This window comes from Pleurodeles waltl, chromosome 3_1 (genome assembly GCF_031143425.1).
Source record: "Pleurodeles waltl isolate 20211129_DDA chromosome 3_1, aPleWal1.hap1.20221129, whole genome shotgun sequence".
Lineage (NCBI taxonomy): Eukaryota > Metazoa > Chordata > Amphibia > Caudata > Salamandridae > Pleurodeles > Pleurodeles waltl.
The window spans coordinates 1652868865-1652940684 of NC_090440.1; positions in this window are offsets into that span (position 1 = coordinate 1652868865).

Genomic DNA, 71820 nt, shown 5'->3' on the forward strand with positions numbered 1-71820 from the left:
AGGCCAAAATCCACAGGTAGGCACTTTGCAAAAAACACCTCTGTTTTCTTTGGGAAAATGTGATGTGTCCACGTTGTGTTCTGAGGCATTTCCTGTCGCGGGCACTAGGCCTACCCATACAAGTGAGGTATCATTTTTATCTGGAGACTTGGGGGAACGCTGGGTGGAAGGAAATTTGTGGGTCCTCTCAGGTTCCAGAACTTTCTGTCACCGAAATGTGAGGAAAAAGTGTTTCTTTAGCCAAATTTGAGGTTTGGAAAGAATTCTTGGTAACAGACACTGGCGAGAGCCCCAGAAGTCACCTCATCTTGGATTCCCCTAGGTGCCTAGTTTTCAAAAATACCTAGGTTTGGTAGGTTTCCCTAGGTGCCAGCTGAGCTAGAGGCCAAAATCCACAGGTAGGCACTTTGCAAAAAATACCTGTTTTCTTTGGGAAAATGTGATGTGTCCACGTTGTGTTTTGAGGCATTTCCTGTCGTGGGCACTAGGCATACCCACACAAGTGAGGTATCATTTTTATCTGGAGACTTGGGGGAACGCTGGGTGGAAGGAAATTTGTGGCTCCTCTCAGATTCCAGAACTTTCTGTCACCGAAATGTGTGGAAAAAGTGTTTTTTTAGCCAAATTATGAGGTTTGCAAAGGATTTTGGGTAACAGACCCTGGCAAGAGCCCCACAAGTCACCCCATCTTGGATTCCCCTGGGTGTCTAGTGTTCAAAAATACCTAGGTTTGGTAGGTTTCCCTAGGTGCCGGCTGAGCTAGAGGCCAAAATCCACAGGTAGGCACTTTGCAAAGAACGCTTCTGTTTTCTTTAGGAAAATGTGATGTGTCCACGTTGTGTTTTGGGGCATTTCCTGTCGCGGGCACTAGGCCTACCCACACATGTGAGGAATCATTTTTATCGGGAGGCTTGGTGGAATTATGGGTGGAAGGACATTTTTGGCTCCTCTCAGATTCCAGAACTTTCAGTCACCGAAATGTGAGGAAAAAGTGTTTTTTAGCCAAATTTTGAGGTTTGCAAAGGTTTCTGGGTAACGGAACCTGGTGAGAGCCCCACAAGTCACCCCATCTTGGATTCCCCTAGGTGTCAAGTTTAAAAAAATGCATAGGATTGGTAGGTTTCCCTAGGTGCCGGCTGAGCTAAAGGCCAAAATCCACAGGTAGGCACTTTGCAAAAAACGCTTCTGTTTTCTTTAGGAAAATGTGATGTGTCCACGTTGTGTTTTGGGGCGTTTCCTGTCGTGGGCACTAGGCCTACCCACACAAGTGAGGAATCATTTTTATCGTGAGGCTTGGGGGAATGCTGGGTGGAAGGAAATTTGTGGCTCCTCTCAGATTCCAGAACTTTCAGTCACCGAAATGTGAGGAAAAAGTGTTTTTTTAGCCAAATTTTTAGGTTTGCAAAGGATTCTAGGTAACAGACCCTGGCGAGAGCCCCACAAGTCACCCCATCTTGGATTCCCCTGGGTGTCTAGTGTTAAAAAATACCTAGGTTTGGTAGGTTTCCCTAGGTGCCGGCTGAGCTAGAGGCCAAAATCCACAGGTAGGCACTTTGCAAAAAACACCTCTGTTTTCTTTGGGAAAATGTGATGTGTCCACATTGTGTTCTGAGGCATTTCCTGTCGCGGGCACTAGGCCTACCCACACCAGTGAGGTATAATTTTTATCTGGAGACTTGGGGGAACGCTGGGTGGAAGGAAATTTGTGGCTCCTCTCTGATTCCAGAACTTTCTGTCACCGAAATGTGAGGAAAAAGTGTTTTTTTAGCCAAATTTTGAGGTTTGCAAAGGATTCTGGGTAACAGGCCCTGGCGAGAGCCCCACAAGTCACCCCATCTTGGATTCCCCTGGGTGTCTAGTGTTAAAAAATGCCTAGGTTTGGTAGGTTTCCCTAGGTGCCGGCTGAGCTAGAGGCCAAAATCCACAGGTAGGCACTTTGCAAAAACCACCTCTGTTTTCTTTGGGAAAATGTGATGTGTCCACGTTGTGTTCTGAGGCATTTCCTGTCGCGGGCACTAGGCCTACCCACACCAGTGAGGTATCATTTTTATCTGGAGACTTGGGGGAACGCTGGGTGGAAGGAAATTTGTGGGTCCTCTCAGGTTCCAGAACTTTCTGTCACCGAAATGTGAGGAAAAAGTGTTTCTTTAGCCAAATTTGAGGTTTGGAAAGAATTCTTGGTAACAGACACTGGCGAGAGCCCCAGAACTCACCTCATCTTGAATTCCCCTAGGTGCCTAGTTTTCAAAAATACCTAGGTTTGGTAGGTTTCCCTAGGTGCCAGCTGAGCTAGAGGCCAAAATCCACAGGTAGGCACTTTGCAAAAAACACCTCTGTTTTCTTTGGGAAAATGTGATGTGTCCACGTTGTGTTTTGAGGCATTTCCTGTCGTGGGCACTAGGCATACCCACACAAGTGAGGTATCATTTTTATCTGGAGACTTGGGGGAACGCTGGGTGGAAGGAAATTTGTGGCTCCTCTCAGATTCCAGAACTTTCTGTCACCGAAATGTGTGGAAAAAGTGTTTTTTTAGCCAAATTATGAGGTTTGCAAAGGATTTTGGGTAACAGACCCTGGCAAGAGCCCCACAAGTCACCCCATCTTGGATTCCCCTGGGTGTCTAGTGTTCAAAAATACCTAGGTTTGGTAGGTTTCCCTAGGTGCCGGCTGAGCTAGAGGCCAAAATCCACAGGTAGGCACTTTGCAAAGAACGCTTCTGTTTTCTTTAGGAAAATGTGATGTGTCCACGTTGTGTTTTGGGGCATTTCCTGTCGCGGGCACTAGGCCTACCCACACATGTGAGGAATCATTTTTATTGGGAGGCTTGGTGGAATTATGGGTGGAAGGAAATTTTTGGCTCCTCTCAGATTCCAGAACTTTCAGTCACCGAAATGTGAGGAAAAAGTGTTTTTTAGCCAAATTTTGAGGTTTGCAAAGGTTTCTGGGTAACGGAACCTGGTGAGAGCCCCACAAGTCACCCCATCTTAGATTCCCCTAGGTGTCAAGTTTAAAAAAATGCATAGGATTGGTAGGTTTCCCTAGGTGCCGGCTGAGCTAAAGGCCAAAATCCACAGGTAGGCACTTTGCAAAAAACGCTTCTGTTTTCTTTAGGAAAATGTGATGTGTCCACGTTGTGTTTTGGGGCGTTTCCTGTCGTGGGCACTAGGCCTACCCACACAAGTGAGGAATCATTTTTATCGGGAGGCTTGGGGGAATGCTGGGTGGAAGGAAATTTGTGGCTCCTCTCAGATTCCAGAACTTTCAGTCACCGAAATGTGAGGAAAAAGTGTTTTTTTTAGCCAAATTTTGAGGTTTGCAAAGGATTCTAGGTAACAGACCCTGGCGAGAGCCCCACAAGTCACCCCATCTTGGATTCCCCTGGGTGTCTAGTGTTCAAAAATACCTAGGTTTTGTAGGTTTCCCTAGGTGCCGGCTGAGCTAGAGGCCAAAATCCACAGGTAGGCACTTTGCAAAAAACACATCTGTTTTCTTTGGGAAAATGTGATGTGTCCACGTTGTGTTCTGAGGCATTTCCTGTCGCGGGCACTAGGCCTACCCACACAAGTGAGGTATCATTTTTATCTGGAGACTTGGGGAACCGCTGGGAGGAAGGAAATTTGTGGCTCCTCTCAGATTCCAGAACTTTCTATCACCGAAATGTGAGGAAAAAGTGTTTCTTTAGCCAAATTTGAGGTTTGGAAAGGATTCTGGGTAACAGACCCTGGCGAGAGCCCCAGAAGTCACCTCATCTTGGATTCCCCTAGGTGTCTAGTTTTCAAAAATACCTAGGTTTGGTAGGTTTCCCTAGGTGCCAGCTGAGCTAGAGGCCAAAATCCACAGGTAGGCACTTTGCAAAAAACACCTCTGTTTTCTTTGGGAAAATGTGATGAGTCCACGTTGTGTTTTGAGGCATTTCCTGTTGCGGGCACTAGGCCTACCCACACAAGTGAGGAATCATTTTTATCGGGAGGCTTGGGGGAATTCTGGGTGGAAGGAAATTTGTGGCTCCTCTCAGATTCCAGAACTTTCAGTCACCGAAATTTGAGGAAAAAGTGTTTTTTAGCCAAATTTTGAGGTTTGCAAAGGTTTCTGGGTAACGGAACCTGGTGAGAGCCCCACAAGTCACCCCATCTTAGATTCCCCTGGGTGTCTAGTGTTCAAAAATACCTAGGTTTGGTAGGTTTCCCTAGGTGCCAGCTGAGCTAGAGGCCAAAATCCACAGGTAGGCACTTTGCAAAAAACACCTCTGTTTTCTTTGGGAAAATGTGATGTGTCCACGTTGTGTTTTGAGGCATTTCCTGTCGTGGGCACTAGGCATACCCACACAAGTGAGGTATCATTTTTATCTGGAGACTTGGGGGAACGCTGGGTGGAAGGAAATTTGTGGCTCCTCTCAGATTCCAGAACTTTCTGTCACCGAAATGTGTGGAAAAAGTGTTTTTTTAGCCAAATTATCAGGTTTGCAAAGGATTTTGGGTAACAGACCCTGGCAAGAGCCCCACAAGTCACCCCATCTTGGATTCCCCTGGGTGTCTAGTGTTCAAAAATACCTAGGTTTGGTAGGTTTCCCTAGGTGCCGGCTGAGCTAGAGGCCAAAATCCACAGGTAGGCACTTTGCAAAGAACGCTTCTGTTTTCTTTAGGAAAATGTGATGTGTCCACGTTGTGTTTTGGGGCATTTCCTGTCGCGGGCACTAGGCCTACCCACACATGTGAGGAATCATTTTTATTGGGAGGCTTGGTGGAATTATGGGTGGAAGGAAATTTTTGGCTCCTCTCAGATTCCAGAACTTTCAGTCACCGAAATGTGAGGAAAAAGTGTTTTTTAGCCAAATTTTGAGGTTTGCAAAGGTTTCTGGGTAACGGAACCTGGTGAGAGCCCCACAAGTCACCCCATCTTAGATTCCCCTAGGTGTCAAGTTTAAAAAAATGCATAGGATTGGTAGGTTTCCCTAGGTGCCGGCTGAGCTAAAGGCCAAAATCCACAGGTAGGCACTTTGCAAAAAACGCTTCTGTTTTCTTTAGGAAAATGTGATGTGTCCACGTTGTGTTTTGGGGCGTTTCCTGTCGTGGGCACTAGGCCTACCCACACAAGTGAGGAATCATTTTTATCGGGAGGCTTGGGGGAATGCTGGGTGGAAGGAAATTTGTGGCTCCTCTCAGATTCCAGAACTTTCAGTCACCGAAATGTGAGGAAAAAGTGTTTTTTTAGCCAAATTTTGAGGTTTGCAAAGGATTCTAGGTAACAGACCCTGGCGAGAGCCCCACAAGTCACCCCATCTTGGATTTCCCTGGGTGTCTAGTGTTCAAAAATACCTAGGTTTTGTAGGTTTCCCTAGGTGCCGGCTGAGCTAGAGGCCAAAATCCACAGGTAGGCACTTTGCAAAAAACACATCTGTTTTCTTTGGGAAAATGTGATGTGTCCACGTTGTGTTCTGAGGCATTTCCTGTCGCGGGCACTAGGCCTACCCACACAAGTGAGGTATCATTTTTATCTGGAGACTTGGGGAACCGCTGGGAGGAAGGAAATTTGTGGCTCCTCTCAGATTCCAGAACTTTCTATCACCGAAATGTGAGGAAAAAGTGTTTCTTTAGCCAAATTTGAGGTTTGGAAAGGATTCTGGGTAACAGACCCTGGCGAGAGCCCCAGAAGTCACCTCATCTTGGATTCCCCTAGGTGTCTAGTTTTCAAAAATACCTAGGTTTGGTAGGTTTCCCTAGGTGCCAGCTGAGCTGGAGGCCAAAATCCACAGGTAGGCACTTTGCAAAAAACACCTTTGTTTTCTTTGGGAAAATGTGATGTGTCCACGTTGTGTTCTGAGGCATTTCCTGTCGCGGGCACTAGGCCTACCCACACAAGTGAGGTATCATTTTTATCTGGAGACTTGGGGGAACGCTGGGTGGAAGGAAATTTGTGGGTCCTCTCATGTTCCAGAACTTTCTGTCACCGAAATGTGAGGAAAAAGTGTTTCTTTAGCCAAATTTGAGGTTTGGAAAGGATTCTGGGTAACAGACCCTGGCGAGAGCCCCAGAAGTCACCTCATTTTGGATTCCCCTAGGTGTCAAGTTTTCAAAAATACCAAGGTTTGGTAGGTTTCCCTAGGTGCCGGCTGAGCTAGAGGCCAAAATCCACAGGTAGGCACTTTGCAAAAAACGCTTCTGTTTTCTTTAGGAAAATGTGATGTGTCCACGTTGTGTTTTGGGGCATTTCCTGTCGCGGGCACTAGGCCTACCCACACATGTGAGGAATCATTTTTATCGGGAGGCTTGGGGGAATTCTGGGTGGAAGGAAATTTGTGGCTCCTCTCAGATTCCAGAACTTTCAGTCACCGAAATGTGAGGAAAAAGTGTTTTTTAGCCAAATTTTGAGGTTTGCAAAGGTTTCTGGGTAACGGAACCTGATGAGAGGCCCACAAGTCACCCCATCTTGGATTCCCCTAGGTGTCAAGTTTAAAAAATGCATAGGATTGGTAGGTTTCCCTAGGTGCCGGCTGAGCTAGAGGCCAAAATCCACAGGTAGGCACTTTGCAAAAAACACCTCTGTTTTCTTTGGGAAAATGTGATGTGTCCACGTTGTGTTTTGAGGCATTTTCTGTTGCGGGCACTAGACCTACCCACACAAGTGAGGAATCATTTTTATCGGGAGGCTTGGGGGAATTCTGGGTGGAAGGAAACTTGTGGCTCCTCTCAGATTCCAGAACTTTCAGTCACCGAAATGTGAGGAAAAAGTGTTTTTTAGCCAAATTTTGAGGTTTGCAAAGGTTTCTGGGTAACGGAACCTGGTGAGAGCCCCACAAGTCACCCCATCTTGGATTCCCCTAGGTGTCAAGTTTAAAAAAATGCATAGGATTGGTAGGTTTCCCTAGGTGCCGGCTGAGCTAAAGGCCAAAATCCACAGGTAGGCACTTTGCAAAAAACACCTCTGTTTTCTTTGGGAAAATGTGATGTGTCCACGTTGTGTTCTGAGGCATTTCCTGTCGCGGGCACTAGGCCTACCCACACAAGTGAGGTATAATTTTTATCTGGAGACTTGGGGGAACGCTGGGTGGAAGGAAATTTGTGGCTCCTCTCAGGTTCCAGAACTTTCTGTCACCGAAATGTGAGGAAAAAGTGTTTCTTTAGCCAAATTTGAGGTTTGGAAAGGATTCTGGGTAACCGACCCTGGCGAGAGCCCCAGAAGTCACCTCGTCTTGGATTCCCCTAGGTGTCTAGTTTTGAAAAATACCTAGGTTTGGTAGGTTTCCCTAGGTGCCAGCTGAGCTAGACGCCAAAATCCACAGGTAGGCACTTTGCAAAAAACACCTCTGTTTTCTTTGGGAAAATGTGATGTGTCCACATTGTGTTTTGAGGCATTTCCTGTCGTGGGCACTAGGCATACCCACACAAGTGAGGTATCATTTTTATCTGGAGACTTGGGGGAACGCTGGGTGGAAGGAAATTTGTGGCTCCTCTCAGATTCCAGAACTTTCTGTCACCGAAATGTGAGGAAAAAGTGTTATTTTAGCCAAATTATGAGGTTTGCAAAGGATTCTGGGTAAAAGACCCTGGCAAGATCCCCACAAGTCACCCCATCCTGGATTCCCCTAGGTGTCTAGTTTTCAAAAATACCTAGGTTTGGTAGGTTTCCCTAGGTGCCAGCTGAGCTAGAGGCCAAAATCCACAGGTAGGCACTTTGCAAAAAACACCTCTGTTTTCTTTGGGAAAATGTGATGTGTCCACATTGTGTTTTGAGGCATTTCCTGTCGTGGGCACTAGGCATACCCACACAAGTGAGGTATCATTTTTATCTGGAGACTTGGGGGAACGCTGGGTGGAAGGAAATTTGTGGCTCCTCTCAGGTTCCAGAACTTTCTGTCACCGAAATGTGAGGAAAAAGTGTTTCTTTAGCCAAATTTGAGGTTTGGAAAGGATTCTGGGTAACCGACCCTGGCGAGAGCCCCAGAAGTCACCTCGTCTTGGATTCCCCTAGGTGTCTAGTTTTGAAAAATACCTAGGTTTGGTAGGTTTCCCTAGGTGCCAGCTGAGCTAGACGCCAAAATCCACAGGTAGGCACTTTGCAAAAAACACCTCTGTTTTCTTTGGGAAAATGTGATGTGTCCACATTGTGTTTTGAGGCATTTCCTGTCGTGGGCACTAGGCATACCCACACAAGTGAGGTATCATTTTTATCTGGAGACTTGGGGGAACGCTGGGTGGAAGGAAATTTGTGGCTCCTCTCAGATTCCAGAACTTTCTGTCACCGAAATGTGAGGAAAAAGTGTTATTTTAGCCAAATTATGAGGTTTGCAAAGGATTCTGGGTAAAAGACCCTGGCAAGATCCCCACAAGTCACCCCATCCTGGATTCCCCTAGGTGTCTAGTTTTCAAAAATACCTAGGTTTGGTAGGTTTCCCTAGGTGCCAGCTGAGCTAGAGGCCAAAATCCACAGGTAGGCACTTTGCAAAAAACACCTCTGTTTTCTTTGGGAAAATGTGATGTGTCCACATTGTGTTTTGAGGCATTTCCTGTCGTGGGCACTAGGCATACCCACACAAGTGAGGTATCATTTTTATCTGGAGACTTGGGGGAACGCTGGGTGGAAGGAAATTTGTGGCTCCTCTCAGATTCTAGAACTTTCTGTCACCGAAATGTGAGGAAAAAGTGTTTTTTTAGCCAAATTTTGAGGTTTGCAAAGGATTCTGGGTAAAAGACCCTGGCAAGAGCCCCACAAGTCACCCCATCCTGGATTCCCCTGGGTGTCTAGTGTTCAAAAATACCTAGGTTTGGTAGGTTTCCCTAGGTGCCAGCTGAGCTAGAGGCCAAAATCCACAGGTAGGCACTTTGCAAAAAACACCTCTGTTTTCTTTGGGAAAATGTGATGTGTCCACGTTGTGTTTTCAGGCATTTCCTGTCGCGGGCACTAGGCATACCCACACAAGTGAGGTATCATTTTTATCTGGAGACTTGGGGGAACACTGGGTGGAAGGAAATTTGTGGCTCCTCTCAGATTTCAGAACTTTCTGTCACCGAAATGTGACGAAAAAGTGTTTTTTAGCCACATTTTGAGGTTTGCAAAGGATTCTGGGTAACAGACCCTGGCGACAGCCCCAGAAGTCACCTCATCTTGGATTCCCCTAGGTGTCTAGTTTTCAAGAATGCATAGGTTTGGTAGGTTTCCCTAGGTGCCAGCTGAGCTAGAGGCCAAAATCCACAGGTAGGCACTTTGCAAAAAACACCTCTGGTTTTTTGGGAAAATGTGTCCACGTTTGTTTTGAGGCATTTCCTGTCGCGGGCACTAGGCCTACCCACACAAGTGAGGTATCATTTTTATCTGGAGACTTGGGGGAATGCTGGGTGGATGGAAATTTGTGGCTCCTCTCAGATTCCAGAACTTTCTGTCACCGAAATGTGAGGAAAAAGTGTTTTTTTAGCCAAATTTTGAGGTTTGCAAAGGATTCTGGGTAACAGACCCTGGCGAGAGCCCCACAAGTCACCCCATCTTGGATTCGCCTGGGTGTCTAGTTTTCAAAAATACCTAGGTTTGGTAGGTTTCCCTAGGTGCCAGCTGAGCTAGAGGCCAAAATCCACAGGTAGGCACTTTGCAAAAAACACCTCTGTTTTCTTTGGGAAAATGTGATGAGTCCACGTTGTGTTTTGAGGCATTTCCTGTTGCGGGCACTAGGCCTACCCACACAAGTGAGGAATCATTTTTATCGGGAGGCTTGGGGGAATTCTGGGTGGAAGGAAATTTGTGGCTCCTCTCAGATTCCAGAACTTTCAGTCACCGAAATTTGAGGAAAAAGTGTTTTTTAGCCAAATTTTGAGGTTTGCAAAGGTTTCTGGGTAACGGAACCTGGTGAGAGCCCCACAAGTCACCCCATCTTGGATTCCCCTAGGTGTCAAGTTTAAAAAAATGCATAGGATTGGTAGGTTTCCCTAGGTGCCGGCTGAGCTAAAGGCCAAAATCCACAGGTAGGCACTTTGCAAAAAACGCTTCTGTTTTCTTTGGGAAAAGTGAGGTGTCCACGTTGTGTTTTGAGACATTTCCTGTCGCGGGCACTAGGCCTACCCACACAAGTGAGGTATCATTTTTATCTGGAGACTTGGGGGAACGCTGGGTGGATGGAAATTTGTGGCTCCTCTCAGATTCCAGAACTTTCTGTCTGCGAAATGTGAGGAAAAAGTGCTTTTTTAGCCAAATTTTGAGGTTTGCAAAGGATTCTGGGTAACAGACCCTGGCGAGAGCCCCACAAGTCACCCCATCTTGGATTCCCCTGGGTGTGTAGTGTTCAAAAATACCTAGGTTTGGTAGGTTTCCCTAGGTGCCGGCTGAGCTAGAGGCCAAAATCCACAGGTAGGCACTTTGCAAAAAACACCTCTGTTTTCTTTGGGAAAATGTGATGTGTCCACGTTGTGTTCTGAGGCATTTCCTGTCGCGGGCACTAGGCCTACCCACACAAGTGAGGTATAATTTTTATCTGGAGACTTGGGGGAATGCTGGGTGGAAGGAAATTTGTGGCTCCTCTCAGGTTCCAGAACTTTCTGTCACCGAAATGTGAGGAAAAAGTGTTTCTTTAGCCAAATTTTGAGGTTTGCAAAGGATTCTGGGTAAAAGACCCTGGCAAGAGCCCCACAAGTCACCCCATCCTGGATTCCCCTGGGTGTCTAGTGTTCAAAAATACCTAGGTTTGGTAGGTTTCCCTAGGTGCCAACTGAGCTAGAGGCCAAAATCCACAGGTAGGCACTTTGCAAAAAACACCTCTGTTTTCTTTGGGAAAATGTGATGTGTCCACGTTGTGTTTTCAGGCATTTCCTGTCGCGGGCACTAGGCATACCCACACAAGTGAGGTATCATTTTTATCTGGAGACTTGGGGGAACACTGGGTGGAAGGAAATTTGTGGCTCCTCTCAGATTTCAGAACTTTCTGTCACCGAAATGTGAGGAAAAAGTGTTTTTTAGCCACATTTTGAGGTTTGCAAAGGATTCTGGGTAACAGAACCTGGCGAGAGCCCCACAAGTCACCCCATCTTGGATTCCCTAGGTGTCAAGTTTTCAAAAATGCATAGGTTTGGTAGGTTCCCCTAGGTGCCGGGTGAGCTAGAGGCCAAAATCCACAGGTAGGCACTGTGCAAAAAACACCTCTGTTTTCTTTGGGAAAATGTGATGTGTCCACGTTGTGTTCTGAGGCATTTCCTGTCGCGGTTACTAGGCCTACCCACACAAGTGAGGTATCATTTTTATCTGGAGACTTGGGGAACCGCTGGGTGGAAGGAAATTTGTGGCTCCTCTCAGATTCCAGAACTTTCTGTCACCGAAATGTGAGGAAAAAGTGTTTCTTTAGCCAAATTTGAGGTTTGGAAAGGATTCTGGGTAACAGACCCTGGCGAGAGCCCCAGAAGTCACCTCATCTTGGATTCCCCTAGGTGTCTAGTTTTCAAGAATGCATAGGTTTGGTAGGTTTCCCTAGCTGCCAGCTGAGCTAGAGGCCAAAATCCACAGGTAGGCACTTTGCAAAAAACACCTCTGGTTTTTTGGGAAAATGTGTCCACGTTTTGTTTTGAGGCATTTCCTGTCGCGGGCACTAGGCCTACCCACACAAGTGAGGTATCATTTTTATCTGGAGACTTGGGGGAATGCTGGGTGGATGGAAATTTGTGGCTCCTCTCAGATTCCAGAACTTTCTGTCACCGAAATGTGAGGAAAAAGTGTTTTTTTAGCCAAATGTTGAGGTTTGCAAAGGATTCTGGGTAACAGACCCTGGCGAGAGCCCCACAAGTCACCCCATCTTGGATTCGCCTGGGTGTCTAGTTTTCAAAAATACCTAGGTTTGGTAGGTTTCCCTAGGTGCCAGCTGAGCTAGAGGCCAAAATCCACAGGTAGGCACTTTGCAAAAAACACCTCTGTTTTCTTTGGGAAAATGTGATGAGTCCACGTTGTGTTTTGAGGCATTTCCTGTTGCGGGCACTAGGCCTACCCACACAAGTGAGGAATCATTTTTATCGGGAGGCTTGGGGGAATTCTGGGTGGAAGGAAATTTGTGGCTCCTCTCAGATTCCAGAACTTTCAGTCACCGAAATTTGAGGAAAAAGTGTTTTTTAGCCAAATTTTGAGGTTTGCAAAGGTTTCTGGGTAACGGAACCTGGTGAGAGCCCCACAAGTCACCCCATCTTGGATTCCCCTAGGTGTCAAGTTTAAAAAAATGCATAGGATTGGTAGGTTTCCCTAGGTGCCGGCTGAGCTAAAGGCCAAAATCCACAGGTAGGCACTTTGCAAAAAACGCTTCTGTTTTCTTTGGGAAAAGTGAGGTGTCCACGTTGTGTTTTGAGACATTTCCTGTCGCGGGCACTAGGCCTACCCACACAAGTGAGGTATCATTTTTATCTGGAGACTTGGGGGAACGCTGGGTGGATGGAAATTTGTGGCTCCTCTCAGATTCCAGAACTTTCTGTCTGCGAAATGTGAGGAAAAAGTGCTTTTTTAGCCAAATTTTGAGGTTTGCAAAGGATTCTGGGTAACAGACCCTGGCGAGAGCCCCACAAGTCACCCCATCTTGGATTCCCCTGGGTGTGTAGTGTTCAAAAATACCTAGGTTTGGTAGGTTTCCCTAGGTGCCGGCTGAGCTAGAGGCCAAAATCCACAGGTAGGCACTTTGCAAAAAACACCTCTGTTTTCTTTGGGAAAATGTGATGTGTCCACGTTGTGTTCTGAGGCATTTCCTGTCGCGGGCACTAGGCCTACCCACACAAGTGAGGTATAATTTTTATCTGGAGACTTGGGGGAACGCTGGGTGGAAGGAAATTTGTGGCTCCTCTCAGGTTCCAGAACTTTCTGTCACCGAAATGTGAGGAAAAAGTGTTTCTTTAGCCAAATTTGAGGTTTGGAAAGGATTCTGGGTAACAGACCCTGGCGAGAGCCCCAGAAGTCACCTCGTCTTGGATTCCCCTAGGTGTCTAGTTTTTAAAAATACCTAGGTTTGGTAGGTTTCCCTAGGTGCCAGCTGAGCTAGCGGCCAAAATCCACAGGTAGGCACTTTGCAAAAAACACCTCTGTTTTCTTTCGGAAAATGTGATGTGTCCACGCTGTGTTTTGAGGCATTTCCTGTCGTGGGCACTAGGCATACCCACACAAGTGAGGTATCATTTTTATCTAGAGACTTGGGGGAACGCTGGGTGGAAGGAAATTTGTGGCTCCTCTCAGATTCCAGAACTTTCTGTCACTGAAATGTGAGGAAAAAGTGTTTTTTTAGCCAAATTTTGAGGTTTGCAAAGGATTCTGGGTAAAAGACCCTGGCAAGAGCCCCACAAGTCACCCCATCCTGGATTCCCCTAGGTGTCTAGTTTTCAAAAATACCAAGGTTTGGTAGGTTTCCCTAGGTGCCGGCTGAGCTAGAGGCCAAAATCCACAGGTAGGCACTTTGCAAAAAACGCTTCTGTTTTCTTTAGGAAAATGTGATGTGTCCACGTTGTGTTTTGGGGCATTTCCTGTTGCGGGCACTAAGCCTACCCACACATGTGAGGAATCATTTTTATCGGGAGGCTTGGGGGAATTCTGGGTGGAAGGAAATTTGTGGCTCCTCTCAGATTCCAGAACTTTCAGTCACCGAAATGTGAGGAAAAAGTGTTTTTTAGCCAAATTTTGAGGTTTGCAAAGGTTTCTGGGTAACGGAACCTGATGAGAGCCCCACAAGTCACCCCATCTTGGATTCCCCTAGGTGTCAAGTTTAAAAAATGCATAGGATTGGTAGGTTTCCCTAGGTGCCGGCTGAGCTAGAGGCCAAAATCCACAGGTAGGCACTTTGCAAAAAACACCTCTGTTTTCTTTGGGAAAATGTGATGTGTCCACGTTGTGTTTTGAGGCATTTTCTGTTGCGGGCACTAGACCTACCCACACAAGTGAGGAATCATTTTTATCGGGAGGCTTGGGGGAATTCTGGGTGGAAGGAAACTTGTGGCTCCTCTCAGATTCCAGAACTTTCAGTCACCGAAATGTGAGGAAAAAGTGTTATTTTAGCCAAATTATGAGGTTTGCAAAGGATTCTGGGTAAAAGACCCTGGCAAGATCCCCACAAGTCACCCCATCCTGGATTCCCCTAGGTGTCTAGTTTTCAAAAATACCTAGGTTTGGTAGGTTTCCCTAGGTGCCAGCTGAGCTAGAGGCCAAAATCCACAGGTAGGCACTTTGCAAAAAACACCTCTGTTTTCTTTGGGAAAATGTGATGTGTCCACATTGTGTTTTGAGGCATTTCCTGTCGTGGGCACTAGGCATACCCACACAAGTGAGGTATCATTTTTATCTGGAGACTTGGGGGAACGCTGGGTGGAAGGAAATTTGTGGCTCCTCTCAGGTTCCAGAACTTTCTGTCACCGAAATGTGAGGAAAAAGTGTTTCTTTAGCCAAATTTGAGGTTTGGAAAGGATTCTGGGTAACCGACCCTGGCGAGAGCCCCAGAAGTCACCTCGTCTTGGATTCCCCTAGGTGTCTAGTTTTGAAAAATACCTAGGTTTGGTAGGTTTCCCTAGGTGCCAGCTGAGCTAGACGCCAAAATCCACAGGTAGGCACTTTGCAAAAAACACCTCTGTTTTCTTTGGGAAAATGTGATGTGTCCACATTGTGTTTTGAGGCATTTCCTGTCGTGGGCACTAGGCATACCCACACAAGTGAGGTATCATTTTTATCTGGAGACTTGGGGGAACGCTGGGTGGAAGGAAATTTGTGGCTCCTCTCAGATTCCAGAACTTTCTGTCACCGAAATGTGAGGAAAAAGTGTTATTTTAGCCAAATTATGAGGTTTGCAAAGGATTCTGGGTAAAAGACCCTGGCAAGATCCCCACAAGTCACCCCATCCTGGATTCCCCTAGGTGTCTAGTTTTCAAAAATACCTAGGTTTGGTAGGTTTCCCTAGGTGCCAGCTGAGCTAGAGGCCAAAATCCACAGGTAGGCACTTTGCAAAAAACACCTCTGTTTTCTTTGGGAAAATGTGATGTGTCCACATTGTGTTTTGAGGCATTTCCTGTCGTGGGCACTAGGCATACCCACACAAGTGAGGTATCATTTTTATCTGGAGACTTGGGGGAACGCTGGGTGGAAGGAAATTTGTGGCTCCTCTCAGATTCTAGAACTTTCTTTCACCGAAATGTGAGGAAAAAGTGTTTTTTTAGCCAAATTTTGAGGTTTGCAAAGGATTCTGGGTAAAAGACCCTGGCAAGAGCCCCACAAGTCACCCCATCCTGGATTCCCCTGGGTGTCTAGTGTTCAAAAATACCTAGGTTTGGTAGGTTTCCCTAGGTGCCAGCTGAGCTAGAGGCCAAAATCCACAGGTAGGCACTTTGCAAAAAACACCTCTGTTTTCTTTGGGAAAATGTGATGTGTCCACGTTGTGTTTTCAGGCATTTCCTGTCGCGGGCACTAGGCATACCCACACAAGTGAGGTATCATTTTTATCTGGAGACTTGGGGGAACACTGGGTGGAAGGAAATTTGTGGCTCCTCTCAGATTTCAGAACTTTCTGTCACCGAAATGTGAGGAAAAAGTGTTTTTTAGCCACATTTTGAGGTTTGCAAAGGATTCTGGGTAACAGACCCTGGCGACAGCCCCAGAAGTCACCTCATCTTGGATTCCCCTAGGTGTCTAGTTTTCAAGAATGCATAGGTTTGGTAGGTTTCCCTAGGTGCCAGCTGAGCTAGAGGCCAAAATCCACAGGTAGGCACTTTGCAAAAAACACCTCTGGTTTTTTGGGAAAATGTGTCCACGTTTGTTTTGAGGCATTTCCTGTCGCGGGCACTAGGCCTACCCACACAAGTGAGGTATCATTTTTATCTGGAGACTTGGGGGAATGCTGGGTGGATGGAAATTTGTGGCTCCTCTCAGATTCCAGAACTTTCTGTCACCGAAATGTGAGGAAAAAGTGTTTTTTTAGCCAAATTTTGAGGTTTGCAAAGGATTCTGGGTAACAGACCCTGGCGAGAGCCCCACAAGTCACCCCATCTTGGATTCGCCTGGGTGTCTAGTTTTCAAAAATACCTAGGTTTGGTAGGTTTCCCTAGGTGCCAGCTGAGCTAGAGGCCAAAATCCACAGGTAGGCACTTTGCAAAAAACACCTCTGTTTTCTTTGGGAAAATGTGATGAGTCCACGTTGTGTTTTGAGGCATTTCCTGTTGCGGGCACTAGGCCTACCCACACAAGTGAGGAATCATTTTTATCGGGAGGCTTGGGGGAATTCTGGGTGGAAGGAAATTTGTGGCTCCTCTCAGATTCCAGAACTTTCAGTCACCGAAATTTGAGGAAAAAGTGTTTTTTAGCCAAATTTTGAGGTTTGCAAAGGTTTCTGGGTAACGGAACCTGGTGAGAGCCCCACAAGTCACCCCATCTTGGATTCCCCTAGGTGTCAAGTTTAAAAAAATGCATAGGATTGGTAGGTTTCCCTAGGTGCCGGCTGAGCTAAAGGCCAAAATCCACAGGTAGGCACTTTGCAAAAAACGCTTCTGTTTTCTTTGGGAAAAGTGAGGTGTCCACGTTGTGTTTTGAGACATTTCCTGTCGCGGGCACTAGGCCTACCCACACAAGTGAGGTATCATTTTTATCTGGAGACTTGGGGGAACGCTGGGTGGATGGAAATTTGTGGCTCCTCTCAGATTCCAGAACTTTCTGTCTGCGAAATGTGAGGAAAAAGTGCTTTTTTAGCCAAATTTTGAGGTTTGCAAAGGATTCTGGGTAACAGACCCTGGCGAGAGCCCCACAAGTCACCCCATCTTGGATTCCCCTGGGTGTGTAGTGTTCAAAAATACCTAGGTTTGGTAGGTTTCCCTAGGTGCCGGCTGAGCTAGAGGCCAAAATCCACAGGTAGGCACTTTGCAAAAAACACCTCTGTTTTCTTTGGGAAAATGTGATGTGTCCACGTTGTGTTCTGAGGCATTTCCTGTCGCGGGCACTAGGCCTACCCACACAAGTGAGGTATAATTTTTATCTGGAGACTTGGGGGAATGCTGGGTGGAAGGAAATTTGTGGCTCCTCTCAGGTTCCAGAACTTTCTGTCACCGAAATGTGAGGAAAAAGTGTTTCTTTAGCCAAATTTTGAGGTTTGCAAAGGATTCTGGGTAAAAGACCCTGGCAAGAGCCCCACAAGTCACCCCATCCTGGATTCCCCTGGGTGTCTAGTGTTCAAAAATACCTAGGTTTGGTAGGTTTCCCTAGGTGCCAACTGAGCTAGAGGCCAAAATCCACAGGTAGGCACTTTGCAAAAAACACCTCTGTTTTCTTTGGGAAAATGTGATGTGTCCACGTTGTGTTTTCAGGCATTTCCTGTCGCGGGCACTAGGCATACCCACACAAGTGAGGTATAATTTTTATCTGGAGACTTGGGGGAACACTGGGTGGAAGGAAATTTGTGGCTCCTCTCAGATTTCAGAACTTTCTGTCACCGAAATGTGAGGAAAAAGTGTTTTTTAGCCACATTTTGAGGTTTGCAAAGGATTCTGGGTAACAGAACCTGGCGAGAGCCCCACAAGTCACCCCATCTTGGATTCCCTAGGTGTCAAGTTTTCAAAAATGCATAGGTTTGGTAGGTTCCCCTAGGTGCCGGGTGAGCTAGAGGCCAAAATCCACAGGTAGGCACTGTGCAAAAAACACCTCTGTTTTCTTTGGGAAAATGTGATGTGTCCACGTTGTGTTCTGAGGCATTTCCTGTCGCGGTTACTAGGCCTACCCACACAAGTGAGGTATCATTTTTATCTGGAGACTTGGGGAACCGCTGGGTGGAAGGAAATTTGTGGCTCCTCTCAGATTCCAGAACTTTCTGTCACCGAAATGTGAGGAAAAAGTGTTTCTTTAGCCAAATTTGAGGTTTGGAAAGGATTCTGGGTAACAGACCCTGGCGAGAGCCCCAGAAGTCACCTCATCTTGGATTCCCCTAGGTGTCTAGTTTTCAAGAATGCATAGGTTTGGTAGGTTTCCCTAGCTGCCAGCTGAGCTAGAGGCCAAAATCCACAGGTAGGCACTTTGCAAAAAACACCTCTGGTTTTTTGGGAAAATGTGTCCACGTTTTGTTTTGAGGCATTTCCTGTCGCGGGCACTAGGCCTACCCACACAAGTGAGGTATCATTTTTATCTGGAGACTTGGGGGAATGCTGGGTGGATGGAAATTTGTGGCTCCTCTCAGATTCCAGAACTTTCTGTCACCGAAATGTGAGGAAAAAGTGTTTTTTTAGCCAAATTTTGAGGTTTGCAAAGGATTCTGGGTAACAGACCCTGGCGAGAGCCCCACAAGTCACCCCATCTTGGATTCGCCTGGGTGTCTAGTTTTCAAAAATACCTAGGTTTGGTAGGTTTCCCTAGGTGCCAGCTGAGCTAGAGGCCAAAATCCACAGGTAGGCACTTTGCAAAAAACACCTCTGTTTTCTTTGGGAAAATGTGATGAGTCCACGTTGTGTTTTGAGGCATTTCCTGTTGCGGGCACTAGGCCTACCCACACAAGTGAGGAATCATTTTTATCGGGAGGCTTGGGGGAATTCTGGGTGGAAGGAAATTTGTGGCTCCTCTCAGATTCCAGAACTTTCAGTCACCGAAATTTGAGGAAAAAGTGTTTTTTAGCCAAATTTTGAGGTTTGCAAAGGTTTCTGGGTAACGGAACCTGGTGAGAGCCCCACAAGTCACCCCATCTTGGATTCCCCTAGGTGTCAAGTTTAAAAAAATGCATAGGATTGGTAGGTTTCCCTAGGTGCCGGCTGAGCTAAAGGCCAAAATCCACAGGTAGGCACTTTGCAAAAAACGCTTCTGTTTTCTTTGGGAAAAGTGAGGTGTCCACGTTGTGTTTTGAGACATTTCCTGTCGCGGGCACTAGGCCTACCCACACAAGTGAGGTATCATTTTTATCTGGAGACTTGGGGGAACGCTGGGTGGATGGAAATTTGTGGCTCCTCTCAGATTCCAGAACTTTCTGTCTGCGAAATGTGAGGAAAAAGTGCTTTTTTAGCCAAATTTTGAGGTTTGCAAAGGATTCTGGGTAACAGACCCTGGCGAGAGCCCCACAAGTCACCCCATCTTGTATTCCCCTGGGTGTGTAGTGTTCAAAAATACCTAGGTTTGGTAGGTTTCCCTAGGTGCCGGCTGAGCTAGAGGCCAAAATCCACAGGTAGGCACTTTGCAAAAAACACCTCTGTTTTCTTTGGGAAAATGTGATGTGTCCACGTTGTGTTCTGAGGCATTTCCTGTCGCGGGCACTAGGCCTACCCACACAAGTGAGGTATAATTTTTATCTGGAGACTTGGGGGAACGCTGGGTGGAAGGAAATTTGTGGCTCCTCTCAGGTTCCAGAACTTTCTGTCACCGAAATGTGAGGAAAAAGTGTTTCTTTAGCCAAATTTGAGGTTTGGAAAGGATTCTGGGTAACAGACCCTGGCGAGAGCCCCAGAAGTCACCTCGTCTTGGATTCCCCTAGGTGTCTAGTTTTTAAAAATACCTAGGTTTGGTAGGTTTCCCTAGGTGCCAGCTGAGCTAGCGGCCAAAATCCACAGGTAGGCACTTTGCAAAAAACACCTCTGTTTTCTTTCGGAAAATGTGATGTGTCCACGCTGTGTTTTGAGGCATTTCCTGTCGTGGGCACTAGGCATACCCACACAAGTGAGGTATCATTTTTATCTAGAGACTTGGGGGAACGCTGGGTGGAAGGAAATTTGTGGCTCCTCTCAGATTCCAGAACTTTCTGTCACTGAAATGTGAGGAAAAAGTGTTTTTTTAGCCAAATTTTGAGGTTTGCAAAGGATTCTGGGTAAAAGACCCTGGCAAGAGCCCCACAAGTCACCCCATCCTGGATTCCCCTAGGTGTCTAGTTTTCAAAAATACCAAGGTTTGGTAGGTTTCCCTAGGTGCCGGCTGAGCTAGAGGCCAAAATCCACAGGTAGGCACTTTGCAAAAAACGCTTCTGTTTTCTTTACGAAAATGTGATGTGTCCACGTTGTGTTTTGGGGCATTTCCTGTTGCGGGCACTAAGCCTACCCACACATGTGAGGAATCATTTTTATCGGGAGGCTTGGGGGAATTCTGGGTGGAAGGAAATTTGTGGCTCCTCTCAGATTCCAGAACTTTCAGTCACCGAAATGTGAGGAAAAAGTGTTTTTTAGCCAAATTTTGAGGTTTGCAAAGGTTTCTGGGTAACGGAACCTGATGAGAGCCCCACAAGTCACCCCATCTTGGATTCCCCTAGGTGTCAAGTTTAAAAAATGCATAGGATTGGTAGGTTTCCCTAGGTGCCGGCTGAGCTAGAGGCCAAAATCCACAGGTAGGCACTTTGCAAAAAACACCTCTGTTTTCTTTGGGAAAATGTGATGTGTCCACGTTGTGTTTTGAGGCATTTTCTGTTGCGGGCACTAGACCTACCCACACAAGTGAGGAATCATTTTTATCGGGAGGCTTGGGGGAATTCTGGGTGGAAGGAAATTTGTGGCTCCTCTCAGATTCCAGAACTTTCAGTCACCGAAATTTGAGGAAAAAGTGTTTTTTAGCCAAATTTTGAGGTTTGCAAAGGTTTCTGGGTAACGGAACCTGGTGAGAGCCCCACAAGTCACCCCATCTTGGATTCCCCTAGGTGTCAAGTTTAAAAAAATGCATAGGATTGGTAGGTTTCCCTAGGTGCCGGCTGAGCTAAAGGCCAAAATCCACAGGTAGGCACTTTGCAAAAAACGCTTCTGTTTTCTTTGGGAAAAGTGAGGTGTCCACGTTGTGTTTTGAGACATTTCCTGTCGCGGGCACTAGGCCTACCCACACAAGTGAGGTATCATTTTTATCTGGAGACTTGGGGGAACGCTGGGTGGATGGAAATTTGTGGCTCCTCTCAGATTCCAGAACTTTCTGTCTGCGAAATGTGAGGAAAAAGTGCTTTTTTAGCCAAATTTTGAGGTTTGCAAAGGATTCTGGGTAACAGACCCTGGCGAGAGCCCCACAAGTCACCCCATCTTGGATTCCCCTGGGTGTGTAGTGTTCAAAAATACCTAGGTTTGGTAGGTTTCCCTAGGTGCCGGCTGAGCTAGAGGCCAAAATCCACAGGTAGGCACTTTGCAAAAAACACCTCTGTTTTCTTTGGGAAAATGTGATGTGTCCACGTTGTGTTCTGAGGCATTTCCTGTCGCGGGCACTAGGCCTACCCACACAAGTGAGGTATAATTTTTATCTGGAGACTTGGGGGAATGCTGGGTGGAAGGAAATTTGTGGCTCCTCTCAGGTTCCAGAACTTTCTGTCACCGAAATGTGAGGAAAAAGTGTTTCTTTAGCCAAATTTTGAGGTTTGCAAAGGATTCTGGGTAAAAGACCCTGGCAAGAGCCCCACAAGTCACCCCATCCTGGATTCCCCTGGGTGTCTAGTGTTCAAAAATACCTAGGTTTGGTAGGTTTCCCTAGGTGCCAACTGAGCTAGAGGCCAAAATCCACAGGTAGGCACTTTGCAAAAAACACCTCTGTTTTCTTTGGGAAAATGTGATGTGTCCACGTTGTGTTTTCAGGCATTTCCTGTCGCGGGCACTAGGCATACCCACACAAGTGAGGTATAATTTTTATCTGGAGACTTGGGGGAACACTGGGTGGAAGGAAATTTGTGGCTCCTCTCAGATTTCAGAACTTTCTGTCACCGAAATGTGAGGAAAAAGTGTTTTTTAGCCACATTTTGAGGTTTGCAAAGGATTCTGGGTAACAGAACCTGGCGAGAGCCCCACAAGTCACCCCATCTTGGATTCCCTAGGTGTCAAGTTTTCAAAAATGCATAGGTTTGGTAGGTTCCCCTAGGTGCCGGGTGAGCTAGAGGCCAAAATCCACAGGTAGGCACTGTGCAAAAAACACCTCTGTTTTCTTTGGGAAAATGTGATGTGTCCACGTTGTGTTCTGAGGCATTTCCTGTCGCGGTTACTAGGCCTACCCACACAAGTGAGGTATCATTTTTATCTGGAGACTTGGGGAACCGCTGGGTGGAAGGAAATTTGTGGCTCCTCTCAGATTCCAGAACTTTCTGTCACCGAAATGTGAGGAAAAAGTGTTTCTTTAGCCAAATTTGAGGTTTGGAAAGGATTCTGGGTAACAGACCCTGGCGAGAGCCCCAGAAGTCACCTCATCTTGGATTCCCCTAGGTGTCTAGTTTTCAAGAATGCATAGGTTTGGTAGGTTTCCCTAGCTGCCAGCTGAGCTAGAGGCCAAAATCCACAGGTAGGCACTTTGCAAAAAACACCTCTGGTTTTTTGGGAAAATGTGTCCACGTTTTGTTTTGAGGCATTTCCTGTCGCGGGCACTAGGCCTACCCACACAAGTGAGGTATCATTTTTATCTGGAGACTTGGGGGAATGCTGGGTGGATGGAAATTTGTGGCTCCTCTCAGATTCCAGAACTTTCTGTCACCGAAATGTGAGGAAAAAGTGTTTTTTTAGCCAAATTTTGAGGTTTGCAAAGGATTCTGGGTAACAGACCCTGGCGAGAGCCCCACAAGTCACCCCATCTTGGATTCGCCTGGGTGTCTAGTTTTCAAAAATACCTAGGTTTGGTAGGTTTCCCTAGGTGCCAGCTGAGCTAGAGGCCAAAATCCACAGGTAGGCACTTTGCAAAAAACACCTCTGTTTTCTTTGGGAAAATGTGATGAGTCCACGTTGTGTTTTGAGGCATTTCCTGTTGCGGGCACTAGGCCTACCCACACAAGTGAGGAATCATTTTTATCGGGAGGCTTGGGGGAATTCTGGGTGGAAGGAAATTTGTGGCTCCTCTCAGATTCCAGAACTTTCAGTCACCGAAATTTGAGGAAAAAGTGTTTTTTAGCCAAATTTTGAGGTTTGCAAAGGTTTCTGGGTAACGGAACCTGGTGAGAGCCCCACAAGTCACCCCATCTTGGATTCCCCTAGGTGTCAAGTTTAAAAAAATGCATAGGATTGGTAGGTTTCCCTAGGTGCCGGCTGAGCTAAAGGCCAAAATCCACAGGTAGGCACTTTGCAAAAAACGCTTCTGTTTTCTTTGGGAAAAGTGAGGTGTCCACGTTGTGTTTTGAGACATTTCCTGTCGCGGGCACTAGGCCTACCCACACAAGTGAGGTATCATTTTTATCTGGAGACTTGGGGGAACGCTGGGTGGATGGAAATTTGTGGCTCCTCTCAGATTCCAGAACTTTCTGTCTGCGAAATGTGAGGAAAAAGTGCTTTTTTAGCCAAATTTTGAGGTTTGCAAAGGATTCTGGGTAACAGACCCTGGCGAGAGCCCCACAAGTCACCCCATCTTGTATTCCCCTGGGTGTGTAGTGTTCAAAAATACCTAGGTTTGGTAGGTTTCCCTAGGTGCCGGCTGAGCTAGAGGCCAAAATCCACAGGTAGGCACTTTGCAAAAAACACCTCTGTTTTCTTTGGGAAAATGTGATGTGTCCACGTTGTGTTCTGAGGCATTTCCTGTCGCGGGCACTAGGCCTACCCACACAAGTGAGGTATAATTTTTATCTGGAGACTTGGGGGAACGCTGGGTGGAAGGAAATTTGTGGCTCCTCTCAGGTTCCAGAACTTTCTGTCACCGAAATGTGAGGAAAAAGTGTTTCTTTAGCCAAATTTGAGGTTTGGAAAGGATTCTGGGTAACAGACCCTGGCGAGAGCCCCAGAAGTCACCTCGTCTTGGATTCCCCTAGGTGTCTAGTTTTGAAAAATACCTAGGTTTGGTAGGTTTCCCTAGGTGCCAGCTGAGCTAGCGGCCAAAATCCACAGGTAGGCACTTTGCAAAAAACACCTCTGTTTTCTTTCGGAAAATGTGATGTGTCCACGCTGTGTTTTGAGGCATTTCCTGTCGTGGGCACTAGGCATACCCACACAAGTGAGGTATCATTTTTATCTAGAGACTTGGGGGAACGCTGGGTGGAAGGAAATTTGTGGCTCCTCTCAGATTCCAGAACTTTCTGTCACTGAAATGTGAGGAAAAAGTGTTTTTTTAGCCAAATTTTGAGGTTTGCAAAGGATTCTGGGTAAAAGACCCTGGCAAGAGCCCCACAAGTCACCCCATCCTGGATTCCCCTAGGTGTCTAGTTTTCAAAAATACCAAGGTTTGGTAGGTTTCCCTAGGTGCCGGCTGAGCTAGAGGCCAAAATCCACAGGTAGGCACTTTGCAAAAAACGCTTCTGTTTTCTTTAGGAAAATGTGATGTGTCCACGTTGTGTTTTGGGGCATTTCCTGTTGCGGGCACTAAGCCTACCCACACATGTGAGGAATCATTTTTATCGGGAGGCTTGGGGGAATTCTGGGTGGAAGGAAATTTGTGGCTCCTCTCAGATTCCAGAACTTTCAGTCACCGAAATGTGAGGAAAAAGTGTTTTTTAGCCAAATTTTGAGGTTTGCAAAGGTTTCTGGGTAACGGAACCTGATGAGAGCCCCACAAGTCACCCCATCTTGGATTCCCCTAGGTGTCAAGTTTAAAAAATGCATAGGATTGGTAGGTTTCCCTAGGTGCCGGCTGAGCTAGAGGCCAAAATCCACAGGTAGGCACTTTGCAAAAAACACCTCTGTTTTCTTTGGGAAAATGTGATGTGTCCACGTTGTGTTTTGAGGCATTTTCTGTTGCGGGCACTAGACCTACCCACACAAGTGAGGAATCATTTTTATCGGGAGGCTTGGGGGAATTCTGGGTGGAAGGAAACTTGTGGCTCCTCTCAGATTCCAGAACTTTCAGTCACCGAAATGTGAGGAAAAAGTGTTTTTTAGCCAAATTTTGAGGTTTGCAAAGGTTTCTGGGTAACGGAACCTGGTGAGAGCCCCACAAGTCACCCCATCTTGGATTCCCCTAGGTGTCAAGTTTTAAAAAATGCATAGGATTGGTAGGTTTCCCTAGGTGCCGGCTGAGCTAAAGGCCAAAATCCACAGGTAGGCACTTTGCAAAAAACACCTCTGTTTTCTTTGGGAAAATGTGATGTGTCCACGTTGTGTTCTGAGGCATTTCCTGTCGCGGGCACTAGGCCTACCCACACAAGTGAGGTATAATTTTTATCTGGAGACTTGGGGGAACGCTGGGTGGAAGGAAATTTGTGGCTCCTCTCAGGTTCCAGAACTTTCTGTCACCGAAATGTGAGGAAAAAGTGTTTCTTTAGCCAAATTTGAGGTTTGGAAAGGATTCTGGGTAACCGACCCTGGCGAGAGCCCCAGAAGTCACCTCGTCTTGGATTCCCCTAGGTGTCTAGTTTTGAAAAATACCTAGGTTTGGTAGGTTTCCCTAGGTGCCAGCTGAGCTAGACGCCAAAATCCACAGGTAGGCACTTTGCAAAAAACACTTCTGTTTTCTTTGGGAAAATGTGATGTGTCCACATTGTGTTTTGAGGCATATCCTGTCGTGGGCACTAGGCATACCCACACAAGTGAGGTATCATTTTTATCTGGAGACTTGGGGGAACGCTGGGTGGAAGGAAATTTGTGGCTCCTCTCAGATTCCAGAACTTTCTGTCACCGAAATGTGAGGAAAAAGTGTTATTTTAGCCAAATTATGAGGTTTGCAAAGGATTCTGGGTAAAAGACCCTGGCAAGATCCCCACAAGTCACCCCATCCTGGATTCCCCTAGGTGTCTAGTTTTCAAAAATACCTAGGTTTGGTAGGTTTCCCTAGGTGCCAGCTGAGCTAGAGGCCAAAATCCACAGGTAGGCACTTTGCAAAAAACACCTCTGTTTTCTTTGGGAAAATGTGATGTGTCCACATTGTGTTTTGAGGCATTTCCTGTCGTGGGCACTAGGCATACCCACACAAGTGAGGTATCATTTTTATCTGGAGACTTGGGGGAACGCTGGGTGGAAGGAAATTTGTGGCTCCTCTCAGATTCTAGAACTTTCTGTCACCGAAATGTGAGGAAAAAGTGTTTTTTTAGCCAAATTTTGAGGTTTGCAAAGGATTCTGGGTAAAAGACCCTGGCAAGAGCCCCACAAGTCACCCCATCCTGGATTCCCCTGGGTGTCTAGTGTTCAAAAATACCTAGGTTTGGTAGGTTTCCCTAGGTGCCAGCTGAGCTAGAGGCCAAAATCCACAGGTAGGCACTTTGCAAAAAACACCTCTGTTTTCTTTGGGAAAATGTGATGTGTCCACGTTGTGTTTTCAGGCATTTCCTGTCGCGGGCACTAGGCATACCCACACAAGTGAGGTATCATTTTTATCTGGAGACTTGGGGGAACACTGGGTGGAAGGAAATTTGTGGCTCCTCTCAGATTTCAGAACTTTCTGTCACCGAAATGTGAGGAAAAAGTGTTTTTTAGCCACATTTTGAGGTTTGCAAAGGATTCTGGGTAACAGAACCTGGCGAGAGCCCCACAAGTCACCCCATCTTGGATTCCCTAGGTGTCAAGTTTTCAAAAATGCATAGGTTTGGTAGGTTTCCCTAGGTGCCGGCTGAGCTAGAGGCCAAAATCCACAGGTAGGCACTGTGCAAAAAACACCTCTGTTTTCTTTGGGAAAATGTGATGTGTCCACGTTGTGTTCTGAGGCATTTCCTGTCGCGGTTACTAGGCCTACCCACACAAGTGAGGTATCATTTTTATCTGGAGACTTGGGGAACCGCTGGGTGGAAGGAAATTTGTGGCTCCTCTCAGATTCCAGAACTTTCTGTCACCGAAATGTGAGGAAAAAGTGTTTCTTTAGCCAAATTTGAGGTTTGGAAAGGATTCTGGGTAACAGACCCTGGCGAGAGCCCCAGAAGTCACCTCATCTTGGATTCCCCTAGGTGTCTAGTTTTCAAGAATGCATAGGTTTGGTAGGTTTCCCTAGGTGCCAGCTGAGCTAGAGGCCAAAATCCACAGGTAGGCACTTTGCAAAAAACACCTCTGTTTTTTTGGGAAAATGTGTCCACGTTTTGTTTTGAGGCATTTCCTGTCGCGGGCACTAGGCCTACCCACACAAGTGAGGTATCATTTTTATCTGGAGACTTGGGGGAATGCTGGGTGGATGGAAATTTGTGGCTCCTCTCAGATTCCAGAACTTTCTGTCACCGAAATGTGAGGAAAAAGTGTTTTTTTAGCCAAATTTTGAGGTTTGCAAAGGATTCTGGGTAACAGACCCTGGCGAGAGCCCCACAAGTCACCCCATCTTGGATTCGCCTGGGTGTCTAGTTTTCAAAAATATCTAGGTTTGGTAGGTTTCCCTAGGTGCCAGCTGAGCTAGAGGCCAAAATCCACAGGTAGGCACTTTGCAAAAAACACCTCTGTTTTCTTTGGGAAAATGTGATGAGTCCACGTTGTGTTTTGAGGCATTTCCTGTTGCGGGCACTAGGCCTACCCACACAAGTGAGGAATCATTTTTATCGGGAGGCTTGGGGGAATTCTGGGTGGAAGGAAATTTGTGGCTCCTCTCAGATTCCAGAACTTTCAGTCACCGAAATTTGAGGAAAAAGTGTTTTTTAGCCAAATTTTGAGGTTTGCAAAGGTTTCTGGGTAACGGAACCTGGTGAGAGCCCCACAAGTCACCCCATCTTGGATTCCCCTAGGTGTCAAGTTTAAAAAAATGCATAGGATTGGTAGGTTTCCCTAGGTGCCGGCTGAGCTAAAGGCCAAAATCCACAGGTAGGCACTTTGCAAAAAACGCTTCTGTTTTCTTTGGGAAAAGTGAGGTGTCCACGTTGTGTTTTGAGACATTTCCTGTCGCGGGCACTAGGCCTACCCACACAAGTGAGGTATCATTTTTATCTGGAGACTTGGGGGAACGCTGGGTGGATGGAAATTTGTGGCTCCTCTCAGATTCCAGAACTTTCTGTCTGCGAAATGTGAGGAAAAAGTGCTTTTTTAGCCAAATTTTGAGGTTTGCAAAGGATTCTGGGTAACAGACCCTGGCGAGAGCCCCACAAGTCACCCCATCTTGGACTCCCCTGGGTGTGTAGTGTTCAAAAATACCTAGGTTTGGTAGGTTTCCCTAGGTGCCGGCTGAGCTAGAGGCCAAAATCCACAGGTAGGCACTTTGCAAAAAACACCTCTGTTTTCTTTGGGAAAATGTGATGTGTCCACGTTGTGTTCTGAGGCATTTCCTGTCGCGGGCACTAGGCCTACCCACACAAGTGAGGTATAATTTTTATCTGGAGACTTGGGGGAACGCTGGGTGGAAGGAAATTTGTGGCTCCTCTCAGGTTCCAGAACTTTCTGTCACCGAAATGTGAGGAAAAAGTGTTTTTTTAGCCAAATTTTGAGGTTTGCAAAGGATTCTGGGTAACAGACCCTGGCGAGAGCCCCACAAGTCACCCCATCTTGGATTCGCCTGGGTGTCTAGTTTTCAAAAATACCTAGGTTTGGTAGGTTTCCCTAGGTGCCAGCTGAGCTAGAGGCCAAAATCCACAGGTAGGCACTTTGCAAAAAACACCTCTGTTTTCTTTGGGAAAATGTGATGAGTCCACGTTGTGTTTTGAGGCATTTCCTGTTGCGGGCACTAGGCCTACCCACACAAGTGAGGAATCATTTTTATCGGGAGGCTTGGGGGAATTCTGGGTGGAAGGAAATTTGTGGCTCCTCTCAGATTCCAGAACTTTCAGTCACCGAAATTTGAGGAAAAAGTGTTTTTTAGCCAAATTTTGAGGTTTGCAAAGGTTTCTGGGTAACGGAACCTGGTGAGAGCCCCACAAGTCACCCCATCTTGGATTCCCCTAGGTGTCAAGTTTAAAAAAATGCATAGGATTGGTAGGTTTCCCTAGGTGCCGGCTGAGCTAAAGGCCAAAATCCACAGGTAGGCACTTTGCAAAAAACGCTTCTGTTTTCTTTGGGAAAAGTGAGGTGTCCACGTTGTGTTTTGAGACATTTCCTGTCGCGGGCACTAGGCCTACCCACACAAGTGAGGTATCATTTTTATCTGGAGACTTGGGGGAACGCTGGGTGGATGGAAATTTGTGGCTCCTCTCAGATTCCAGAACTTTCTGTCTGCGAAATGTGAGGAAAAAGTGCTTTTTTAGCCAAATTTTGAGGTTTGCAAAGGATTCTGGGTAACAGACCCTGGCGAGAGCCCCACAAGTCACCCCATCTTGGATTCCCCTGGGTGTGTAGTGTTCAAAAATACCTAGGTTTGGTAGGTTTCCCTAGGTGCCGGCTGAGCTAGAGGCCAAAATCCACAGGTAGGCACTTTGCAAAAAACACCTCTGTTTTCTTTGGGAAAATGTGATGTGTCCACGTTGTGTTCTGAGGCATTTCCTGTCGCGGGCACTAGGCCTACCCACACAAGTGAGGTATAATTTTTATCTGGAGACTTGGGGGAATGCTGGGTGGAAGGAAATTTGTGGCTCCTCTCAGGTTCCAGAACTTTCTGTCACCGAAATGTGAGGAAAAAGTGTTTCTTTAGCCAAATTTTGAGGTTTGCAAAGGATTCTGGGTAAAAGACCCTGGCAAGAGCCCCACAAGTCACCCCATCCTGGATTCCCCTGGGTGTCTAGTGTTCAAAAATACCTAGGTTTGGTAGGTTTCCCTAGGTGCCAACTGAGCTAGAGGCCAAAATCCACAGGTAGGCACTTTGCAAAAAACACCTCTGTTTTCTTTGGGAAAATGTGATGAGTCCACGTTGTGTTTTGAGGCATTTCCTGTTGCGGGCACTAGGCCTACCCACACAAGTGAGGAATCATTTTTATCGGGAGGCTTGGGGGAATTCTGGGTGGAAGGAAATTTGTGGCTCCTCTCAGATTCCAGAACTTTCAGTCACCGAAATTTGAGGAAAAAGTGTTTTTTAGCCAAATTTTGAGGTTTGCAAAGGTTTCTGGGTAACGGAACCTGGTGAGAGCCCCACAAGTCACCCCATCTTGGATTCCCCTAGGTGTCAAGTTTAAAAAAATGCATAGGATTGGTAGGTTTCCCTAGGTGCCGGCTGAGCTAAAGGCCAAAATCCACAGGTAGGCACTTTGCAAAAAACGCTTCTGTTTTCTTTGGGAAAAGTGAGGTGTCCACGTTGTGTTTTGAGACATTTCCTGTCGCGGGCACTAGGCCTACCCACACAAGTGAGGTATCATTTTTATCTGGAGACTTGGGGGAACGCTGGGTGGATGGAAATTTGTGGCTCCTCTCAGATTCCAGAACTTTCTGTCTGCGAAATGTGAGGAAAAAGTGCTTTTTTAGCCAAATTTTGAGGTTTGCAAAGGATTCTGGGTAACAGACCCTGGCGAGAGCCCCACAAGTCACCCCATCTTGGACTCCCCTGGGTGTGTAGTGTTCAAAAATACCTAGGTTTGGTAGGTTTCCCTAGGTGCCGGCTGAGCTAGAGGCCAAAATCCACAGGTAGGCACTTTGCAAAAAACACCTCTGTTTTCTTTGGGAAAATGTGATGTGTCCACGTTGTGTTCTGAGGCATTTCCTGTCGCGGGCACTAGGCCTACCCACACAAGTGAGGTATAATTTTTATCTGGAGACTTGGGGTAACGCTGGGTGGAAGGAAATTTGTGGCTCCTCTCAGGTTCCAGAACTTTCTGTCACCGAAATGTGAGGAAAAAGTGTTTTTTTAGCCAAATTTTGAGGTTTGCAAAGGATTCTGGGTAACAGACCCTGGCGAGAGCCCCACAAGTCACCCCATCTTGGATTCGCCTGGGTGTCTAGTTTTCAAAAATACCTAGGTTTGGTAGGTTTCCCTAGGTGCCAGCTGAGCTAGAGGCCAAAATCCACAGGTAGGCACTTTGCAAAAAACACCTCTGTTTTCTTTGGGAAAATGTGATGAGTCCACGTTGTGTTTTGAGGCATTTCCTGTTGCGGGCACTAGGCCTACCCACACAAGTGAGGAATCATTTTTATCGGGAGGCTTGGGGGAATTCTGGGTGGAAGGAAATTTGTGGCTCCTCTCAGATTCCAGAACTTTCAGTCACCGAAATTTGAGGAAAAAGTGTTTTTTAGCCAAATTTTGAGGTTTGCAAAGGTTTCTGGGTAACGGAACCTGGTGAGAGCCCCACAAGTCACCCCATCTTGGATTCCCCTAGGTGTCAAGTTTAAAAAAATGCATAGGATTGGTAGGTTTCCCTAGGTGCCGGCTGAGCTAAAGGCCAAAATCCACAGGTAGGCACTTTGCAAAAAACGCTTCTGTTTTCTTTGGGAAAAGTGAGGTGTCCACGTTGTGTTTTGAGACATTTCCTGTCGCGGGCACTAGGCCTACCCACACAAGTGAGGTATCATTTTTATCTGGAGACTTGGGGGAACGCTGGGTGGATGGAAATTTGTGGCTCCTCTCAGATTCCAGAACTTTCTGTCTGCGAAATGTGAGGAAAAAGTGCTTTTTTAGCCAAATTTTGAGGTTTGCAAAGGATTCTGGGTAACAGACCCTGGCGAGAGCCCCACAAGTCACCCCATCTTGGATTCCCCTGGGTGTGTAGTGTTCAAAAATACCTAGGTTTGGTAGGTTTCCCTAGGTGCCGGCTGAGCTAGAGGCCAAAATCCACAGGTAGGCACTTTGCAAAAAACACCTCTGTTTTCTTTGGGAAAATGTGATGTGTCCACGTTGTGTTCTGAGGCATTTCCTGTCGCGGGCACTAGGCCTACCCACACAAGTGAGGTATAATTTTTATCTGGAGACTTGGGGGAATGCTGGGTGGAAGGAAATTTGTGGCTCCTCTCAGGTTCCAGAACTTTCTGTCACCGAAATGTGAGGAAAAAGTGTTTCTTTAGCCAAATTTTGAGGTTTGCAAAGGATTCTGGGTAAAAGACCCTGGCAAGAGCCCCACAAGTCACCCCATCCTGGATTCCCCTGGGTGTCTAGTGTTCAAAAATACCTAGGTTTGGTAGGTTTCCCTAGGTGCCAACTGAGCTAGAGGCCAAAATCCACAGGTAGGCACTTTGCAAAAAACACCTCTGTTTTCTTTGGGAAAATGTGATGTGTCCACGTTGTGTTTTCAGGCATTTCCTGTCGCGGGCACTAGGCATACCCACACAAGTGAGGTATCATTTTTATCTGGAGACTTGGGGGAACACTGGGTGGAAGGAAATTTGTGGCTCCTCTCAGATTTCAGAACTTTCTGTCACCGAAATGTGAGGAAAAAGTGTTTTTTAGCCACATTTTGAGGTTTGCAAAGGATTCTGGGTAACAGAACCTGGCGAGAGCCCCACAAGTCACCCCATCTTGGATTCCCTAGGTGTCAAGTTTTCAAAAATGCATAGGTTTGGTAGGTTCCCCTAGGTGCCGGCTGAGCTAGAGGCCAAAATCCACAGGTAGGCACTGTGCAAAAAACACCTCTGTTTTCTTTGGGAAAATGTGATGTGTCCACGTTGTGTTCTGAGGCATTTCCTGTCGCGGTTACTAGGCCTACCCACACAAGTGAGGTATCATTTTTATCTGGAGACTTGGGGAACCGCTGGGTGGAAGGAAATTTGTGGCTCCTCTCAGATTCCAGAACTTTCTGTCACCGAAATGTGAGGAAAAAGTGTTTCTTTAGCCAAATTTGAGGTTTGGAAAGGATTCTGGGTAACAGACCCTGGCGAGAGCCCCAGAAGTCACCTCATCTTGGATTCCCCTAGGTGTCTAGTTTTCAAGAATGCATAGGTTTGGTAGGTTTCCCTAGGTGCCAGCTGAGCTAGAGGCCAAAATCCACAGGTAGGCACTTTGCAAAAAACACCTCTGGTTTTTTGGGAAAATGTGTCCACGTTTTGTTTTGAGGCATTTCCTGTCGCGGGCACTAGGCCTACCCACACAAGTGAGGTATCATTTTTATCTGGAGACTTGGGGGAATGCTGGGTGGATGGAAATTTGTGGCTCCTCTCAGATTCCAGAACTTTCTGTCACCGAAATGTGAGGAAAAAGTGTTTTTTTAGCCAAATTTTGAGGTTTGCAAAGGATTCTGGGTAACAGACCCTGGCGAGAGCCCCACAAGTCACCCCATCTTGGATTCGCCTGGGTGTCTAGTTTTCAAAAATACCTAGGTTTGGTAGGTTTCCCTAGGTGCCAGCTGAGCTAGAGGCCAAAATCCACAGGTAGGCACTTTGCAAAAAACACCTCTGTTTTCTTTGGGAAAATGTGATGAGTCCACGTTGTGTTTTGAGGCATTTCCTGTTGCGGGCACTAGGCCTACCCACACAAGTGAGGAATCATTTTTATCGGGAGGCTTGGGGGAATTCTGGGTGGAAGGAAATTTGTGGCTCCTCTCAGATTCCAGAACTTTCAGTCACCGAAATTTGAGGAAAAAGTGTTTTTTAGCCAAATTTTGAGGTTTGCAAAGGTTTCTGGGTAACGGAACCTGGTGAGAGCCCCACAAGTCACCCCATCTTGGATTCCCCTAGGTGTCAAGTTTAAAAAAATGCATAGGATTGGTAGGTTTCCCTAGGTGCCGGCTGAGCTAAAGGCCAAAATCCACAGGTAGGCACTTTGCAAAAAACGCTTCTGTTTTCTTTGGGAAAAGTGAGGTGTCCACGTTGTGTTTTGAGACATTTCCTGTCGCGGGCACTAGGCCTACCCACACAAGTGAGGTATCATTTTTATCTGGAGACTTGGGGGAACGCTGGGTGGATGGAAATTTGTGGCTCCTCTCAGATTCCAGAACTTTCTGTCTGCGAAATGTGAGGAAAAAGTGCTTTTTTAGCCAAATTTTGAGGTTTGCAAAGGATTCTGGGTAACAGACCCTGGCGAGAGCCCCACAAGTCACCCCATCTTGGATTCCCCTGGGTGTGTAGTGTTCAAAAATACCTAGGTTTGGTAGGTTTCCCTAGGTGCCGGCTGAGCTAGAGGCCAAAATCCACAGGTAGGCACTTTGCAAAAAACACCTCTGTTTTCTTTGGGAAAATGTGATGTGTCCACGTTGTGTTCTGAGGCATTTCCTGTCGCGGGCACTAGGCCTACCCACACAAGTGAGGTATAATTTTTATCTGGAGACTTGGGGGAACGCTGGGTGGAAGGAAATTTGTGGCTCCTCTCAGGTTCCAGAACTTTCTGTCACCGAAATGTGAGGAAAAAGTGTTTCTTTAGCCAAATTTGAGGTTTGGAAAGGATTCTGGGTAACAGACCCTGGCGAGAGCCCCAGAAGTCACCTCGTCTTGGATTCCCCTAGGTGTCTAGTTTTTAAAAATACCTAGGTTTGGTAGGTTTCCCTAGGTGCCAGCTGAGCTAGCGGCCAAAATCCACAGGTAGGCACTTTGCAAAAAACACCTCTGTTTTCTTTCGGAAAATGTGATGTGTCCACGCTGTGTTTTGAGGCATTTCCTGTCGTGGGCACTAGGCATACCCACACAAGTGAGGTATCATTTTTATCTAGAGACTTGGGGGAACGCTGGGTGGAAGGAAATTTGTGGCTCCTCTCAGATTCCAGAACTTTCTGTCACTGAAATGTGAGGAAAAAGTGTTTTTTTAGCCAAATTTTGAGGTTTGCAAAGGATTCTGGGTAAAAGACCCTGGCAAGAGCCCCACAAGTCACCCCATCCTGGATTCCCCTAGGTGTCTAGTTTTCAAAAATACCAAGGTTTGGTAGGTTTCCCTAGGTGCCGGCTGAGCTAGAGGCCAAAATCCACAGGTAGGCACTTTGCAAAAAACGCTTCTGTTTTCTTTAGGAAAATGTGATGTGTCCACGTTGTGTTTTGGGGCATTTCCTGTTGCGGGCACTAGGCCTACCCACACATGTGAGGAATCATTTTTATCGGGAGGCTTGGGGGAATTCTGGGTGGAAGGAAATTTGTGGCTCCTCTCAGATTCCAGAACTTTCAGTCACCGAAATGTGAGGAAAAAGTGTTTTTTAGCCAAATTTTGAGGTTTGCAAAGGTTTCTGGGTAACGGAACCTGATGAGAGCCCCACAAGTCACCCCATCTTGGATTCCCCTAGGTGTCAAGTTTAAAAAATGCATAGGATTGGTAGGTTTCCCTAGGTGCCGGCTGAGCTAGAGGCCAAAATCCACAGGTAGGCACTTTGCAAAAAACACCTCTGTTTTCTTTGGGAAAATGTGATGTGTCCACGTTGTGTTTTGAGGCATTTTCTGTTGCGGGCACTAGACCTACCCACACAAGTGAGGAATCATTTTTATCGGGAGGCTTGGGGGAATTCTGGGTGGAAGGAAACTTGTGGCTCCTCTCAGATTCCAGAACTTTCAGTCACCGAAATGTGAGGAAAAAGTGTTTTTTAGCCAAATTTTGAGGTTTGCAAAGGTTTCTGGGTAACGGAACCTGGTGAGAGCCCCACAAGTCACCCCATCTTGGATTCCCCTAGGTGTCAAGTTTTAAAAAATGCATAGGATTGGTAGGTTTCCCTAGGTGCCGGCTGAGCTAAAGGCCAAAATCCACAGGTAGGCACTTTGCAAAAAACACCTCTGTTTTCTTTGGGAAAATGTGATGTGTCCACGTTGTGTTCTGAGGCATTTCCTGTCGCGGGCACTAGGCCTACCCACACAAGTGAGGTATAATTTTTATCTGGAGACTTGGGGGAACGCTGGGTGGAAGGAAATTTGTGGCTCCTCTCAGGTTCCAGAACTTTCTGTCACCGAAATGTGAGGAAAAAGTGTTTCTTTAGCCAAATTTGAGGTTTGGAAAGGATTCTGGGTAACCGACCCTGGCGAGAGCCCCAGAAGTCACCTCGTCTTGGATTCCCCTAGGTGTCTAGTTTTGAAAAATACCTAGGTTTGGTAGGTTTCCCTAGGTGCCAGCTGAGCTAGACGCCAAAATCCACAGGTAGGCACTTTGCAAAAAACACTTCTGTTTTCTTTGGGAAAATGTGATGTGTCCACATTGTGTTTTGAGGCATATCCTGTCGTGGGCACTAGGCATACCCACACAAGTGAGGTATCATTTTTATCTGGAGACTTGGGGGAACGCTGGGTGGAAGGAAATTTGTGGCTCCTCTCAGATTCCAGAACTTTCTGTCACCGAAATGTGAGGAAAAAGTGTTATTTTAGCCAAATTATGAGGTTTGCAAAGGATTCTGGGTAAAAGACCCTGGCAAGATCCCTACAAGTCACCCCATCCTGGATTCCCCGAGGTGTCTAGTTTTCAAAAATACCTAGGTTTGGTAGGTTTCCCTAGGTGCCAGCTGAGCTAGAGGCCAAAATCCACAGGTAGGCACTTTGCAAAAAACACCTCTGTTTTCTTTGGGAAAATGTGATGTGTCCACATTGTGTTTTGAGGCATTTCCTGTCGTGGGCACTAGGCATACCCACACAAGTGAGGTATCATTTTTATCTGGAGACTTGGGGGAACGCTGGGTGGAAGGAAATTTGTGGCTCCTCTCAGATTCTAGAACTTTCTGTCACCGAAATGTGAGGAAAAAGTGTTTTTTTAGCCAAATTTTGAGGTTTGCAAAGGATTCTGGGTAAAAGACCCTGGCAAGAGCCCCACAAGTCACCCCATCCTGGATTCCCCTGGGTGTCTAGTGTTCAAAAATACCTAGGTTTGGTAGGTTTCCCTAGGTGCCAGCTGAGCTAGAGGCCAAAATCCACAGGTAGGCACTTTGCAAAAAACACCTCTGTTTTCTTTGGGAAAATGTGATGTGTCCACGTTGTGTTTTCAGGCATTTCCTGTCGCGGGCACTAGGCATACCCACACAAGTGAGGTATCATTTTTATCTGGAGACTTGGGGGAACACTGGGTGGAAGGAAATTTGTGGCTCCTCTCAGATTTCAGAACTTTCTGTCACCGAAATGTGAGGAAAAAGTGTTTTTTAGCCACATTTTGAGGTTTGCAAAGGATTCTGGGTAACAGAACCTGGCGAGAGCCCCACAAGTCACCCCATCTTGGATTCCCTAGGTGTCAAGTTTTCAAAAATGCATAGGTTTGGTAGGTTTCCCTAGGTGCCGGCTGAGCTAGAGGCCAAAATCCACAGGTAGGCACTGTGCAAAAAACACCTCTGTTTTCTTTGGGAAAATGTGATGTGTCCACGTTGTGTTCTGAGGCATTTCCTGTCGCGGTTACTAGGCCTACCCACACAAGTGAGGTATCATTTTTATCTGGAGACTTGGGGAACCGCTGGGTGGAAGGAAATTTGTGGCTCCTCTCAGATTCCAGAACTTTCTGTCACCGAAATGTGAGGAAAAAGTGTTTCTTTAGCCAAATTTGAGGTTTGGAAAGGATTCTGGGTAACAGACCCTGGCGAGAGCCCCAGAAGTCACCTCATCTTGGATTCCCCTAGGTGTCTAGTTTTCAAGAATGCATAGGTTTGGTAGGTTTCCCTAGGTGCCAGCTGAGCTAGAGGCCAAAATCCACAGGTAGGCACTTTGCAAAAAACACCTCTGTTTTTTTGGGAAAATGTGTCCACGTTTTGTTTTGAGGCATTTCCTGTCGCGGGCACTAGGCCTACCCACACAAGTGAGGTATCATTTTTATCTGGAGACTTGGGGGAATGCTGGGTGGATGGAAATTTGTGGCTCCTCTCAGATTCCAGAACTTTCTGTCACCGAAATGTGAGGAAAAAGTGTTTTTTTAGCCAAATTTTGAGGTTTGCAAAGGATTCTGGGTAACAGACCCTGGCGAGAGCCCCACAAGTCACCCCATCTTGGATTCGCCTGGGTGTCTAGTTTTCAAAAATACCTAGGTTTGGTAGGTTTCCCTAGGTGCCAGCTGAGCTAGAGGCCAAAATCCACAGGTAGGCACTTTGCAAAAAACACCTCTGTTTTCTTTGGGAAAATGTGATGAGTCCACGTTGTGTTTTGAGGCATTTCCTGTTGCGGGCACTAGGCCTACCCACACAAGTGAGGAATCATTTTTATCGGGAGGCTTGGGGGAATTCTGGGTGGAAGGAAATTTGTGGCTCCTCTCAGATTCCAGAACTTTCAGTCACCGAAATTTGAGGAAAAAGTGTTTTTTAGCCAAATTTTGAGGTTTGCAAAGGTTTCTGGGTAACGGAACCTGGTGAGAGCCCCACAAGTCACCCCATCTTGGATTCCCCTAGGTGTCAAGTTTAAAAAAATGCATAGGATTGGTAGGTTTCCCTAGGTGCCGGCTGAGCTAAAGGCCAAAATCCACAGGTAGGCACTTTGCAAAAAACGCTTCTGTTTTCTTTGGGAAAAGTGAGGTGTCCACGTTGTGTTTTGAGACATTTCCTGTCGCGGGCACTAGGCCTACCCACACAAGTGAGGTATCATTTTTATCTGGAGACTTGGGGGAACGCTGGGTGGATGGAAATTTGTGGCTCCTCTCAGATTCCAGAACTTTCTGTCTGCGAAATGTGAGGAAAAAGTGCTTTTTTAGCCAAATTTTGAGGTTTGCAAAGGATTCTGGGTAACAGACCCTGGCGAGAGCCCCACAAGTCACCCCATCTTGGACTCCCCTGGGTGTGTAGTGTTCAAAAATACCTAGGTTTGGTAGGTTTCCCTAGGTGCCGGCTGAGCTAGAGGCCAAAATCCACAGGTAGGCACTTTGCAAAAAACACCTCTGTTTTCTTTGGGAAAATGTGATGTGTCCACGTTGTGTTCTGAGGCATTTCCTGTCGCGGGCACTAGGCCTACCCACACAAGTGAGGTATAATTTTTATCTGGAGACTTGGGGTAACGCTGGGTGGAAGGAAATTTGTGGCTCCTCTCAGGTTCCAGAACTTTCTGTCACCGAAATGTGAGGAAAAAGTGTTTTTTTAGCCAAATTTTGAGGTTTGCAAAGGATTCTGGGTAACAGACCCTGGCGAGAGCCCCACAAGTCACCCCATCTTGGATTCGCCTGGGTGTCTAGTTTTCAAAAATACCTAGGTTTGGTAGGTTTCCCTAGGTGCCAGCTGAGCTAGAGGCCAAAATCCACAGGTAGGCACTTTGCAAAAAACACCTCTGTTTTCTTTGGGAAAATGTGATGAGTCCACGTTGTGTTTTGAGGCATTTCCTGTTGCGGGCACTAGGCCTACCCACACAAGTGAGGAATCATTTTTATCGGGAGGCTTGGGGGAATTCTGGGTGGAAGGAAATTTGTGGCTCCTCTCAGATTCCAGAACTTTCAGTCACCGAAATTTGAGGAAAAAGTGTTTTTTAGCCAAATTTTGAGGTTTGCAAAGGTTTCTGGGTAACGGAACCTGGTGAGAGCCCCACAAGTCACCCCATCTTGGATTCCCCTAGGTGTCAAGTTTAAAAAAATGCATAGGATTGGTAGGTTTCCCTAGGTGCCGGCTGAGCTAAAGGCCAAAATCCACAGGTAGGCACTTTGCAAAAAACGCTTCTGTTTTCTTTGGGAAAAGTGAGGTGTCCACGTTGTGTTTTGAGACATTTCCTGTCGCGGGCACTAGGCCTACCCACACAAGTGAGGTATCATTTTTATCTGGAGACTTGGGGGAACGCTGGGTGGATGGAAATTTGTGGCTCCTCTCAGATTCCAGAACTTTCTGTCTGCGAAATGTGAGGAAAAAGTGCTTTTTTAGCCAAATTTTGAGGTTTGCAAAGGATTCTGGGTAACAGACCCTGGCGAGAGCCCCACAAGTCACCCCATCTTGGATTCCCCTGGGTGTGTAGTGTTCAAAAATACCTAGGTTTGGTAGGTTTCCCTAGGTGCCGGCTGAGCTAGAGGCCAAAATCCACAGGTAGGCACTTTGCAAAAAACACCTCTGTTTTCTTTGGGAAAATGTGATGTGTCCACGTTGTGTTCTGAGGCATTTCCTGTCGCGGGCACTAGGCCTACCCACACAAGTGAGGTATAATTTTTATCTGGAGACTTGGGGGAACGCTGGGTGGAAGGAAATTTGTGGCTCCTCTCAGGTTCCAGAACTTTCTGTCACCGAAATGTGAGGAAAAAGTGTTTCTTTAGCCAAATTTGAGGTTTGGAAAGGATTCTGGGTAACAGACCCTGGCGAGAGCCCCAGAAGTCACCTCGTCTTGGATTCCCCTAGGTGTCTAGTTTTTAAAAATACCTAGGTTTGGTAGGTTTCCCTAGGTGCCAGCTGAGCTAGAGGCCAAAATCCACAGGTAGGCACTTTGCAAAAAACACCTCTGTTTTCTTTCGGAAAATGTGATGTGTCCACGCTGTGTTTTGAGGCATTTCCTGTCGTGGGCACTAGGCATACCCACACAAGTGAGGTATCATTTTTATCTAGAGACTTGGGGGAACGCTGGGTGGAAGGAAATTTGTGGCTCCTCTCAGATTCCAGAACTTTCTGTCACTGAAATGTGAGGAAAAAGTGTTTTTTTAGCCAAATTTTGAGGTTTGCAAAGGATTCTGGGTAAAAGACCCTGGCAAGAGCCCCACAAGTCACCCCATCCTGGATTCCCCTAGGTGTCTAGTTTTCAAAAATACCTAGGTTTGGTAGGTTTCCCTAGGTGCCAGCTGAGCTAGAGGCCAAAATCCACAGGTAGGCACTTTGCAAAAAACACCTCTGTTTTCTTTGGGAAAATGTGATGTGTCCACGTTGTGTTTTGAGGCATTTCCTGTCGTGGGCACTAGGCATACCCACACAAGTGAGGTATAATTTTTATCTGGAGACTTGGGGGAACGCTGGGTGGAAGGAAATTTGTGGCTCCTCTCAGATTCCAGAACTTTCTGTCACCGAAATGTGAGGAAAAAGTGTTTTTTTAGCCAAATTATGAGGTTTGCAAAGGATTCTGGGTAACAGACCCTGGCGAGAGCCCCAGAAGTCACCTCGTCTTGGATTCCCCTAGGTGTCTAGTTTTCAAAAATACCTAGGTTTGGTAGGTTTCCCTAGGTGCCAGCTGAGCTAGAGGCCAAAATCCACAGGTAGGCACTTTGCAGAAAACACCTCTGTTTTCTTTCGGAAAATGTGATGTGTCCACGTTGTGTTTTGAGGCATTTCCTGTCGTGGGCACTAGGCATACCCACACAAGTGAGGTATCATTTTTATCTGGAGACTTGGGGGAACGCTGGGTGGAAGGAAATTTGTGGCTCCTCTCAGATTCTAGAACTTTCTGTCACCGAAATGTGAGGAAAAAGTGTTTTTTTAGCCAAATTTTGAGGTTTGCAAAGGATTCTGGGTAAAAGACCCTGGCAAGAGCCCCACAAGTCACCCCATCCTGGATTCCCCTGGGTGTCTAGTGTTCAAAAATACATAGGTTTGGTAGGTTTCCCTAGGTGCCAGCTGAGCTAGAGGACAAAATCCACAGGTAGGCACTTTGCAAAAAACACCTCTGTTTTCTTTGGGAAAATGTGATGTGTCCACGTTGTGTTTTCAGGCATTTCCTGTCGCGGGCACTAGGCATACCCACACAAGTGAGGTATCATTTTTATCTGGAGACTTGGGGGAACACTGGGTGGAAGGACATTTGTGGCTCCTCTCAGATTTCAGAACTTTCTGTCACCGAAATGTGAGGAAAAGTGTTTTTTAGCCACATTTTGAGGTTTGCAAAGGATTCTGGGTAACAGAACCTGGCGAGAGCCCCACAAGTCACCCCATCTTGGATTCCCTAGGTGTCAAGTTTTCAAAAATGCATAGGTTTGGTAGGTTTCCCTAGGTGCCGGCTGAGCTAGAGGCCAAAATCCACAGGTAGGCACTATGCAAAAAACACCTCTGTTTTCTTTGGGAAAATGTGATGTGTCCACGTTGTGTTCTGAGGCATTTCCTGTCGCGGGCACTAGGCCTACCCACACAAGTGAGGTATCATTTTTATCTGGAGACTTGGGGAACCGCTGGGTGGAACGACATTTGTGGCTCCTCTCAGATTCCAGAACTTTCTGTCACCGAAATGTGAGGAAAAAGTGTTTCTTTAGCCAAATTTGAGGTTTGGAAAGGATTCTGGGTAACAGACCCTGGCGAGAGCCCCAGAAGTCACCTCATCTTGGATTCCCCTAGGTGTCTAGTTTTCAAAAATGCATAGGTTTGGTAGGTTTCCCTAGGTGCCCGCTGAGCTAGAGGCCAAAATCCACAGGTAGGCACTTTGCAAAAAACACCTCTGGTTTTTTGGGAAAATGTGATGTGTCCACGTTGTGTTTTGAGGCATTTCCTGTCGCGGGCACTAGGCCTACCCACACAAGTGAGGTATCATTTTTATCTGGAGACTTGGGGGAATGCTGGGTGGATGGAAATTTGTGGCTCCTCTCAGATTCCATTACTTTCTGTCACCGAAATGTGAGGAAAAAGTGTTTTTTTAGCCAAATTTTGAGGTTTGCAAAGGATTCTGGGTAACAGACCCTGGCGAGAGCCCCACAAGTCACCCCATCTTGGATTCCCCTGGGTGTCTAGTTTTCAAAAATACCTAGGTTTGGTAGGTTTCCCTAGGTGCCAGCTGAGCTAGAGGCCAAAATCCACAGGTAGGAACTTTGCAAAAAACACCTCTGTTTTCTTTGGGAAAATGTGATGAGTCCACGTTGTGTTTTGAGGCATTTCCTGTTGTGGGCACTAGGCCTACCCACACAAGTGAGGAATCATTTTTATCGGGAGGCTTGGGGGAATTCTGGGTGGAAGGAAATTTGTGGCTCCTCTCAGATTCCAGAACTTTCAGTCACCGAAATGTGAGGAAAAAGTGTTTTTTAGTCAAATTTTGAGGTTTGCAAAGGTTTCTGGGTAACGGAACCTGGTGAGAGCCCCACAAGTCACCCCATCTTGGATTCCCCTAGGTGTCAAGTTTAAAAAAATGCATAGGATTGGTAGGTTTCCCTAGGTGCCGGCTGAGCTAAAGGCTAAAATCCACAGGTAGGCACTTTGCAAAAAACGCTTCTGTTTTCTTTGGGAAAAGTGAGGTGTCCACGTTGTGTTTTGAGGCATTTCCTGTCGCGGGCACTAGGCCTACCCACACAAGTGAGGTATCATTTTTATCTGGAGACTTGGGGGAACGCTGGGTGGATGGAAATTTGTGGCTCCTCTCAGATTCCAGAACTTTCTGTCTGCGAAATGTGAGGAAAAAGTGCTTTTTTAGCCAAATTTTGAGGTTTGCAAAGGATTCTGGGTAACAGACCCTGGCGAGAGCCCCACAAGTCACCCCATCTTGGATTCCCCTGGGTGTGTAGTGTTCAAAAATACCTAGGTTTGGTAGGTTTCCCTAGGTGCCGGCTGAGCTAGAGGTCAAAATCCACAGGTAGGCACTTTGCAAAAAACACCTTTGTTTTCTTTGGGAAAATGTGATGTGTCCACGTTGTGTTCTGAGGCATTTCCTGTCGCGGGCACTAGGCCTACCCACACAAGTGAGGTATAATTTTTATCTGGAGACTTGGGGGAACGCTGGGTGGAAGGAAATTTGTGGCTCCTCTCAGGTTCCAGAACATTCTGTCACCGAAATGTGAGGAAAAAGTGTTTCTTTAGCCAAATTTGAGGTTTGGAAAGGATTCTGGGTAACAGACCCTGGCGAGAGCCCCAGAAGTCACCTCGTCTTGGATTCTTTAGGTGTCTAGTTTTTAAAAATACCTAGGTTTGGTAGGTTTCCCTAGGTGCCAGCTGAGCTAGAGGCCAAAATCCACAGGTAGGCACTTTGCAAAAAACACCTCTGTTTTCTTTCGGAAAATGTGATGTGTCCACGCTGTGTTTTGAGGCATTTCCTGTCGTGGGCACTAGGCATACCCACACAAGTGAGGTATCATTTTTATCTAGAGACTTGGGGGAACGCTGGGTGGAAGGAAATTTGTGGCTCCTCTCAGATTCCAGAACTTTCTGTCACCGAAATGTGAGGAAAAAGTGTTTTTTTAGCCAAATTTTGAGGTTTGCAAAGGATTCTGGGTAAAAGACCCTGGCAAGAGCCCCATAAGTCACCCCATCCTGGATTCCCCTAGGTGTCTAGTTTTCAAAAATACCTAGGTTTGGTAGGTTTCCCTAGGTGCCAGCTGAGCTAGAGGCCAAAATCCACAGGTAGGCACTTTGCAAAAAACACCTCTGTTTTCTTTGGGAAAATGTGATGTGTCCACGTTGTGTTTTGAGGCATTTCCTGTCGTGGGCACTAGGCATACCCACACAAGTGAGGTATCATTTTTATCAGGAGACTTGGGGGAACGCTGGGTGGAAGGAAATTTGTGGCTCCTCTCAGATTCCAGAACTTTCTGTCACCGAAATGTGAGGAAAAAGTGTTTTTTTAGCCAAATTATGAGGTTTGCAAAGGATTCTGGGAACAGACCCTGGCGAGAGCCCCAGAAGTCACCTCGTCTTGGATTCCCCTAGGTGTCTAGTTTTCAAAAATACCTAGGTTTGGTAGGTTTCCCTAGGTGCCAGCTGAGCTAGAGGCCAAAATCCACAGGTAGGCACTTTGCAGAAAACACCTCTGTTTTCTTTCGGAAAATGTGATGTGTCCACGTTGTGTTTTGAGGCATTTTCTGTCGTGGGCACTAGGCATACCCACACAAGTGAGGTATCATTTTTATCTGGAGACTTGGGGGAACGCTGGGTGGAAGGAAATTTGTGGCTCCTCTCAGATTCTAGAACTTTCTGTCACCGAAATGTGAGGAAAAAGTGTTTTTTTTTAGCCAAATTTTGAGGTTTGCAAAGGATTCTGGGTAAAAGACCCTGGCAAGAGCCCCACAAGTCACCCCATCCTGGATTCCCCTGGGTGTCTAGTGTTCAAAAATACCTAGGTTTGGTAGGTTTCCCTAGGTGCCAACTGAGCTAGAGGCCAAAATCCACAGGTAGGCACTTTGCAAAAAACACCTCTGTTTTCTTTGGGAAAATGTGATGTGTCCACGTTGTGTTTTCAGGCATTTCCTGTTGCGGGCACTAGGCATACCCACACAAGTGAGGTATCATTTTTATCTGGAGACTTGGGGGAACACTGGGTGGAAGGAAATTTGTGGCTCCTCTCAGATTTCAGAACTTTCTGTCACCGAAATGTGAGGAAAAAGTGTTTTTTAGCCACATTTTAAGGTTTGCAAAGGATTCTGGGTAACAGAACCTGGCGAGAGCCCCACAAGTCACCCCATCTTGGATTCCCTAGGTGTCAAGTTTTCAAAAATGCATAGGTTTGGTAGGTTTCCCTAGGTGCCGGCTGAGCTAGAGGCCAAAATCCACAGGTAGGCACTTTGCAAAAAACACCTCAGTTTTTTTGGGAAAATGTGAGGTGTCCACGTTGTGTTTTGAGGCATTTCCTGTCGCGAGCACTAGGCCTACCCACACAAGTGAGGTATCATTTTTATCTGGAGACTTGGGGGAATGCTGGGTGGACGGAAATTTGTGGCTCCTCTCAGATTCCAGAACTTTCTGTCACTGAAATGTGAGGAAAAAGTGTTTTTTTAGCCAAATTATGTGGTTTGCAAAGGATTCTGGGTAACAGACCCTGGCGAGAGCCCCAGAAGTCACCTCGTCTTGGATTCCCCTAGGTGTCTAGTTTTAAAAAATACCTAGGTTTGGTAGGTTTCCCTAGGTGCCAGCTGAGCTAGAGGCCAAAATCCACAGGTAGGCACTTTGCAAAAAACACCTCTGTTTTCTTTCGTAAAATGTGATGTGTCCACGTTGTGTTTTGAGGCATTTCCTGTCGTGGGCACTAGGCATACCCACACAAGTGAGGTATCATTTTTATCTGGAGACTTGGGGGAACGCTGGGTGGAAGGAAATTTGTGGCTCCTCTCAGATTCTAGAACTTTCTGTCACCGAAATGTGAGGAAAAAGTGTTTTTTTTAGCCAAATTTTGAGGTTTGCAAAGGATTCTGGGTAAAAGACCCTGGCAAGAGCCCCACAAGTCACCCCATCCTGGATTCCCCTGGGTGTCTAGTGTTCAAAAATACCTAGGTTTGGTAGGTTTCCCTAGGTGCCAGCTGAGCTAGAGGCCAAAATCCACAGGTAGGCACTTTGCAAAAAACACCTCTGTTTTCTTTGGGAAAATGTGACGTGTCCACGTTGTGTTTTGAGGCATTTCCTGTCACGGGCACTAGGCCTACCCACACAAGTGAGGTATCATTTTTATCTGGAGACTTGGGGGAACACTGGGTGGAAGGAAATTTGTGGCTCCTCTCAGATTTCAGAACTTTCTGTCACCGAAATGTGAGGAAAAAGTGTTTTTTAGCCACATTTTGAGGTTTGCAAAGGATTCTGGGTAACAGAACCTGGCGAGAGCCCCACAAGTCACTGCATCTTGGATTCCCTAGGTGTCAAGTTTTCAAAAATGCATAGGTTTGGTAGGTTTCCCTGGGTGCCGGCTGAGCTAGAGGCCAAAATCCACAGGTAGGCACTTTGCAAAAAACACCTCTGTTTTCTTTGGGAAAATGTGACGTGTCCACGTTGTGTTTTGAGGCATTTCCTGTCACGGGCACTAGGCCTACCCACACAAGTGAGGTATCATTTTTATCTGGAGACTTGGGGGAATGCTGGGTGGATGGAAATTTGTGGCTCCTCTCAGATTCCAGAACTTTCTGTCACCGAAATGTGAGGAAAAAGTGTTTTTTAGCCACATTTTGAGGTTTGCAAAGGATTCTGGGTAACAGAAACTGGCGAGAGCCCCACAAGTCACCCCATCTTGGATTCCCCTGGGTGTCTAGTGTTTAAAAATACCTAGGTTTGGTAGATTTCCCCAGGTGTCGGCTGAGCTAGAGGTTAAAATCCACAGGTAGGCACTTTGGAAAAAACGCCTCTGTTTTCTTTAGGAAAATGTGATGTGTCCACGTTGTGTTTTGGGGCATTTCCTGTTGCGGGCACTAGGCCTACCCACACAAGTGAGGTGTCATTTTTATCTGGAGACTTGGGGGAACGCTGGGTGGAAGGAAATTTGTGGCTCCTCTCAGATTCCAGAACTTTCTGTCTGCGAAATGTGAGGAAAAAGTGCTTTTTTAGCCAAATTTTGAGGTTTGCAAAGGATTCTGGGTCACAGACCCTGGCGAGAGCCCCACAAGTCACCCCATCTTGGATTCCCCTGGGTGTGTAGTGTTCAAAAATACCTAGGTTTGGTAGGTTTCCCTAGGTGCCGGCTGAGCTAGAGGTCAAAATCCACAGGTAGGCACTTTGCAGAAAACACCTCTGTTTTCTTTCGGAAAATGTGATGTGTCCACGTTGTGTTTTGAGGCATTTTCTGTCGTGGGCACTAGGCATACCCACACAAGTGAGGTATCATTTTTATCTGGAGACTTGGGGGAACGCTGGGTGGAAGGAAATTTGTGGCTCCTCTCAGATTCTAGAACTTTCTGTCACCGAAATGTGAGGAAAAAGTGTTTTTTTTTAGCCAAATTTTGAGGTTTGCTAAGGATTCTGGGTAAAAGACCCTGGCAAGAGCCCCACAAGTCACCCCATCCTGGATTCCCCTGGGTGTCTAGTGTTCAAAAATACCTAGGTTTGGTAGGTTTCCCTAGGTGCCAACTGAGCTAGAGGCCAAAATCCACAGGTAGGCACTTTGCAAAAAACACCTCTGTTTTCTTTGGGAAAATGTGATGTGTCCACGTTGTGTTTTCAGGCATTTCCTGTCGCGGGCACTAGGCATACCCACACAAGTGAGGTATCATTTTTATCTGGAGACTTGGGGGAACACTGGGTGGAAGGAAATTTGTGGCTCCTCTCAGATTTCAGAACTTTCTGTCACCGAAATGTGAGGAAAAAGTGTTTTTTAGCCACATTTTAAGGTTTGCAAAGGATTCTGGGTAACAGAACCTGGCGAGAGCCCCACAAGTCACCCCATCTTGGATTCCCTAGGTGTCAAGTTTTAAAAAATGCATAGGTTTGGTAGGTTTCCCTAGGTGCCGGCTGAGCTAGAGGCCAAAATCCACAGGTAGGCACTTTGCAAAAAACACCTCAGTTTTTTTGGGAAAATGTGAGGTGTCCACGTTGTGTTTTGAGGCATTTCCTGTCGCGAGCACTAGGCCTACCCACACAAGTGAGGTATCATTTTTATCTGGAGACTTGGGGGAATGCTGGGTGGATGGAAATTTGTGGCTCCTCTCAGATTCCAGAACTTTCTGTCACCGAAATGTGAGGAAAAAGTGTTTTTTTAGCCAAATTATGAGGTTTGCAAAGGATTCTGGGTAACAGACCCTGGCGAGAGCCCCAGAAGTCACCTCGTCTTGGATTCCCCTAGGTGTCTAGTTTTCAAAAATACCTAGGTTTGGTAGGTTTCCCTAGGTGCCAGCTGAGCTAGAGGCCAAAATCCACAGGTAGGCACTTTGCAAAAAACACCTCTGTTTTCTTTCGGAAAATGTGATGTGTCCACATTGTGTTTTGAGGCATTTCCTGTCGTGGGCACTAGGCATACCCACACAAGTGAGGTATCATTTTTATCTGGAGACTTGGGGGAACGCTGGGTGGAAGGAAATTTGTGGCTCCTCTCAGATTCTAGAACTTTCTGTCACCGAAATGTGAGGAAAAATTGTTTTTTTTAGCCAAATTTTGAGGTTTGCAAAGGATTCTGGGTAAAAGACCCTGGCAAGAGCCCCACAAGTCACCCCATCCTGGATTCCCCTGGGTGTCTAGTGTTAAAAAATACCTAGGTTTGGTAGGTTTCCCTAGGTGCCAGCTGAGCTAGAGGCCAAAATCCACAGGTAGGCACTTTGCAAAAAACACCTCTGTTTTCTTTGGGAAAATGTGACGTGTCCACGTTGTGTTTTGAGGCATTTCCTGTCACGGGCACTAGGCCTACCCACACAAGTGAGGTATCATTTTTATCTGGAGACTTGGGGGAACACTGGGTGGAAGGAAATTTGTGGCTCCTCTCAGATTTCAGAACTTTCTGTCACCGAAATGTGAGGAAAAAGTGTTTTTTAGCCACATTTTGAGGTTTGCAAAGGATTCTGGGTAACAGAACCTGGCGAGAGCCCCACAAGTCACTGCATCTTGGATTCCCTAGGTGTCAAGTTTTCAAAAATGCATAGGTTTGGTAGGTTTCCCTGGGTGCCGGCTGAGCTAGAGGCCAAAATCCACAGGTAGGCACTTTGCAAAAAACACCTCTGTTTTCTTTGGGAAAATGTGACGTGTCCACGTTGTGTTTTGAGGCATTTCCTGTCACGGGCACTAGGCCTACCCACACAAGTGAGGTATCATTTTTATCTGGAGACTTGGGGGAATGCTGGGTGGATGGAAATTTGTGGCTCCTCTCAGATTCCAGAACTTTCTGTCACCGAAATGTGAGGAAAAAGTGTTTTTTAGCCACATTTTGAGGTTTGCAAAGGATTCTGGGTAACAGAAACTGGCGAGAGCCCCACAAGTCACCCCATCTTGGATTCCCCTGGGTGTCTAGTGTTTAAAAATACCTAGGTTTGGTAGATTTCCCCAGGTGTCGGCTGAGCTAGAGGTTAAAATCCACAGGTAGGCACTTTGGAAAAAACGCCTCTGTTTTCTTTAGGAAAATGTGATGTGTCCACGTTGTGTTTTGGGGCATTTCCTGTTGCGGGCACTAGGCCTACCCACACAAGTGAGGTGTCATTTTTATCTGGAGACTTGGGGGAACGCTGGGTGGAAGGAAATTTGTGGCTCCTCTCAGATTCCAGAACTTTCTGTCACCGAAATGTGAGGAACAAGTGTTTTTTTGGCCAAATTTTGAGATTTGCAAAGGATTCTGGGTAACAGAACCTGGCGAGAGCCCCACAAGTCACCCCATCCTGGATTCCCACAGGTGTCTAGTTTTCAAACATGCACAGGGTTGGTATATTTCCCTAGGTACCAGCAGAGCTAGAGGCCAAAATCCACAGGTAGGCACTTTCCAAAAAACACGTCAGATTTCAATGTAAAATGATGATGTGTCCATGTTGCGTTTCCTGTCGCGGGCATTAGGCCTACCCACGTAAGTGAAGTACAGTTTTTATCGGTACACACGCAATAGCAGAACAAGTGTTATTACCCCATGTCTTTCTCTACATTTTTTCCTTCTAAATGTAAGACAGTGTGTAAAAAAATACGTCTATTTGAGAAATGCCCTGTAATTAACATGCTAGTATGGGCACCCTAGATTTCAGAGATGTGCAAATAACCACTGCTTCTCAACAACTTATCTTGTGCCCATCTTGGAAATACAAAGGTTTCTTTGATACCTATTTTTTGCTCTTTATAGTTGACCAAATAAATTGCTGTACACCCTGTATACAATGAAAACCAATTGTAAGGTGGAGCTCCTTTATTGGCTCTAATCCCTATATATCCCCGCAACTAGAAGAGTCCAGCAGACTTAACGGTGTATTACTTTTCAAAATATGACATCTCAAGAAAAAGTTACAGAGTAAAACGCTGAGAAAAATTGCAGTTTTTTTTCACTCAATTTTCATATTTTTTATTTCAGCTGTTATTTGCTGTGGAAAACCCTTGTAGGATCTACACAAATGACCTCTTATTGAATTCAGAATTTTGTGTACTTTTCAGAAATGTTTAGCTGTCCTGGATCCAGCATTGGTTTCACACCCATTTCTGTCACTATCTGGAAGGAGGCTAAAACCACAAAAAAATAGTAAAAATGGGGTATGTCCCTGTAAAGTGCCATAATTGTGTTGAAAAATGTGGTTTTCTGATTCAAGCCTGCCTGTTCCTAAAAGCTGGGAAGATGGTGATTTTAGCACCTCAAACCCCTTATTGATGCCATTTTCAGGGAAACAACTACATGCTTTCTTCTGCATCCCTTTTTTCTGAAAACAACAAACTTTTAGCTGTATTTTGGCTATTTTCTTGGTTTCCTCCAGGGGAACCCACAAACTCTGGGTACCTTTGGAATCCCTAGGATGTTGGAAAAAAAGGACGCGAATTTGGCAAGAATAGCTTATGTGGACAAAAAGGTATGAAAGCCTAAGCGTGAACTATCCCAAATAGCCAAAAAAGGGCTCAGCAACGGGGGGAGGTGGAAGGCCCAGCAGCAAAGGGGTTAGCGACCAGTGCCCACTGACAACAATATATTTTGGTACTAGTAGACTACACCACATGGTATCCGGAAGCTTTTCCTTTAGTCAGCATGACTACCACGTCTGTAGCTCAGGCCATGATCTCTTTCTTCTCCCAGGTGGGATTCCCACAGGAAATTTTAACAGATCAGAGGACTTCCTCCATGTCCCGATTAATGACCCGAATCTACAAAATATTAGGGCAGAGGTCTTCAAACTTTTAGATGCCGGGACCCATCCTCTCAAAATGTTTTAGGTGTAAAGACCGCGTCTGACAAAAAATTCAAAAACCTGATCCTCATCATTGACAATTATCTCCAATTCCCCCAGCAAATCAATTTTACGGTGAGGAAATAATATTAAACGGTGTTTAGCAAACTACAGGTCAGTAGTGTGGGGGTGTGGTCAAAGGTGTGGCTAAAAACTAAGGTCTGAATATATGAGGAATTGAAATAGGGCAGTGGTGCAAGTCTTCTTGCTACACTGCCCTACGGCAATATAGAAGGGCAGGAATGGACCGTATTTAGGAGATACAGTGCATTGCTGTCCTTTCCCCTTGTGTTGGTGCACAAATTGCTGCCTAGAGCCAACGAAGGCAGGATTGTTTTTGTGCAGGAAGGAATACCTTCCTGCACAAAAACAATCATGAGAGGAATTTTCCTCTTTCTATATGTGCAGTAGATAGCAACACACATGGAAAGAGGAAAAAGCAAAGAGAAATTAAAACATTTTTTCTCATTATGCCTGCTCTGGGGAGGAGTATGGTTTTGGCACTGTCCCAGTTTACGTGATTATGTACATCTGGGGCATCTTCAAAATCCATGGGTATTGCATAGGAACACCCACCACAATGCCCATGGATTGCCTCCTTGACGCAAAGTAAGGCACCACAGCGGCTTGAGCTGCTTTGCCTTACTCCATATCTATGAGGCCATGCAAAGCCATGCAGGGTGGCTTTGTGTAGCCTCATAGGTATGATTTTGTGCCGCCAGAGCGTCAAAAAAAGTGATTTTTTTTTTGTCTCTCACCATCAGGTAGCTACATATAAAATAACGGTGAGCTTAAATGGGAAAAAAAAGATGTTACTCATTGGGAGATCTATTAGCTAGTGCACTGCAAAGGTCTGGTTGTAACCAGAGACCAACATAATTAAATCTTGGTTGGTGCAGTGGAGAATAGTGACTTGTGTACTTTTAGTGCCACAAGGTCACAGCCTGTGACAGAAAGCACTGTTAGTACGTAAGACATTATTTTATACTTGCATTACACACAGTATGATAGGCCACTACAAAAAGGTTTAAGATAAAACTGTGCTTCCAAAATGTAGATTTAAGTAATATCAGAGCATATGTTATGCTATATTTAATCCCTTCAACACTTCCAGGTGAAGTAAGCGCTATGTATATTAAATTACAATTAAAATCACACACTTCCCAGTACAGTTGTTAACTCTGCACTACCACTCATAAAGAACAAATGTTTTGTCATAATAAAGCTTTGAATGACTGGATCATTTAAAGCCAAGAACCTGCTCCCAAGCAACCTTTACAGTTGCAGATTACCCTTTACATTTGCAGAGCAACTCCTATCGCACATTTGCATTTAATTCAGGAAGCAAGCCGTCTGGCACCAAAACGTTTTTAGCTGTCTGTATGGCTTTATTTTACAGCACAAGAGACTTAGTAAATCAAAGTTTAGCTGAGGTATTTTAATGATGGGACGAAGTGAGACTGGGGGAAAGTGCGACCCCCTGCCCATGTCTCCTAGGCCCCCCTGGGGGGCACGACCCCCAGATTGAAGACCTCTGTATTAGGGCTATAACAAGTATGCACAGCTGTGTATCATTCACAAACTGATGGTTTGGCAGAACTGTACAACTGTACTATCAAAACCATGTAACAAAAATTTTTTAAAAGACAGCGACAAAGACTGGGACAGGAAATTGCCCCTTGTTCTAGCTGCAATTTGTACCCATAAACAGAAATCCACAGACTTTTTGCCTTTTGAACTCCTGTTCAGATGAAAACTCCAGACCCTTATAAATGACTTCAGAGCAGTGGACTGAAAAAGAGGACGAGGGCAAACCCTTACTGACATACAGTGCTACTCTCAGGGATACCTTAACAAAGCTTCGGGAGGAGGTGCACACTAACATGTAAAAGGCACAAGAGAGACAGAAAAAGGTTTATGATCAGGGAAACTTTAACATAGGGGATAAGGTATTGATACTTCAGCCAACGTCTTGTAAAAAAACTCTTAGCCACGTGGCAAGGTCCTTACAAGATATTGGATAAAATCACTCCAGAGACATACAAGGTTTCCATTCCACATAAGGGGACAGTGGGTCAAATCTGTGATGTCACTTTGTTGAAGGCCAGAGAAGGACCCCAACATACCATAACAACCACATCTGTTTCTATAAACCAGATTTGGTGTGATAGTTCTGAAGACTCTCCCTCCTAAATACCAGTGAAATCACCAATAGAGACAGTAAGGGCTAGTACTATCTTGACCGAGGAATAGAAACAATTGGTCAGCATCCAAGTTTACTGTCAGAAAAACTAGGACACACATCAATAATCTCCCATTACATTCACACAGAAGGTACTAAAATAGTAAGTCTAAGACTTTACTGTATCCTAGCTGCTAGGAGACAAGCAGTAGAGCAAGAGGTTGAAGCTATGTTACAGGCAGACATCACTGACCCATCGCAAAGTGCCTGGTATTCACCAGTAGTTCTTGTGCCAAAGAAAGAAGGGGGGTCTGCGTTTTTATATTGACTTTCTCCAATTAAATGCTGTTTCCACCTTTGACACCTATCCCATGCCCCCGATAGATGAATTAGTTGAGAAATTAGGTAATGCCAGAGTCATGGCCACTGTTGACATAACCAAGGGGTACTGGCAGATATCGCTTAATCCTACAGACATTTCCACCCCTTCAGGCCTCTAGCAGTTTAACTTTTTACCTTTCGGTCTCCATGAGGCCACTGCTACCTTTCAAAGGCTGAAGGACATATTCTCTGTGAAATCTTTCTCTAAACACTCTTTCTCTCTCAATCTCTCTCTTTATCTCCCTCAAGGTTGGCTGTGCAAGGTTGGGTGGTTATTTAAGGTTGGTTAAAGGGAGTTGGGTGCAGGGCCTGGCCAAAGTCTGTGTGTGGCAGTGGTTGGATTAACTAATAGTAATGAAAATTGCTTTACATTAAAAACTTTACAGTAAAAACATTAAAAAAACCATTGCAGTGCACTGAAAAAAAACAAAGGACATTATAGTTAGGAAATAGAATTTTAAAAACCCTATAGAAACTCACTTAAACAACCGAAGGTTACAGGGATGTTGTAGTTAGGCTCACATTTCACATGCACTGCTAATTACCCCACACCTTACGGCACTCATGACATTTGATAACATCATTGATAATATCAATGTAATATTTGCAGTAACATTTTTGATGAAAAAACTGCATGGAGATGCGCAAGTTATACTTACCTTAGGGCACAAGTTATAGTTACTTTGATAACTCTAACTATAACAGGGGAATTCTTATGGTTTTGTACATTTAAAATGTGAGCCTAACTATAACATCCCTGCCACCTTTGTTTTTTTAAGTGAATATACAGTATATATATTTATTTATATTTATATATCTCATTCCTTGCGCTCCAGTGTTGGACTCTCCAGCAGTCTTTATTATGGCCATACCATCTGGTAGGAGTATGGGCACAATGGAACTGATGGCCAGTAATAATACAACAAATAGACACTTCCAACGACAGTGGTTATAGTTGTTAAATATAAGCAACTGAGGACATTGAATGAACAATGTGAGAAAAACTGGCTTAGCGTCACTGTATTTTATAATGTTTACTTTTGCAGTCACACAGCACTTTTTCTTTTTTTTTTACCAATTAATCTTCAAAATAATGTGCTTGAATTACATTTTGGTTCACAATTGTTTGTAATGTGGTAATCACATAGGAGGAACATTTTATTAAATACATTTTCCAGAAACAGAAAATGGAGAGATGTAAGATGGCAATAAAAATAGCAGTAGAACTGTGTAGATCATCCTGTGATCAAGGTCCATGAGGACTGAAACGCATCAGGGCTTTGTTTGAAAAACTCTGCTTCAATAGAATAAAAGAAACTCAAACATATCTGCTGTCCGGGTGAGCATGTGCAACTAAATGCATTTGGTAAACAAAACTGTTGGGGATAAATATAAGTATTACTTACCTTATTTATACTCACCTGCATGGTAAAGACATATATGCATATGTATGGTAAAGGCATGCATTGTAGAAGGAGGGCGTGGCCAAGCCAGCAAACATGGCGGGTGCGAGCTGTTAGAGCTCCGCGCTGCGCTCGGCACAATTGCTTTTCTTGAGGAGATGTGGGGGGCTTAACGCGCTCAGAGTGTTGGGCGGGGGTTGGGGGAGACGCCGGGACCGCCTGGGTGGACGGCAGGCTCCGGCGCCCCCGCATCGGCGGATCGGTGCTGTGGCCGCATGGACTAGGCCTGAGGGCCTAACTACGGAGCGGCGAACGCGCCGCAAAGGAGCCAGCCGATGAGGCTTGGGCCGTGCGCCAGAGCTGGGACGGCCTCGGCCCGCCCTCACTGATCGCCCGACGCGACCTGCTGGGAAGTGGCAGGCCCCCACCTATCCCGCCACTGACGATAGATCAGCGGACTGGAACCGCCCCGTGGGGGCCCCGGGCTGGAACTAGCGCCGGACCCGGGAGTTGCTTGTGGGGCCCCCCCTCCCTTGTTGGGGGTAGACACGGCCCTCGAAGCTGGGGAGCTGATGAAAATTGGCACAAGCAGGTGGGGGGAATAATAAAGCGACCACTACGGCCGTGGCCGCGTGGCTAACCGGAGGCGCCCTCTACCCCTTCTTCTCCTCGGCGGACCATGCCAAAGGGGTGGTGGCCGGACTAGCCCCCCGGCAGCAGAACGGCGAAATGGACGCACAGCCCAACCGGATCCTGAGCTGAAACCAAGGTGAGGCTGATGTAAAGCGGGAAACCCCTGGGCGGGCAGACAACACTTGGAACACTTCGGGTGGTGGTTAAAGGGGGGGGGTGAACCAGTGGGGATCAACGAGCAACAACCGTGCTGGCGCTGAGGCCCCCCCGACCCACCAGAACTTTCTAGGGGCCTCAAAACACCACTAAGCCAAAAGTAATTGATCCAGGACTTGGGGAGAGGAACTATTTGGTCGGGCTGCTCGTGCTGTTGCGGGTAGATAGGCTGTCCCCCCCGACAAGCGGGTCCGGCTCCCCCACTGACCGGCACATAGACCTAAACATGGGACCCACTGGCAATCAGGACGAGTGAGACACCACAGGACGGTTCCCATCCGGTACTATTCCTCACAAGACTGACCGTAAATAAAACTCAGTGCTACGGAACCAGAAGCGACAACCGTGGGTCAGACCTCTTGCCGAGCTACTCTGGCCCAGCAATAAACGGCGTGTCTACCCCGAGCCACACCAATCCAAACTGAACTAAAGAGCAGCATGCACAAGGAGGCCAACTGGGTGGAGAGCATTGATCTAAATCCAAACAAAAATCCCCAGGAATTGGACCATGGCCAGAGCGGGGCGCTTGCGCATGGGAGCAGGTGCCAGGAAAGCACTGGACTCATTATCCCAAGACAGTCAAAAACTAGACACGGTGCTCGCAGCAGTGGAACGCATCAGAGACTTACTGGAACGTGCCTGCACCTCGCTAGAATAGACAAGCTGGCGAGTGACCTTGTTTTGCTGCACACAGACCACCGCAAACTAGCAGACAAAACCAAGGAGATTGAATCCACAGTAAAGGACCTAACGCCTGCGACCGCCCAGCTAAAAACAGGAATGGAAGACATAAAGGCCAGGGTACTGGAACTGGAGCGCCTGGTGGAGGACGCAGAGGGCCGCTCCAGAAGAAACAATATCCGTGTGGTGACCCTGCCGGAGGGATCAGAAGTCAGAGACCCGACGGCCTACTCTGGGACTGGCTGCGGGGACTGGTGCCCGACGGGGTGCTTACCCCCTTCTTCTCTGTGGAACGTGCCTACCGAATACTGGCTCGGACAAGACCACCCGGGAGTGCTCCACGGCCATTCATCATCCGCCTCCTCCACTATGCAGATGGAGACACCATACTACAAACGGTAAGGGCTGCGCCACCACCCAGGATAGATGACATGCAGATCCTGCTATTTCCAGATTACACCTTGGCGGTGCAAAGGGACCGAGACTCCTATCTCCCTCTGAAGCGCAAGCTGCGATCTTTTGTCATAACTTATTCCTTGCTGTTCCCTGCTAAGCTACGAGTTGTGGTTGATAACAAAACACACTTTTTCCCCACACCTGAAGCCGCCTGGGAATGGCTTGAATCGATGGGACTATCTACTGACGGTGCGCCGGGCGGACCGGGCCGATCCCCTGTGCCAAGCGTAATCGAAATAAAAGAGACCGGAGAAGAAACACTACTCATGCAGAAGCAACAAAATGCGCCCCAGACCTGGAACAGCTAATTCAAGAGAGAAGAGAGGCGATCTACACTGCAGCAGCGATGGGTGCATCTCCCCCGGGCTCAGGGTCAGACACGGACCTCTCCCAGCTGACCAACAACCACCCTCCCACACCGGATGGTATATCCGAGCCGGGCTTCGCTGAGGGGCCCCCCGTAGTACCTGACACCGCAGACGAACTCTTCTAAGGACCTTTTGCACAAAGTAAAGGAACTGTAGTCTGCAGGAAATACCCATTTAGAAACGGTCATGCGGATTTGTCTCAAGATGCGAGCAAACAGCAGCCCTGGCTGCGAAATAAGCGCGTCGGACTCACCGGAGTCGTGTGCACGCTGGCGGTTGCGTCCCCTGCTCCCATGCACTGCGCTATTTGGTGACTAACCACAAAGAGACCCCCCGCACTCCCCTCTATCCCATCCTTTCAGTTATCCGACACAGCCGAACAATCTGGTGCGAGACTGAAACTATTCCCTTATATGCTTGGCACACCCCCACTCTCTGGCCAGTGGAGACACACAGTATATAGCTGTATGATTGAACGTTGTTGTTTTTGTTTCAGTGTTTAGGCGGTGACCTGTTGTTTAACTGCTCTGATGGTATTAGTTTTAGATCGTTCTTGCCGGTGGACATTTACTAACCCTTTAAATGATAGATGGGAACGGAAGACGGACGGGGTGGTGCCACATGTTGAGACTAGACGGGTAGACTTGGAGAAATGCCTAACACCCACAATATGGCCACATACACAGCAATTACCTGGAATGTAAGAGGCATTCATACCCCCAAGCGGCGATACGCTATCTACTCCTACCTTAAAAGGCATTCATTCCAAATAGCATTTTTACAGGAGACACACTTAGTAAGCTCTGAGGTCCCATGACTGCGCCAGCGCTGGAGAGGACAATTATACGCAACAGGACACTCAGCATACGCCAGAGGAGCACTAATTTGGATCAGAGCAGGCACCCCTTTCGTAGCGGAAGAGCAGGTCGTGGACCCACAGGGCAGATTTGTGTTTGTCAGGGGAAGGTTAGCGGGCCACGTGGTAGTATTGGGTTCTATCTATGCTCCAAACACAGATCAGACCGCTTTCCTACACAATTTATCACACTATCTGGCGGGCTGGAGCACCCTCCCTTGGCTATTGGGGGAGATTACAACAGCGTACTAGATGTTGACCTGGACCTCTCTTTTCCCCCTTGCATACATCTCCGGTGGTAGCTGCCTCGCGCGGCCTAACTGACTGGACCAAACAATGGAACCTAGTGGATGTGTGGTGGCAACGACACAGAGGGGACAGAGTCTACTCCTTCTACTCTGCCCCGCACTCCCTACACGTGCGCCTAGACCGCATACTTTGCACCGCAGACTTTGTTCCGGTGGTGGTGAACTCGGAATACATGGGGCGCACACATTCAGATCATAATCCACTGATGGTGCACTTATGTTGGGGACCCCCGCCCTCGGCTGTCCCCACCTGGAGACTGAGGCCAGAGCTACTGGAAGATGCTACCTTCAGAGCATCACTCAGTGCCATAATCCCAGTATTCTTTGAGCAAAATGAAAGCACGGCCACATCAGGATTGATTGAGTGGGATGCATTCAAAGTCTTCATCTGGGGACACTGCCTGGGGGCTCAGTGTAACATGCGCCGTTCTGTTGAACGAGACCTGACCCGAATAGAACGGGTCCTGTTGCGGACAGAAGAAGAAATTACAAACAACCAAAACGAACAGACAGAGCTACCTGCAATACGCGCAGAGCACCTGTCACTACTAGAGCGTCTCAGATGCCTAAATTACACAGCACACTCTGCGAGAACTCGCGCGTCAGCGGATAAAGCAGGCAAAATCCTGGCCTGGCTGATACGCCGTTATTCCGAGAGGAAGCCGATAAGGGAAATCCATACACAGACAGGGGAACTGACACACACTCCTGCAGAGATACAGGCTAACTTTACGAGACACTACGAGGCGCTCTATGCCTCGCGGGCAAACCCCTGGCTGTGAAACCAGCACCGAATTCCTTGCTGGGGTAGCGCTCCCACACTTAGAATATGATCAGGCCGAGGCACTAGAGGCACCCCTTGATCTTGAGGAGATCAACTCTAGCATCAGGGAACTTACATCCGGTAAAACGCCAGGCCTGGGCGGGCTACCAGCAGACTTTTATAAAGCCTTTGCGACACAGTTGGCACCCAAGCTACTTGAGGTATACATGACGGCTGAGCAGGAGGGCCACTTGTCGGCCACACAGAGGGAGGCGCTGCTGGTTTCCCTTCCTAAACCCGGGAGGGACCCAGTGGATATGGGCTCATATAGGCCGCTGGCAATGCTAAACACCGACTACAAAATACTAGCAAAAGCACTGGCAACACGCCTTGCGCCGAACGTGCCAGAACTAATACACCCCGACCAAAACGGGTTTGTACCAGCCAGAGACACCTCCCACAACATCAGAAGACTATTCCGAGTAATGCAATATGCGAGGCACAATTGGCCGCGGGCAAGATATCTTGCCCTTGATCTAGAAAAAGCCTTTGACTCCCTAGAATGGCCCTACCTGTTCAAGGTGTTGCAACACTTTGGCATGGGACCATCCTTTTTTCGCTTAGTGAAACTATTGTACACCAAACCACTGATCCGGTTGAGGTTGGGGCCAGAAATATCAGAACCAATCCAGGTGTGCAGAGGTACAAGGCAGGGCTGCCCCCTATCACCACTGTTATTTTCACTTGCCATGGAGCCTCTAGCAGCTGCTTTGCACAGGGAAGGAGGTAACTGGGGAATTCCTCTAGGAGACGGCTCACACATGGTATCATTATACGCTGATGACCTTCTACTATATTTCAGAGGTATTACGCAGATCCCGCCGGTGGCCGGTTCACTCCTGCAACACTTTGCGACGATATTCGGTCTTAAGGTTAATTGGTCTAAGTCATGCCTTTTCCCATTCGACCCGGACCTCCCAGACCCGAGACTTAGCCTAGTTAGGAATCTAGTCCCATGGCAACCAAACACATTCAAATACCTGGGCGTCCAAGTCTACCACAGCAAGGAAGACACCTTTGATGGTAACCTTGTAAAAACAGTGTCCTCAATCAGGTCCTAAATGGCTTTCTGGAGGACGCTGCCGCTGTCCGTGGCGGGCAGGATAGCACTTCTAAAAATGGCGGCTATTATACTTCTTCTCCAATATCCCATATTATGTACCTCCAAAATTCTTCAGGGCACTGGAGACGGGATTTAGGGAGTTCATCTGGAGCGGCGGCCGTTGCAGAGTTGCCCTAAAGAAACTATACTTACCGCCTGATAGGGGTGGGCTAACGGTCCCCAACATGGAACACTATTATCTAGCAGCCCAACTCCAGTGGATATCCAAGTGGTGGCCGGCACACAGCTTGCAGACATAGCTTCAGGGGAGGAACCATGGCCGCTCCAGCAGTTACAGCACTTATTCCACCCGCTCACGCACACACAAACCCCACAGCAATTGTACCTCCGAATAGCCCATAAATGTTTCATCAGATCGCTTTGCCTCACAAAATCAGTAATCCCATTTGCACCCGCGCTGGCATTGTCGGGTACACCTAGAGGCCCCAAGGTCACATCAGACTCTGAGCTACGCACATGGCACGGGATAGAACTACACACACTGGGAGACCTTTACGAAGGCACTCAACTACTACCGTTTGCTAGACTTCAAGAAATGGGGCTCCCACCTGGCCAATTTCTTTTACACTGCTATCTGGTGAAGGCGCTGAGATCCAAATGGGGGGACATCACAACAGCCCCACCTACCCACTTGCTGGTACAGTACTTGCAGGTGGTGGGCTGTGGCCAACATCAAATTAGCTGGCTAGCGGACGCCTTGAGGAATTAGGCCACCCCTGAAAATTACGCATTGCGCAGGGCCTGGGAGATAGACACCCGATTGAGACGGCACGATGGAAGGCTGCTCTTGCAGGTCACCTTAACATACCACGTAATTCCCGATTCCGCCTAATACAATACTATATAGTTAACAGAGCCTATCTCACACCTGCCCGAGTGAATAGATATTTTAACCGGCAAGATGCGGCCTGTCCTCGATGCTGCGAGACTGGGGTGGACCTGTTGCACATGATGTGTTCCTGTCCTAGCCTGGTCCCCTACTGGAGAGTAGTGGTTGACAACTTATCTAACTGCACAGTGCAACAGATACCCTTCACATGGGAGACATGCATTCTAGGACTGTTCCCCAGAAGCAAGCAACGTATAGCAGAGATGCGATTCATAGACTTAGGACTTATTGTGGCGAAGAGATTGGTGACCCGCAGGTGGAAATCGCCAGACCCCCCACCAGTGCAGGCCTGATGGCGCTCACTCGAGGTGTGGGCGGGAGCGGAGGGCTTGGCTTTGCGACGGGAGGAAACCCTGGGGCTGCGACAGTTCCCGATTTCCGCCTGCTGGGAAGAGCTCTTGCTACAGCTGAGTGACACGGGGGTACACCCAACAGAAGAGGGACAGGACTAACACAGACAAGTATCAACAACCCTATAAAGGCAACACACAAGGGGACTGAATGCGGAAATTAATTAGACACACTATGGCACCATGGGGAGGGAAAACTATGCACATCAAACCAGATAGCTGACCCAGCCTTTACGCAGATAAACCAACCTGTTGTAACTAGCCCTCACCCCAACACTAAAACAGTCACGGCCGAAATGACCACATAACTGTCCGAACCCGGCAAACATTGCTGTTGGTTTTTTTTCTTAGATTTTTTCTTTATTCAAATGTTAACTTACATAAAATTCATAGTGTCTGTCTTCTTAACAAAAATACTATAATCGTACAATTGTGATGAAAAAACGTTATATTAATAAATGCCACCAAGCGATGTGCCGATCTAAACAAAAATAGGCATACAAACGATCACTTAAGCTACATTCACAGTACTGAACAACAGAAACGCAGCACACTAGGAATCAAAAGACACATATGTTGGAAACTATTAACAACACAATGGTTGTAACGACTACCCAAACAACTGCATAGACAAATTGCAAAAAACACTGCATCAATGTGTCGCCAATGTACTAAATAATAATGCTTAATGATGTAAGTAATACACAACAAGATATGCCAACTTGAAGCAAATACCAAAACAGGAAACAATGTAAAGTTTAAAATGTTAATAAACAGATTTATGAAAAAATCTTTCCAAAACAGGATGTCAACCACTTCAGCTCCTTCTTGGAAAGTTTTGAGGTGATCCATCAAGCGGAGGCCGAGAAAAAGGAAGGGGTCCCAGAATGCATTTTCACAATGCAGTTTTCCATAGGTAAAATAGACACAGCTACACCCGCCAGGGATTCCCCCTATCACTGCTTTTCTTTACGCTAGCCATGGGCCTTCTGGCTGCATGGGACATGCAAATATGGAGCTAAAACTGGGAAATGGCAACAGAAAATCGTATCACCTTCCATGTGGATGACTTCCTTCTCTTCATTTTCTATCATGGTTGATCCCTTTACGATTCCATGAGAGCTACAAATGCTTGCTCAGACTAAAAACCAACTAGCCTAAAGTAGTCCTGGTCCAGCTGAGAGGAGACATAAGCAGGTTGGACTGGTAATCACAACTCACAATACGCAGGCTGTTTCCACTATGTGTGGATTGACATAGCACTTGGACCACGCCTAACGTGGAGCCTCAACTAACGCCTCTAGTGCTCCATCTCAGGACAGATCTTAGCCACTGTGCAAAACCGCCCCTTTATGTCCTGGGCTCTATAGCCCTGTTTAAAATGATCGCATTGCCCTGTTTGCCATATACATTACAAAATTATCCTCAGCTCGTACCATAAACCTGGTTCCACAACCTCCTAACTAAAATATGCTCATTATTATGGCTTAACCTCCCCTCTGCATTGCCTTTGGCAAGTGCACCCAATCATCCTTGTATGGAGGGATGGGCACTGAAGATGTCTACCAATACTATTGGGCAGCCCACCTACTAGTGGTCAATAACAGGTTGAATTGAGGATAGGAAGAGCCAGTGTTTTGGCTGCTGGTTGCCATCCTGGGACTGGACAAAATTAGAGGTATATTCTGTGTTAACCCCCAACCTCTCTCACCTCCCTGGAGCCCCTCGGGTGGTCCTTTTGACATGGCGTTTGGCACTGAAATGGATAGGCTGGGACAAGAGGATCACACTTCATACCCCACTGTGGACAGGATCATGCTAAAACACACATCCTCCATGTCTGGATTTGGGGGATGGGATCAAATTGGGATCTCCACAGTTAGAGACATATATCAAGGATCTCACATCAAAACATTCTAAATCCTGCAAGATGAATATGACCTGCATGGATCCCAATTCTATAGATACCTACTGTATGCCATCCCATCAAACAACACTGTGAATCCCTTGAGATCGGTCCTGAATACAGCCCCCGTGAATCCCAAATCCTAAAGGGCCCATTGAAGGGAAAGGCATCTCTTGGAACTATAAATCCCTTATATACAAATACCCAGACTTGTTCACTTTACTAGGCTCCCGGTGGGAGGAATGGCTAATCCCACTAGATGACAAAGACTGGAGGAATACTTGCATGTACCCAGAGTATTGGTCAAATCATTGAGGATCACACTTATTCAGCTCAACTTCCTACATACAACTTACTTTACACCACTTAGTGGCACTGATGTGCTGGCACTGTTCTGAACCATAAACACGTTTTTACCACCTGGTATAGGAATGCCCCCAGTTCGCCCAATACTTGCAGACAATCTTTACCACACTTTACTGATTGGCAGGTCTATATATCTCTCCACCATAGTGGCACTTATAGGGATCACAGGTGAGATCAGAAAAACAATTGGATACAAGACCCTGGTGGGGATTGGTACCGCGCTAAGAGGGGGGGGCAGGAAACACAGAAAGATATGGAGGAAATGACTGGCATTCCATGGAATGCTCTAAACTTTAATCTTTTTGCATTGTACCATACTATGCTTCTGCATAATCTACACTATGCTTTTGCGTGTGGTTTTGTAACACTGCGGGTATTGTTCATAAAAACATTATTTAGCCACACCTACAGACAAAATGGCTGAACAGAATTATATACCAGATTTGGCAGAAAGCTGGATCGTGGACAAAAAGTGTGGTTTTGGTGATTTGGTGTAAATCCGTTCAGTAGTTTAAAAAAAATTAAAGCTCAAAATATATGGTGTGTGCATTTCATACTGTGGGTCGGATCCATGAGCTCAACTGTGCATTCTGATTGCCTGACCACAGCCTGGTAACATCTTAAGACTCATGGGCTTGGTTCCTGTGTCTTCAAAAAATGAAATAAAAACAGTGCAAGGGGGCAGGATAAAGGTACCTTGACCCTCTAGATGCATTGGAGGCGGTGACAATGAGACCCCACCTGTGGTTGAAATGGTTTAAGGAAGTTTTCTGTTGGCAGTTAGGCAGATACGTGGATTCATTGCAGCTGTCAATATGGCACAACATAGTGAGAAACACACAACCACAGGCAACTCCACGTATACACAGTCACACCCACACACACACACATAGTCACAGACACACACTCACAAACATATGTCCACACACATATATGCACACGACTACAACTACAAACACCCCCCCATACAATTAGTCATGCACCCAATCAAAGACACCCACATGCCTACAAACACCCCAACACATTCACTCACACATACACATACTAGGTTACATACCAGCACAAAGACGCACCGACTAACAACTACACCAATACACCAACAGACACTTTAGAAGCTCTCAATTTATAAAAATGTAACATTCAAATTCAGCTTGGGGAAACATTAAAATTTGATGAAAAGGCACAGGTACAAAAATGCCCACAAAATATGGAGGATGCAAGTAAAACACACTCTTCAGCATAACCTTGGTAAGTGTACGAATCAAGCAAATATATATATTTTTTCTAAACGTGTACACCAGCTGCTGGCCTTGCATCCCATCACTACTCTAGAAAAGGAGGAATGGTTTTCTTTTGAGTGTGAGGGTTGAAAGATTATATGAGAAGGGTTGTGCAACTACAGTACCTTTAAGGGGTCCAGGAACGTACGTGTTACAGAACCGCTCCATGAGCTGCCCCACCGCGCATCACTGCACACACCTTTTGTTCTGAGAAAGTCATGTTGTTCTGGGCTGTAGGTGCTCCCTGACCTCCCACCTCAATGTCCTCCCACACTCTACAGTCCTGACTGATTACAGGAATGTGGCCATGGCCTATATCTCTCTCAACCACCAGCCGGACACATGAACGTGCATGATGACAGACAGCAAATATCCAATCTTAGAATCCTATTTGTTTCCAAGAGAGGTGCCACATTGTAATCAGTCTGGAAATTTACAAATTATCAGACCCTTAGTTTCGAGGCTGACACAAGTCTATGGTTACGTAGGCTCCTCAAGCCCCTGCGGCACGTTTGTGAGCATGTTCTTTCTTAGTGCAAGCCAGTATTTAAAACAAAATAGAGTACTTGCTGGCCTGTGGAAGGACACTGGCCACAGGAAGGAGTACTTTGCCCAAGCTCCTCGCAAAGGACTGATGACTCTGAGGCCGAGGAGGAAGCGGGACGGCCGGAAGAGCATCTGACCAATGGGAAGCAAGAAACTACAGTGATGTGGGAGCCAACCAATGGTAAATAAAGTAATGGGTGGGCTCTAAGTTCTCTTTAAGATTTTTTTTAAGGACAATAGCTTTCACTGACAGTGCATGCACTGCGGGAGAAACCTAAAATTTCTATTTTGTGGTTGGCTGAAGGGCTTAGACCTACATATTCATATACCCCAGCCATGACCTTTTGCCTCTTGCGTTTATCTCTAGTTGGTGAGGATATGTAGGAGGTGAGCTGTCTTATACTTCAGGTTTCCAGAAATGTGCTGATTTAAGTGTAGTACAAATCTCTTCATTTATCAATTTTGAACCAGCATCTTCTTTTACAGATATTTGTACTGACTATACATTTGTAACACCTTTGAAAAGGTGTAGGTTAATATATTAAAGTGTTAAATATGTGGAGTAAGGATTCAATGTCAGGAGCACTTTCCTCAGGAGCAGTACCCTCCAAAGCCCACCTTCTGGCAGAACCAACTCTGCGACTATATTAGCTACAGAGGTTCGGAGTGGCAGGATGAGGGGAAGGGATTTTGGGGAGAGTACTACAGGGAGGGAGACCTGTCATGATAATAAAGACTATGAAATCAGATCTCAAATATTAAATGGCTTGTTATACTTTCAACACATATGATTGTATGAACCTACACTCACCTGTTGTATTTATGATGAATGAATCAGATCTGTAGTTTGTTAGATTACTTTCCAATACCGGGTAATTTAGGTATGTTGAGGGAATTTGGTTTCTATTCTTATCTTCCCAAGAATATACAGTTTTATATTCATGTAACTTAAAAGTTCAGAAAGGTATTAACCTTTAAACAAATTATGCATGATTTGTTACAATAGCACTTAGGGGGTCATTCTGACCCTGGCGGTAGACAACCACCAGGGCCAACGACCGCGGGAGCACCGCCAACAGGCTGGCGGTGCTCCCATGGGCATTCTGACCGCGGCGGTACAGCCGCGGTCAGATACGGGAAACCGGCGGTGTACTGCCGGTTTCCCGCTGCCCTGGGGAATCCTCCACGGCGGCGCAGCTTGCTGCGCCGCCATGGGGATTCTGATCCCCTTACCGCCATCCTGTTCCTGGTGGTTTTGGCCACCAGGAACAGGATGGCGGTAAGGGGTGTCGTGGGGCCCCTGGGGGCCCCTGCAGTGCCCATGCCGATGGCATGGGCACTGCAGGGGCCCCCGTAACAGGGCTCCACCAAGATTTTCAGTGTCTGCCATGCAGACACTGAAAATCGCGACGGGTGCAACTGCACCCGTCGCACCCTTTCCACTCCGCCGGCTCCATTCGGAGCCGGCATCCTCGTGGAAGGGGGTTTCCCGCTGGGCGGGCGGGCGGCCTTTTGGTGGTCGCCCGCCCGCCCAGCGGGAAACTCAGAATAACCGCAGCGGTCTTCTGACAGCGCAGCGGTATTCTGGTGGCTCCCGCTGGCCCTGCGGTTACCGCGGCCGGCGGGAGTCAGAATGGCCCCCTTAGTCTTTTAAAATACCAGAAAACAAAAATCGCCAAAAGAATATTCACCAAAAATGAAAGTACTGGTTGCTTTCAAGCTTGTCCACACCTTGTAAATTCACTTGTGTTCTCTATCTCCAAAATACATGAATGTTCTGTGATTCTCTGATTAAAGTCTTTGAAAACGCTGTTTTATCACACCTCAAAAATAGTCTGTTTCTGTAAATTAACTTTGACTTAACATTCTTTAAAACATGCTCTTCTATCACATCTCAGAAATATTCTGTTTCTATAAATTAACTTCCACTTAACATCCTTTCAAAAAGCTCTGTTATCACATCTCAGAATCAATCTGTTCTATAAATTAACTTTGACTTGACATTTCTACTAGTTTTCACAAAATAAATTGAGTTAATTGTTCCTTTGTTTTTTTACAAAACAATCTCTGTACAAAAATAAGTACAAAGTTTTAACTCTCTGATGCCTCTCACATAAATCACAAAGCTTTCATTGACAATTCCTAAAGGAGGCTTACAGTGATTCAGGAGCTTATCAGTCACCACCAGCTGCCAGGAGAGAAGATGAATCACTAGCACAAGTCAGCCAGTTATGCTGGTATTTGTAGTTGTGCCTCACCTGATTACGTAATCACCACATGTATTCTAATTAAGTCAGCACAATGCACTTCTGCAAAGAGAGGAAATACAGTCAATTACTTGCAGGTCAATGTGGGTGCTTCACAGGATAAATAAAGGATATTTTTTAATGACTCTGTCGTTTCTGGAATACTTGCTCTCTCTTTTTGTATCCCAACATTTATAAGTTAACAACCCCAGATTCTCCAGCTACCACCACAGGCTGGGCTGATAATCATGACATCCAAATGTATCATAAAGTTGATACATGCACCAGGAGACATTTAGGCCTTCATTACGACATTGGTGGCAAATGCCGCCTACCACCACGGCGACGACCGCCAACATACCGTCACCGTGGCCATCGACCGTCCATGCGATTATGACCGTAAACGGAATACTGCCAGAAGGCTGGTGGAATTCCATCGACGGTCGTGGCAGCGGGCGGCGGTAAGGTGGCGATGCTGCTAGCAGCAGCGCCACACCAGCAAAACACTGCCTACCGTATCATGTTCCATGATACGGCCTGGTGGTGTTTTGCTGGCGGACGCTGCTGCTGGCAGCAGAGCCGAGTCCCGTCTCCTGCCAGAGGACCCCCTGCAAGCAGGCAAGTCAGGTTCTCTGAAAGGAGAGGGGGTTGGGGGGGTTGTGTGCGTGTGTTGAGGTATGTGTGTGAATGCCTGCATGCGTGTGTAATGCGTGTGTGCATGAGTGGGTGTGAGTGTACGTGCATGTTGTGTCGTGTGATTGCGTGTGTGCCTGGATGTATGTTAGTGAGTGTGTATGAATGTATGAATGCATGGGTGAATGTGTGTATGCATGTGTGTATGGGTGTGTATGTATGGGTATCTGTGTAAATGTGCGGGGGGTCAGGAGAGGGAAGGGGGTGGGGGAGAACTCTGGGGAGGGGGCGGGAGTGACCCCTATCAGTGCCTACCGTCATGGTTTCAGTGGCGGTAAAGAAACCACTGAAACCATGGCGGTGGGCGAGGTCATAATGCCATGGGCGGCCTAGTGATGGCCACTGTGGCGGTCGGTGTGGTACATTGGCGGTCTGGCTTTGGCCAAACCGCCAATGTCATAATAGTGCCGGTAGGTACCGCCAGCCTGTTGGCGTTAATACCTCCACCAACCGCCAGGGTTGTAATTAGGGCCTTAATGTGTATCTACATGTTTCATTATATGTATTTTCTCTTAAAGTGGGTATGTATTGAAAAAATTCTGTAGCACTTTAGATGAACAGTTGTATGCTAAGATAGCAAACTTTGCTTGTGTTTCATTTGTAATGGTTATGAGTGGTTTTGAAAACTTGAGAGTATAGAAAAATAAGTGTATTGTTTATCCGCATTCATCCTGGATATGAAGTCTATGGGGGTGATTCTGATATTGGCGGGCGGCGGGAGCCGCCCGCCAAGCGGGAACCGCCAGAAGACCGTACCGCGGTCGAAAGACCGCCGCGGTCATTCTGGGTTTCCCACTGGCTGGCGGGCGACCGCCAAAAGGCCGCCCGCCAGCCCAGTGGGAAACAGCCTTCCCACGAGGACGCCGGCTCAGAATTGAGCCGGCAGAGTGGGAAGGTGCGACGGGTGCAGTGGCACCCGTCGCGTATTTCAGTGTCTGCATAGCAGACACTGAAATACTTTGTGGGGCCCTCTTACGGGGGCCCCTCGGCACCCCCTACCGCCATCCGGTTCCTGGCGGGAGACCCGCCAGGAACAGGATGGCGGTAGGGGGTGTCAGAATCCCCATGGCGGCGGAGCGCGCTCCGCCGCCATGGAGGATTCTCAAGGGCAGCGGAAAGTCGGCGGTACACCACCGACTTTCCGTTTCTGGCCGCGGCTGAACCGCCGCGGTCAGAATGCCCAGCAGTGCACCGCCAGCCTGTTGGCGGTGCTACCGCCAACCTCCGCCATGGCGGTAATTACCGCCAGGGTCAGAATGACCCCCTATGTGACTTATCTAAGTCATATATTATGTACTTATATGTGTTATTTTGCAAGAGTTCTGTTTCAGAAATATAATTATATAGTTTGGTAAAGAGACATATAGGAAAGCAAGATAGTTTTAACAATGCAAATTCAATATCAATAAAACAAGACTATCATAAAATTTGCTAAACAAGGTGATGTATGATTATAACATGATAAAATGCAATGAATAAGCTTGTATTCTCTCTGCAGGTGTTTTATGGCCTCTCCCTGCAAACCATTGTTCAGGGTAAAAATTGTATATAGAAGACACTTAGACAAATAATAGGTGACGTCTGTGGTGTGGGACTGCCTTCTGTATATTAATACCTTGATCAGGGTGAAAGTTGTATGCAGCAGAGCCTTGACTAAGTAATAGTTGATATCTGTGATGGATAACTGGCCTATCCTTAAATAGTTCTGTTCAGGGCAAAAGCTGTATTTAGAAATTGCTTGGGCACCTAATAGGTTGTATGTGCGGTAGGGGCCTGGTGTCTCTTTGAAGAGGTCTATTCAGGGAAATATCCACACGAAGAAGAGGCTTTGGTAAGTACTGGGTGATGTCTGTGGTGGTAGACTGGCTGCTCCATGAAGAGGTCTGTAGAGGGCAAATGTTGTAGGTAGAATAAGCATAGCCAACTAATAGGTGAAATCTGTAACGGGGTAAAGGTCTGCCCATAAAGAAACATTTCAAGGTAAAAGCTGTATGTAGAAGAGGCTTGACCCACTAATAGGTGATATTTGTGTAGTGGGAGAGTCCGGCCTGTTCTTGATGAGGTGTATGTAGAAGAGGCTTGGTCAAGTAGAAGGTGATGTTTGACTGACTTCTCCATAAACAAGTCTGCTGAGGACGAATGCTGTATGTACAAGAGACGTGTTCAAGTATTATGTGGTGTCTGTGGTAGGTGACTGGTGTCTCGATGAAGAGCTCTGTTCAGGTTCAAAGTGTATGTAGAAGAGGCTTGGGCAACTAATATGTGATTTTTGTGCTGTGGGACGAGCCTCTTCATACTGAGCTCTGTGGGGGAAAAGGTGTGTTGAAGAGGCTTGGCTAAGGTGTAGGTGTTGTTTGTAATGGGGTACTGGTCTGTCTGTGAAGAGCTGAGTCCAGTGAGACGGCTATGTGTCGAAGAGCCTTTGCAAACCAATAAGGGGTTGTCTGTGATAAGGCTCTGGCCCCTTCTTGTTGAGCTTTGTTCATGGCAAAGCCTGTATCTAGAAGCTTGGACAGGTATTCCATAATGTCTGTGACAGAGGACTGGTCTGTCTCTAAAGATCTGTCTCTCTATTCAGGGCCAAAGATGTATGCAGAAGAGCCTTCATTAAGCATCAGGGGTTGACTGTTGTGGGGCACTGACCTTTATGTGGAAGGTTAGTTAAGAACAAACATTGTATGTTGAAAAAGGTTGCACAATGTCTGTGGTGTGAGATTGGGTTCTATATAGGGGTTGTCTGTGGTAAGGGACTGGCCTGTATGTGACAAACTCTGTTCCGGCAGCAATATGTATATAGAAGAAGGGCACAACAAACCTCAGCTTAGGTTGAGCTTCCTCTACATAGAGGTCCTGTCTCAAAGAAAGCTCAGCATGAAGATCCCAGTCCCCCTAAGAAACAAATCACCTACTAATAGGCCCTCTTTCTTCAACACACAACTGTCACCATGAAGAAAGCTCAGTATGTACAGGCCAGTTCCCCAGCACACAAATTACCTATTATTTTGCCAAGCATCATCTACATACAGCTTTCACTCTCAACAAAGCTATTTATATAGCGAGGCAAAACCCCCACTATATACATCATCTATTTGTAGGGCAAACCTCTTTTACATATTTGTAGGCTAAGCTTCTTCTACATAGAGCTGTTACTCTGATCAAAGCTCAGCACAAAGAGGTTAGTACTACACCACACACCCTGCCAAGCCTCCTCAGCATATAGCTGTTGCACTAAACAAAGTTCTGTATGAAGAAGCCAGCCTCCAACACGGAAAACACCTATTAGAAGGCCTAGCCCCTTCTACATGCAACCGTTCCCCTTAATAAAGCTTTGCATAAAGAGACCAGTTCCCCACCACACCCCCCACGTATTAGTAGACCAAGCCTCTTCTACAT